The 72089-nt window shown below is 37.3% G+C and overlaps 2 protein-coding genes and 1 long non-coding RNA gene across 5 annotated transcripts; 1 reads left to right on the forward strand and 2 right to left on the reverse strand.

The window, feature by feature from the left end:
• Positions 1 to 3174: 3174 nt before the first annotated feature.
• On the forward strand, positions 3175 to 25009 carry LOC121732467. The gene is made up of 3 exons (XR_006036382.1): positions 3175 to 3185; positions 3309 to 3310; positions 24857 to 25009. It is a non-coding gene; the product is annotated as an uncharacterized LOC121732467 (long non-coding RNA).
• Positions 9957 to 29239, reverse strand: LOC121732466 (aldo-keto reductase AKR2E4-like). The gene is made up of 8 exons (XM_042122348.1): positions 29140 to 29239; positions 28063 to 28149; positions 27296 to 27478; positions 26868 to 26984; positions 25405 to 25572; positions 24495 to 24692; positions 12059 to 12299; positions 9957 to 10079 (listed from the first exon to the last, which is right to left on the reverse strand). Exons 1-7 carry the CDS (start codon positions 29203 to 29205, stop codon positions 12063 to 12065), a joined length of 1056 nt encoding a protein of 351 aa, XP_041978282.1. The 5' UTR covers positions 29206 to 29239; the 3' UTR covers positions 9957 to 10079; positions 12059 to 12062.
• A 3406-nt stretch (positions 29240 to 32645) lies between these two features.
• Positions 32646 to 49375, reverse strand: LOC121732337 (aldo-keto reductase AKR2E4-like). 3 transcript variants are annotated; one of them, XM_042122190.1, is made up of 7 exons: positions 49310 to 49375; positions 48227 to 48316; positions 41979 to 42161; positions 39113 to 39229; positions 35758 to 35925; positions 33876 to 34073; positions 32646 to 32955 (listed from the first exon to the last, which is right to left on the reverse strand). In XM_042122190.1, exons 1-7 carry the CDS (start codon positions 49361 to 49363, stop codon positions 32716 to 32718), a joined length of 1050 nt encoding a protein of 349 aa, XP_041978124.1. In that variant the 5' UTR covers positions 49364 to 49375; the 3' UTR covers positions 32646 to 32715. The 3 variants fall into 3 exon arrangements, with proteins under 3 accessions (XP_041978124.1, XP_041978126.1, XP_041978125.1); XM_042122192.1 differs by lacking the exon at positions 41979 to 42161; XM_042122191.1 differs by lacking the exon at positions 35758 to 35925.
• Positions 49376 to 72089: the final 22714 nt, after the last annotated feature.

Below are 72089 nucleotides of genomic sequence, written 5' to 3' on the forward strand. Positions count from 1 at the left end.
TCGGTTCAGCGGTTTGGGCATGAGGTAACAGACAGACAGACAGACAAACGGACAGACAGACAGATACACTATCGCTTTTATAATATTATTATAGTATGGATGTCTTACATATTTGTATTTGTTAGTTTTCGTATAGGTATATCTAGAGCACAATATAGAGTTCATCTGAAGAACTAATGTTCATAATACACCGGTGTATTACAATTTATTCCAACTGGAATAAATTGTAAAACACCATGATTGACACAATTAGGTCTTCCACAAATTAATTTGTTACGAAATCGAAACGAAATAAATGGAGGATCTTTGGAATTTACCGCCATAAGGAGTCAATCAAGCATCTCAGCAACCTAATTACTTGGATTTCAGCTAATTTGAATTTTATTAAAATTTTGTGTAAAATACTTGGGTAGGTTATTTGGGAGTAAAATTGTAATAATGCGCTTATTACAACTTTACTCCCATATACATTTTATAAAATTAACGTCTTAGCTTTTTATCTTACGGGTGATAGGATTAACCCTTGATTTACTCGGTGACTATATACCTGCACAACGTACCCCGTGGAGTCCCTCGGATTCCCGGAAAAAAATTGGTAAAAATATGCTGATATTAAATTATTATTTAGGTGCATACCACACGTACATGCTTGACCACAGTTTTGCTGGCGCATGCTTTTCGCATTAAAAGACGTAAGACTGACTTATCTACCACACGGCATAGTTATGCATGCGCAAGCCACATTCTTGCCGAGTTCGACGGCGTATAAACAACTTGGCTTGAACACTGAACGTCCTACCACTCACGCGCAGACAAGTTTGTACACGAAGGCTTGCATGCCAGCATTTCAAGCAAGTTTAAAAACCGTCAAGCCAAACTTTGGGGCTTGCGCATACTACTGTTTTATCAACTACACGCACAATGTTCAGTGTACAAGCCGGCATGTGCAAGCAAAATTATTGTGGTCAAGCATGCACGTGTGGTAGGCGCCTTAAAGCTACCTTTAAAACGAGAAACAAGTAAAATGACATGATTTTTTTTTAATTAAAAATCTGTCAAAGGGACTATATTATTGTTTCATTTTGGACTTAAATTTTTCATAATTTTTCAGTCGCTTACTTCAAAATGTAGGTCAATGACGCTAAATATAACTGAGCTACATCGTCCAACATCTAAAGAGATACAACCCAAGAACAACACTCATTTACAACACAAAGGCCAAACACAATATATCATACTTAGACGTTACACAAACGTAATTAAATACGGTCCAATACTGTTGCTACCCAATATGTTAAGTAAGCAAAACTAAGCCGAACTAATGGGGCGTCGGCGTATAGATGGCCCGGCCCGACTACTTCACTATATACCTACACCTACACACCTACGCTCGATTTGTTACCTAGAAAACCTAACAATAGAACGACATAGGATCTATTGTTACTTTTTTAAGTTAATTTAATTTTCGCGCCGCTAGGGAAGACGTGATTATTTTATTGTTATTGGGTCAACTTTTTCAGGATGAGTTAAAAATGCACGTGACGATCGAAAATTCGTGAGATGGAGGAAGCGCAAACTCCTCTGTTGTAATCGCTTTTACTAATTTTCAGCAATCTCAGTTACTACGAGTTGGAGTTTTAAATATTATAGCCACGATTATTATTATAATATTTTATTGATACCGTTCTATTGACCGGTATCAATAAATTTAAAGAAGTGAGCACCCTGAGACGGGCCGTGCCGGGGCTCAGCGTGCAGCGATGAGCCCCGGCACGCTGAGCCCCGGCACGGCCCGTCTCAGTGTGCTCACTCCTTTAGTCATAAAAACTTTTCGATTTCACTATCATTATTCCAGTATCACTGAAACAGAAATGAAATCACAACGTACGGAGAGCAAAGTTAATATTTTTCAAATAATTTTAAAATAACTGCCGTCCGATAGAACGCTACGTAAGGTGTTTGTCCTCGGCCGCCGTCACGAACAGAAATAGAAAAACTTGAGAAGTGTCAAGCTGTTTGGTGTCAAGGGACACCCGAATGAACGAAGTTATTTCTTATGTTCAAAAAACCTGTACGGTATACATAATATTATACTCAAAAAAATATTCAAAAAACGCCATCTATTGACGCCCAGAAACACTAACAACGCGTCGGTTTATTCTCAAAAAATGCCATCTAGACATCCAACGCCAGCAAGAGTATTAAGCCACTAGATTCAATTTTAGGTCATGACTCATCTTTCTCGCTTGCACCTGTGCGTTGCTAATTAACCTTTCTCCGTAATAAGCCCAATGGGATCGGCTTATTTCCGAGTATATTCGCGCGTGCTAAAACGAGACAGAACATGACGATCAGTTCACAGGAATGAAAAGGACATAATATGCTTACTACGAGTATGAATATATCTCCATAGAACAATATGAAAATATTGTTCTATGGAGAAGTAAGCCGCTAATTTATCGGCATGTTCTGCGCTTGCACAATTTTATAGGCGTTATTAATTCAAACTATTTTAAGTGAGTGGAAAATTTATTGCATATAAAAAAATTGTATTCGTTTTAAGTGAATTCAAAGTTTTTTTTTAAGTACGTAAAACATTTATTATATAAAAATGTCGTTGGCCCATAGATTCGATTTTTCTAAGGGAAGCCGACAGGAATCGGGTTATATGGACTCTTCGCCATTGCTAGGTAGAGTAGGGTGCCATGACAAATTATTACGATGTTTAAGATTGGGAACCCCTGGCCTAGGTCATAAAGTGGCTTAATATTTGACTTTTATCGGTGACGTCCCGGCGGCCGAGGACAAACGGCCGAAAACTCGATTCGCCGTTTCTAATTCAACATAAAATATTTTTCCAATGTTCATTTATTTGCAGATCACGTAAGTTTAGTCCGCAGGAAATCTTGAGATGACTTCAAGCATTCATGTCTTTCCTCTTGAAGTGAACTGTAATCTCGCGTGCCCTTGCAAGAATAATAATGGTTGCTCATTTTTATCTTAATATTCAACGGAGAATCGAAATATTGTTCGGAAATACGTTTCTGAATATCTTTTTCATTTATTATTCGGATTTCTAAAGTCTTGTGGGTATTACCTATAGAGTCTTGTTTTGCTTTTAAGGATCGCAGTCATGCTTCGTCTCGTCTCGCTACAGTATCATCTGACCCTTATGACTTGTATAAGTTCTGAATTCAGACATAATGATATTATACTCAAAACATAAAACAGAAAAAATATATTATTACGGTCTACTCTCTAAAGCTCTCTCACTTGTTCCACAGAATATATATTAGTAGTACCAACAGAAGTCTCACTGGCGAAACCCGTTTAAAGAAATAACGACTCATGTTACGATACTATTAAGTTCGAATTCCGACCGCGCAGTGCTAGGTGCCTACAATTATATTCACCTACATGTCCGCTCTCTGTCTATCGCATAACTCGTACCTTTTTTGACGAAATCAAGGTTTTCGCCTTTTAGAAAACAAAATATTCTTTTTTAATTACTATTGGTATGAATAGCAAACCTTTTTATAGTAATATAAAATTTTAGTAACCCAACCTATATTTTATAGTAGTTTTGTATATTCGATTATAGTGCAGGAAACTTTTACAATTTAAACATAGTTACTTGTGTTTATTTCTGTGTAGTTTGTGCGTTTATTTGTATGAAATTGGTTTATTTGCTATGTTTGTATAGTTTTTATCTACTTTTATATTTAAATACCTTATTCAAGTACATATTTCATTGGCCTTTCTTAATTGTTCATTTTTATAAGATTTATAACGATTTTGTCACAGCGGTTAAATCAGTATCATGAATAAAATTCCACTATGATCAGTAAACAGTAGATACGCGACGAAAAATCTGGCGCGTGCGTCACCGCTCGCTTGTGAGTCCCTACTGATTGGCCACCCGCGGGTGGTACTTACAGTTCGATACCTATTCTCGCGAGTGGGACAGGCCTGCTTGTTCTCGAATTTGGGCTTGTTCCCGAAGCCGGTGGTAGTAGTTTAAAGGGCCCCAAACATTAACAGTTCGCCGGCAGGCCGCCGCCTGGCAGTTAATCGGAAAAGAGCACAGACTCACGTCTCACAGTTCCCCTGACGATTTTGTAGATTTTGTACGGTCAATGACTGTAAGGCAGCCTGCCGGCCAAAGCCTGCAAGCGGACTGTTAATCTGGGACCCTTAACTACGACTAATAAAGTGCGTTAACGCTTTGGAGTTAAGGTTGAATTTGTTATGTTCAGTTCTAATAATTCGCTTCGATGCGCTTCGACTCTGCGCTAGTATAAGTGAACCCTAAGCGGAACCTCGTACTCGTAATCGCCTCGCCTCGGAACAGGCTCCGAACCGGGATGCGACGCGTGGTCAACTGGCAGTCCCCCTGCTTACGGCTCGTCGCCCACCCGTTTACGGCTCGTCGTCCCCGTGCTTACGTATCTCCTTGCTCAAACGCCCGTCTTTCATATGCCAAGTGAAAAAGGACGACGCGGATTTACGCCAAATTAGTTTTTTCTCAATAACTCGATAAATATACAAAATTTTAAAAATCCGCTAGGTCGATCTCTCAATGATAGAATATTATAAAATCGACACTTTAGGGCTAGTGGCCCCCTTAAGAGAAAAGTGATGCAAAGTTGAGAAGAATATTACTCCCCAATTTATTATTGAAGCATGTATGCTTGTGGGAATAATATTGGAGCTAATATACAATTTCCAATAACGACCGAACGTCAAACAGCGCCAGAAGATATTAACTCTTGCTTGTTCGAGTATTCATAAACACAAGAGGCCGCTGCACGATTCATCGACGTTTATATTTCACTAGCTTTTGCTCGCGGCTTCGCTCGCGTTAAGTATTATTATTAATTAGGTATCAAAGTCTCAGCCCGATCGGTTTAAAATTGACAAAGTTTCATACATACTTTCATCCTCTATTTTATCCCCTTGGGATAGGATTGATTGAAATCTTTTCTTAGTGGATGACTACGTTATAACATCTACCTGCATGCCAAATTTCAGTCCCATCCGTCCAGTGGTATGGGTTGTGCGTTGATAAAAATTGGCTATAAAACTATGGCCAGTATCGAGTAAATGGCGGCAAATTAAAAAAATCGATGTATAGCAACCCTGTCTATAGCCGGAATTACAGTTTTGATCTACAAACTACGAATGATAAAGTTCCTTAGTTTTTATTATTCGTCTTTCGTAGATCAAAACTATAATTCCGGCTATAGACAAGGTTGACACGTCGATTTTTTTAATTTGCCGCCATTTATTCGACACTGGCCATGGTTTTATAGCCGAGGTGCCATAATAAAAAAAAAAAGAACCAAGAAACTAAATGTCAAAAAAAATAATTGCCGTTGCTTTAATGGTTGCTATGGAATAAGTTTCTTGTCTTTGTCCACTGAAACTCAAGTCGATGGGTGGTGCCATGCTTGGGAAAAAGATATGTAGACGTAGGAAAGAAACTGCCATTACTTTCTTCCGAAGAATCGACTGGGAAACCCCGTGCTAGCTATGCTGATGAGAATAAGAGTTCGCGACAGCTCCAACAGGTACCTACAACTCATTGCGAGTCGAATGGACATTATTATCCATTCATGGACTAAAATGCGTGCACACTGTTTTTTTTTTTTTATGTGTATGTTTATGTAGTACTAACGTATATTCTATTATCATGTTATATGGACTATTTATCTGAAATAAACGATTTGAATTTAAATTTGAATATCGTGCGGAAATTCTTTTATTTTTTCGCAAAAAAGTACAAAAAAAAGGTAGGTACTGTAGTGTATTTCGGGGGGGACGCAAGCCTCTACATTTAATCAGAAGCGGATTAGGTTATACTCAGACAGAATATACAGTATATTCGCATTTACAAATAGTTGGGTATTTATGAATAACCAATGGGTGAGTTAAACAGGTGAACTAAATTGTAAGCAATGGTCCAATAACAACTTTATATTTTTTATTGAAAATATTATTAAATACATATAATAAAAATATGTGTGGCACTCGGGCACTGCCGTGTAAAGCATAGCCTCTAATCTCACGCATAAGACGTCTAGTCTCACGCACACAAACACAGTGCCGAAGTTTGCCGAACTGAAATGACGTTAGACGACGACGTGTTAGGTTTATTTTCGTTATGGAATTTCTTGATTCGGTCACCGCGCTCAAAACCCGCGATAAAAGATAATATGCAATAGCCTAAAAATATAAGTAGCAAATAAACAAACAACCTTTGAAAATATACATTAAATATCTAGCTAATAGCGACCCTCAAAGGTAGCACAAAATATAGAAGCATTTCTTGTATCTTGATAATATAAGCACAGTATACCTCCAAGATTTGACCAACCGTATTTACGGCAAAAGCTTTCCCGTTTCGAAAATAAATGAAACGAAAAAGACAGTAATTAATTGGTATCTTGAGACCCTCTTTCAGGAATTGTTCAAATTTCATCTCCGTTTGCCTGTGAAATATTTTTTTGGAATATACCAACAGTACCGACGATCGTCGTATGTTCGTTGTCTCATAGAATTCGCGACATTTTTTTGGTTACTCATTGTGACATTTAACGAAATGGCAGCTTTAGTTATAATATAAAGAAAATTATTTCCAAATCACAAACATACAGGGGTTTTACATAAATATACAGTATTTAAAAAGTTCCGATTTTGCCACGTACGCATACTTATAAAACTCTATTTCCGTGTACAGTCATCGACTAAATCGTTTTGCCATATTAATATTGCCAAATTGTGGCAGAGCGTGGCCCATCATTTGTAATAATCGTACTATCGAACTTCGGTAGATTCTCGACAAAATTTCCAGCCGACAAATCACGACTAACATTGATTTGACACAATCTGACCAAATAACTTATGCCTGGGTTACACGGTGCGAGCTGGCAGTCAGTTACTGAGGTGCAGCTATACTCCACTCGGGCTAACTTGTCGCTAGCGGTCATTGACTCCCTGTCAAAAACTTGACATTTTCCATATAAAACTACGATAAACAATATCTGACACTTCATTGTCAATCGCGGTTTATATGGAAAATGACAAGTTTTTGACAGGGAGTCAATGACCGCTAGCGACAAGTTAGCCCGAGTGGAGTATACTTACACCGTGTGACCATATTATACGAGTTACTGTCATATTATAATATGTGAGTGAGTCAGTTGCTCGCGTGCGAGTTACTACAACATTTTTTGATTTCACTCGCCACTCGCCTTCCCCCACCACAGATACACCTCGACAAGGCGATGTCACTGGGACATTACCTAACAACTGCGACGTCAGCGGCGTAAATGGTGTGACCCAGGGAGGCGAGTCGAGCTGCTCTCGTGCGAGTACACCGGCACAGTCACTTCAGCTGCTCGTACTTTGTAAACCTATCCTTAAGATTCTCCATCTAGATATGAATCAATTTCTCTGACAGTACATTGTTTAGCGAATAACACTGTATTGTATAATTAGATATTGTAATTTGCGCTTAGTTATGTTTACTTTGGGGGATTCATTAGGATGCGAACAATATACGTGTTTCACGCGTTGCCATGACAACGAGCCAGATGTGTAAATAACAATATTTAACTACCCACGCTTACAAATAGAGCTGCGGGGCAATAATGGTCACATTTAGCAATTCCTCTCAATCAATAATTTAACAAATGAATTGTCGAAACTGTCAAACTGATGAATATCAAATTAGTATGAATTACTATACTGCACGGCGAAACATGGCGGTAGCGGTCATTGACTCCGTCAAAAACTTGTCATTTTCTATATAAACCGCGATTGACAATGAAGTGTCAGATGTTGTCAATTGCGGCTTTGTATAGACAATGACAAGTTTTTGACAGGGAGTCAATGACCGCTACCGCCATGTTTCGCCGAGTACAGTATAGACAATTAGACATGAATAATTATTGCAAGCAGCACTCTGATTGGCAATAATATGGTCACTACCATATTGCGATTTTAAAAAATAATATTATGTAAATATATTATGATTCATAATATGATTCTCCAAAGCGATCATTTTAGCCCCGCTGTTGTTAGATCATGGATATAAGGTTTGGCAAAATTTTACATATTTACAATTTTTTCCGAAAGCAAAATGAAGATTGAGTAGATGATCGTAATTAACAATTCAAGTTTCTTAAGATAATAAGCATTTCAAATAATTTCCTCCGTTTTTTTTCACATTTACCTCTATTTCTTCGCTCCTATTAGTCTTAGCATAATAAAATAAAACCTATAGCCTTCCTCGATAAATGGGCTATTTAACACTGCAAGAATTTTTTTTAATTAGACCAGCAGTTCCTGAGATTAGCCCGTTCAAATAAGCCCTTTTGAAGTAATTTCCCCCGTTTTTTCTACACTTTCCTCTATTTCTTCGCTCCTAATAGTCTTAGCGTAATAAAATATAGCTTATGGTCTTCCTCGATAAATAGATTATCTAACACTGAAATATTTTTTTTAATCGGACCAGTAGTTTCTGAGATTAGCGCGTTCAAACAAACAAACTAAGTAACAAACTCTTCCGCTTTATAATATTAGTATATAGATGTATTAGCCAGATGATGAAGTAGCTAAGTTACAAGGTTTGTTTAAATTATAAAGGAAAAAATGAGTAATTGTCATTGTGTTATTATTAATTTTAGTTATTTTCATAGTTTTTAAACTTGCATTACCTACGTTTCTGCAGGTTTAAATATTTTTTACAACGATCTCATGCATTTAAATATGAAACTAATTAGATAATGCCTACTGCAGCCCGGTATAAAGAACTCATTCTTTTAAACAAGTGCTCGAGCTAGAAAGAATTTAATTACCGGCCCGACTCTTGAATCTTTTCCTGTGATTTAATAATAAATATTTTAATCACAGGAAAGAGGACAGCAAGTTTAATGTAACCTCTTTACTCGTAATATGATACTTTTATTGCAAAAAAACTAAATAATACTATGGTAAACGCATATTATTGAAGCTAGACTCAACTCTCATAAAAATATATTTATCACGTAGACTAGGAGATAATATTATGAATACCATAAGAAAAATTGAATGAACTAGAGATCGCCCAATGGTCGCAATTCGACCTTCAATTTAATTATCTTCTTTTGGCTCTCAAATAGGATACAAAGTTTTTTGCTCGCGTATTAATATTGTAGTATCTATATATTAATATGTGAGCCAAAAACTTTGTATCCCTTTTGACGAAAATGGGGAAACGTGGGTGAATGAAATTTTGCACAGTTATAGTTTATATGGTGAAGGAGTGCGTCGAGCTAATATTATTTTGAAATTATGCTTTTATCATACATTTTTTTAACAAATAAAACATTACACACACTATAACACACACACTAGGAAAAATGACAGATTTTTGAGTGACAAGCCTATACATACGAATTGTACTCTTTTATTTATGGTTGAAGTCTGTTGACAACAAGGTGACAAATTGAAAATGGATTATAGTTTTTTTTTTTTATTGAATCTTAGATACTATTAGACAATGCTTACACGGCCAGTCTGAGATCAGCTGAGTCCCAAAGACAAGAGTCGAAAAAAATATGATAAAGTCAATATTTATTTTACAAAAGGTGGTAGTCCTAATGTCGTTAAAACTAAGGTCGAATTTCAACCATTGGGTGATCTCTAGTTTGATATAAAACCCATTATCCGTCTAACTCTTCATTAAATTGAAGTTTAATCATCATTAAATGTCTCTGAGTGCGGCCGTTAGTCTAATTTAGTATTTTTATCTGAGGTATAGCCTCTATATACATATAATACTCACAATAATTTCATAAAAATGTCTATATTTTATACAGCCTTCTGTAAATTAAATAAACACTGTATATTTTCCAAATAAATAAAAATAAATAATATTATGTAACTCTATCTGTAAATTAAAAACAACATAATATATTGCCTATTTATTTACTATAATACTTTTCTGCAAATCTTGAAGTCGCTGCTTGACGCTGCTAGCTGGGTGGTAGTAGACCGTGGTATAACGTATATCTCGGGCAAAAATCTTTATTTTAATAAATATCTCAGGTACATAAGATCTTTAATTTTACCAGTCGACATATGTAGGCTGTTCTCCAAATTTTTCAGCTCAGTTTATGAACCAAATACCAATAATACCGACGTACGCGTCGATACACCAATTATTAATAGTCACCTATTATTTAATGATTTAACATTTTCCAGCGATAAAGTGGCTTCAACGCTGAAAAGCCTGGATATAAGTAAGGGATGTGGTCCGGATGGGATTTCTCCTCTTTTTCTTAAACATACCGCCGATGCTTTGAGTATTCCATTATCAGTGCTATTTAACCGTAGCCTCAAAGAAGGTATTGTGCCTCGGGTATGGAAAACTGCTAATGTCACTCCTGTATTTAAAGCTGGCAATAAAAATCAAATTACTAATTATCGGCCAATTTCATTACTGTCAGCCTTGTCTAAGGTCTTGGAGAGGTTGGTACATGATGCGATTTATCCTTCATTGCATAGTATACTGATACCTGAGCAACATGGTTTTGTTCGAAATCGGTCAACAGTAAGTAATCTAGTCTTGTACTCAAATTTTTTGTTTGAATGTATGGATATGAAAATACAGGTTGACTCAATCTATACCGACTTCTGTAAGGCCTTTGACAGGGTTGATCATAAGATGCTTTTGAAAAAGATAGAATATAACGGTATACGTGGTAATTTACTTCGCTGGTTTGCATCTTATGTTACAAATAGGACTCAAAAAGTGGTGATTCAGAGGTTTTCTTCAGATACGATCACCGTTACATCCGGCGTGCCTCAGGGCTCTATTTTGGGGCCTCTGCTTTTCGTTCTCTTCATTAACGACATTGGCAAATGTTTTCTAAACAGTTATTTCCTCCTGTATGCTGACGACTTAAAAATATTTAGAAAAATAAGATCCCTTGAAGATAGTGTAAAATTACAGGAGGATCTGGATAGACTATCCGAATATTGTGCTGCTCATAAGCTAAATTTAAGCCTGACTAAGTGTAAATCAATCACATTTACAAAAAAAATCAATGTCATAAATTTTTCATACTCTCTTTGTTGTACTGCATTAGAAAAAGTCTCGTTGATTAGAGATCTTGGCATTCACTTTGACTCTAAACTACACTTTGATGCTCATGTAGCCCATATCACTGCCAAGGCCTTCAAACTCTCTGGTTTCGTGAGACGTACATGTACTTTGTTCAAAAAACCTGCAACAATGTTAATGTTATACAAGACGCTCATCCGATCGCAACTGGAGTACGCCACATGCATTTGGAGTCCTTTATACGATAAATATAATGATCAAATAGAATGAGTGCAACGTAAATATCTAAAATATTTAATTCATAAAGTCGAACGAAAACGATTATCATACAACACACTTCTGGATAAATTTTCTCTTCAAACTCTTACACAAAGACGAATATACTTTGATCAAATGTTTCTCTATAAGATTTGTCACAATCTAATAGACTGTAATGATTTGATAAACCAAATCTACCTTCGCATACCTAGTCGCTCACAACGAATCCGTGACAACTACACTCATAAGCTGTTTGCTCCTACACCGAGCAGGACGAATGCTGGTGATAGGGCACCATTAAAGCGAATTATGAAAAGCTACAACGATAATTTCGCAAACCTCGATATATTTGTATTATCTTTGTTTCAGTTCAAAGAACAGCTAATAAAAAACATTCATTGAAAATTGTTAAAGATTCTTTTATATAGGTACCACAAAATTCATATTATGTTTATGAGTTGATCGACTACTACAATATGTAAACGTTACCGGTATTTGCTTGTAATCGGTATTGTTATATTTGCTTGTAATCGGTATTGTTATATTGTTCATAAAATAAGTTATATTGTGGATAATGGTGTTGGTTGCGTAATTACCTTAATTTCATTATTTACTTATGTCGTGTTAGTATTAAGCATGTACGCAATTGTTTGTTGTCCCAAATAAAATAAAATAAAAATAAAAATAAAATACTTTATTCATTGCTAATTATGAAAGCTTTTTTTATGTCTTCCTCAGTAACATTTTTCTTCTCGTAAGGATAGTGTGGGTGCAGATACCATTTCTTTCTGTCTCTCACCCTGTAGTTACTGTTGAAGCTTGATAAAGTCTCAACTTCTTCGGGAGTGAGGGAGAAGTCCAAAATATTCAAGTTTTGTATAATTCGATCCTTGTTGGTTGACCGTGGTATGGGAACTAGCTTGCGATCCAGCTGAAAAAAAGTTAAGACATTAATGCTAAGTTTGTGAGATTTCTTGACTAAAGTTTATAGCTATTCACTAGCGCTTAAATAGCTTACGATTTGACGTCATCTCCAATATTTAACGCTCTAGATAAACTCTGTTCAAAAAACCTTAGAAATTCTGCATAAATATTTTTTAAATACCTTCTACGACTAACGTTTACTATTAGTTATTGGGATGTTATTAAATGCACATCAGAATAATTTTTCAGTATACTACCTTAACTCCGCTAATTAACTGAATGCATACCAGAAAAACTAATGCTGATCAAAAAAAACAATTGATTAACTGAACATGTCCTTCAAAAAAAACTTAAACATCATACAAAACGAGACGACCTTTATATCCGAATTCACACCAAAAATATGGTTCATACATCGGATATATTATTTGTAAAACTAAAATTTAAATTGTTTATCAAAAATACTAACTTGCACTCTAAATTGGACAATCTTACAACGGAATTTCTAAAAACGATATCGAAAGGTGCACCACAATAAAATCAATTTCTATTATCAAAACAAGTAAACAAATTGACAAATCGTGCAACTAAAATATTTTTAACCTAACCTTATTATCTTTTTGTTTCTCTGTTTTACTGAAAAACATGTTGGGGCCTCCTCATCTAACGCCGCACTCACTCCTTTGCGCTCGCTTTTTACTCTTTAGCGACCACAGATATATCTTGAACTATTTCTGTGTTAGCGACAAAGATTTTTGGTAATTATGATGAGATATTTAAATTCAAATTCAAATTGTTTATTTCAGACAGCGCATAATTATAGTCCATATTAAAATTATATAAATCCCAATAAATGCACAACACAAAATACCTAATTACAAATTACGTGCATGCATTTGTGTCCATTTCTTCATGAATGGACACTCAGTGTCCATTCGACTCGCAATGAGTTGCAGGTAACTGTTGGAGCTGCCGCGTACTCTTCTCATCGGGGATGCGGGATCTTTTTCGCATTATTGTTGCAAAGCTGTCCACTCCAGCGTCCGCGAACATCCCTGACGCGCTACAGAATCGCGGCAGCCCCATCAGTGCCCGAAACCCATTATTATATTGGACCCGCAGGGCACTATAAGCGTCCTTGGGCGATATAATTACAATTTTATTCCCCGAAATCATCCCAATCCTGTTCACAGTGTTCGCAGACACTGGTGAGCTCTGGACTTGAAAATGCTCTCTGAATAGGTTTGCAATGTCCATAGGCTCACACCTACCCTCAACACTCATTGGGACGCTCGGCTGTTTATTTAATTTATTAGTTTCCTTCCAAAACTTACTAAAATTTTTCGATCTATGATCTGTAGCCAAACACAAATAAACATGGACATGTTTATTTGTGTCTGGTTATTCTGACACCATTTAAGCTTTAATTTAAATCTAGACCTAGATTCCCGCATTCTTTCATAAATTGGGCCATATGCCGGTTTACCAAATTCTACCCATTGCAGAAAATACAGTCGAGCCTCCCTATGAGTATCCTTAACATGCCTATTCCATCCGGTAATATAATATTTACTATTTTTATTTCTAATGCTATATATATAGATCTATCTTCGTACGACAGTCTTGCCGCCTCTGATAAAATATTCACAATCTTAACCCTCTGCAACTGACGTGGCTCAATTTTTACAATTGTACTGACGTGGTAGTACACGAGACACCATTTAAACATTGAATATTTTTATAGAATTAAATTATACAGCAATTTTATTTATATTATTTGAAAAATAAACAAATTTGTTATGTTAAATACATTATAAATAAAAGAAAACACTTTTATTTAACAAATTTTAAAGTGTTTATCGAGATCACACAAATCAGTGTATAAATTTTTACTTAGGCACTATTGTCATAGAAAAAAATAAAAAATTAACTTTTTTAATATTTAACATTAGGTATTTTAGAAATTAACAATTACACTAATCAGACGAGTAAACATTAGGAACATTCATTGGTTAATTTAAAAATTACACAGTTTCAAAATCATAGCTTTGTTTGACAATAATATACAGTGTCTTGGAGCACTGAAGACAAATTTCCGAACAATCACAGCACCTTTATCTAGTTTATCTTTTTATTTTTGACGGACAAATATAACATAGCTTTTTGCCATCTCCAGAAAATGATAGTACTGCTGGTGGTGGAGGGGGGGTATCCTTACCTAAAACCCTAGCGATGGTCATGCCGCATGCGTAGCTCCCTTGGCAATATTTTATTATATACTCTTGTTTTCAAGGCGTATTCGGTAGAATAGGGTAATAGGGGAGGGTAGGGATGGGAAGGGAAGGGAACAGGGGAGGGGATTGGGCCTCCGGTAAACTCACTCACTCGGACTCGCACTTTGCATAGCTCAAGCGCTGTTTCACACCGGTTTTCTGTGAAAACGTGGTATTTCTCCGGTCGTGGGAGAGCCATGCTTCGGCCCTTCGTGCCGAAACATGGCACTCCCACGTCTAATTTACTCGTAAGAGAACTTCGACTGTAAGTAATGTTACTGTGCACGACAGACAGTAAATAGTGTATGGACTATGGACATTTCAGTGAAAAATAGTGCCATTCAATGGGATGGGTTTAGAGCCAGTGTGGTAGTGCCGATTTCTGTAACCGAAAAGTGAGGGAGATAGTATACATCTCGAGCGGGCTATCCTTGTCCCAGACAAGGAAGTCCCGTGCGAAAGGGACAGCCAGAGGCGACCGTTATGTCGGGGGGCGACGAGGTAGTATAAATATAGGAAAAATAGATTTTTTTAATTATTTCGGTTACGGAGGTCGGCACGAACATGTTTATTATGTAAAATTATAGCTAAGAGAATTGTACAAATAAAACCAATGTATATTTTGTAAATTAATGTAATTTTCGTGGAAACTCAATAAATTTTCCTTCCAAGGGGGTGAGGCATGGAATGTTCTAGAAGCTGGGTACCGGGGCCGATATAAATATGGGTCGGCCGCCATAGTACGACACTCGCTCTCCAACGTTGCCCAGCTTCGGAACTACTGTGTGCTTGCTACCTGGAACAAAACTGAAAAAGTGTTTAAATTCATCTCCTCATCAAATAGTCATCATCATCATCCTCATTACTACAAGAAACGCTGACCTAGGCGATCTACGGGGAATTAGCGCAAGCTGTCCCCCACAGTGTATGGTCCTTCGCAAAGCCGGATTCTACGGCCGGATTCTCTCCGAGGAAAAAGAAAATCAAGAAGCCAGTGCGGTCAGTGAAGAAAGATGTCCAAATCGAAGGCTTCAAGCATCGCCGATGGGGCCGAACGAGCGAGTCAAACCGGAGTCCAGACGAGAAGCGGAGCATCGACGCGCCCCGCGGCTCCACCGGTCGAAGAACAGGAGGAAAACTCCAGGGAAACCGCCGAAACGTCCGAAACAGAACAAACCTCGACGGAACGAACCTCTACCACCGCCAGCGAGAAAACAGCAGTAGAAGAGGACTCACGACGGAAGAAGCGTGCGCCTCAGGGAAAGGAAAGCAGGAGGAAAATTTTGGAAGCTGAGGAAAAGCTGGCGGAATTGAAACTGGCAGAGGCACGTGCATCGCTCGCCCTCGCAGAAGCCAAGCTGGCCAGGGAAAAGGCCATGCTGGCCTGCGGAGACGAGGAGGGAAACGAGGTAGCAGAAAAGGAAACGGACAAGGTGGAAGAGTGGCTGCAAGGGCAAACCATTAACCCTGCGGCCGAGGAAAAAGAAAAGCAGAACGAAAATGAAGAAAAGAAAAATGAAAATTCGGAAAATGAACCGGAGCACAGAAAAGCTGAAGAAAAACAGAAGAGCAGCGACATCACTTCGCTGGCGGCGGCGCTCACACAGGCCGTCCGCATGTCAAGAGACGCCCCCAGGTTTCTCCAAGAGCTTCCCCCGTTCGCCGGACATTCGACGGGGTGGCTCGGCTACAGGGCGGCGTACTACGAGACTGAAGAAATGTTCTCGCACACCGAGAATACTATGAGGCTAAGAAGAAGCCTCAAGGGAGCAGCCCTCGAAGCGGTCGAGAGTCTACTCATCAGCCAACCGGAGCCGCGAGCAGTCATCCAGGCGCTGGAAAGAAGATTCGGCCGTCCAGACACACTGGCGATGGGTGAAATACAGAAAATCAAGGCGTTGGGCAGGCTGAGTGACAGCCCGCGCGAACTCTGCATATTTGCTAACAAAATAGCGAATGTGGTGGCCACGCTGGAGACACTTAAAAAGGTACACTATATGTTTAATCCTGAATTAGTGAAAAGTATTGTAGAAAAGCTGCCGCCCATTCTGCGCAACAAGTGGTACGATTTTGCCGCAAGAAGAAAAGAAGATACGTCGGACTTGAAGAAGATGACCCTGTTCCTCAATGAAGAAGCCGACAAATGCAGTGCGTATGCGCTGCCCGAGGAGACCGAACCTCACCCGGAGAGGCCCCAGAGAAGAAGACTGGAACGGGCTTTCGCCACAGAGGTAAGTGGCAGGAAAAGGTGCCCGATGTGCCAGAACGAACACCACTTGACGGAGTGCAAGCAGTTCCTCGGGACCCCTGTGAACGAGCGCTGGAACATAGCGAAAAAGAACCGCATCTGTTTTCAATGTTTGCGGAGCAACCACCGCCGAGGGGGCTGCGGGGCAAAGAGGTGTAGTGTCAACGGGTGCGGCATGGCGCACCACCGCCTGCTGCATCACTCCAGACCACCGGCAGACCAGCAACAGCCGACGGCGCCGCCACAGGCCATGGAAGCAGGGGAGGCAGCGACCGTGGAAATAGTGAGCAGCACCAACTGCCTTCAGGAACGACAAGCCTTCCTAAAGGTCGCTCCGGTCACGGTCTTCGGCAAGAACAGCACCAGAATAGACACCTACGCACTCATGGACGACGGCAGCACAGTGACACTCATCGATGAAGACCTGGCGGAGCTCCTCCACCTGGACGGGCCTCGCCACGACATGTGGGTGCAGGGCCTCAGTGATACAAAGAAGTACGAAAACAGCAAAAAGGTAAGCTTCAAGATAAGGGGGCGCCACTGTAAAGAAGAGTACGGCGTGGGGAGTGCAAGAACAGTAAAGAAGCTGCTATTCACGCCGCAGAAAATTCGCAAGGAAGACCTGCACGACTGCGCGCACCTGAGGGGCCTTGAAGACCACCTGATGTACGAAAATGCGCGCCCGAGAATCCTGCTGGGTCAAGACAACTGGGAGTTGCTGCTGGCCCTCGAGACGAAAACGGGAAGGAGAAACCAGCCGGTCGCATCCCACACACGACTCGGTTGGGTGCTACACGGATACAGGTCGTCACATACGCAAACTATAGCTTTCTGTGGCCACACAGTAGCCAAAAAAGAGGAGAAGACAGAAGACAATATGGAAAACATGATGAAGAGGTTTTTCGACCTGGAATCACTTGGGATCGAAGCCAGAAAACAGAAAAATGACCCAGAAGAGCGTGCGCTGGAGATACTTAAGAAAACCAGTCGAAGACTTCCTGATGGGCGCTTCGAAACCGCGCTGCTCTGGAAGGACGAGAAGGAAGTCATTCCCAACAACTACAACGATGCCTGGAAGCGTCTCAGGTCCCTGGAAAAGAAGCTGGATCGAGACCCGGGCCTGAAAGAAAAATACGAAGAAAGAATAAACAACCTGCTGGAATCCGGATACGCAGTGCCAGCACAGGAGCCACCGGCAGCAGGGAGAACATGGTACTTACCTCACTTCGCCGTGTGCAACCCAGCGAAACCAAAAATCAGGTTAGTACACGACGCCGCGGCCAGATCCCATGGCCGCAGCCTCAATGACATGCTGCTCTCCGGCCCCGACCTTCTTCAGTCGCTGCCAGGAGTCATCATGAGGTTCCGCCGACACTCTGTGGCGGTAACCGCGGACATCAAGGAGATGTTCATGCGCATCCGCGTCCGGAAAGAAGACCGGGACGCACTCCGCTTCCTGTGGAGAGGTAACGAACGAGAAGAAAAGCCGCAAGAGTACCAGATGGCGTCCCTTATCTTCGGGGCCACGTCATCGCCATGCACGGCTCTGTACGTAAAAAACAAGAATGCAGAAGAGTTCCAGGAAAAATATCCGCGTGCTGTAGCGGAAATCAAGAAAAACCACTACATGGACGACTTCATATCTAGCTTCCCGAGTGAAGAAGAAGCACTGGAGACATCGCAGGAAGTCGACATGGTCCACCGGCACGCCGGGTTCGAGCTGCGAGGCTGGACATCGAATAGCGAAGCCATACGCCGACGTCTCGGGAACGACCGAGACTCCAAGGAGGTCCCTGTGGGAGAAGACTGCGCGGACAAGACGCTGGGAATATGGTGGGAGGCGCATGAAGACCTGCTGCGCTTCAACCTGAACGAGGCGAAGATACCTCGCACCATCATGAGCGAGGAGCGGGCCCCCACGAAGCGTGAAGCCCTCAGTGTCGTGATGTCATTGTTCGATCCGCTCGGACTACTGTCACCGCTCACCATGCCCGCCAAGAAGTTCATGCAGGAGACCTGGAGGTACGGCACCGGATGGGACGAGCCCATACCGGAGCAGCTCGTCCCCAAGTGGACGGCGTGGACAAGAGATCTACAACAAGTAAGAAAAATAAAGATTCCCCGCTGCTACAACCTGCAGCCTGAAATGGTAAGTGAAATGCATACCTTTGTCGACGCGAGTGAAGAGGCATACGCCGCAGCTGTCTACATTCGTATGGTGCGCGAGGACGGAGCAGTACACACGGCGCTCGTGGCAGCCAAAAGCCGCGTAGCCCCGCTGAAGCCGACGTCCATCCCGCGCCTGGAGCTGCAAGCTGCTCTACTGGGTACCCGCCTCGCGAAGACTGTGGAGAAAGAACTAGAAGTCGAGCTGGTAAGGAAAACATACTGGAGCGATTCCCGCACAGTGCTGGCGTGGATACGCGCCGAGCCGCGGGCCTACAAAACGTTCGTCGCGCACCGCCTCGCCGAAATAGAGGAAACAACGAAAGTCAGCGAGTGGCGATGGGTGCCGACGAAAGAAAATGTGGCCGACGACGCGACGCGCGCCACACCCACGGACTTCGGAGCCGCCCACCGATGGTTCAGCGGGCCCGAATTCCTGAAAAAAGAAGAAATATTCTGGCCGAAAGAAGGAAAACCGGCGGAGAAAACGGACACGGGTGAAGAAAAGTGTTTTGTCGCACGATACATCGCGCTACAAGACAGTTTACCCGACATCGAACGCATAGGAAGATGGAAGACGTTGATACGAGCTACAGGTCGTGTACTACAGTTCATTGACCTCTGTCGCTCCCCGCGAGAAACCGTGGCAGCTGTGCGACAACGCACAAAGAAGAATAAAGAAAAGGATGCGGCCTGGGACTCGCGGCGATCGAAGAAAGGAAAATCCGCGACACGAATGGATCCAGTTACGCGAAGAAAATACGTCGCACTCGACGCACGGTACCTCACTCGTGCCGAGGCACTCTGGCTGCGCCGAATGCAAGAAGAATCCTATAGCAAAGAAAGAAAACGAATAGAAGAAAACCGTTCTCCAGCGGCGGGAGACCGCCTCGCCTCGCTGAGTGTCCGCCTGGAGGAGGGCCTCATCAAGCTACGGGGTCGAGTAGCAGCCGCAGAAGACATCAGCCGGGAAACCAACAACCCGGTTATCATGGATGGCAGCCACAGGTACACGAAATTATATATCCAACAGATACACGAAGAAATGCATCACGGCGGAGTAGAAGCAACCGTGAACGAGATCCGGCAGAGGTTCTGGGTGACCCGGATACGCCCCACAGTCAAGGGTGTGATCCGGGCCTGCCTGGCCTGCCGCATACGCCGAGCCAAGCCGACGTGTCCGGCCACGGGCGACCTGCCCGTCGCCCGGCTGGCGCACCACGCGCGGCCATACACCTTCACAGGGCTTGACTATTTCGGCCCTGTGGAGGTCACCGTGGGCAGACATCGAGAGAAGAGATGGGTGGCCCTCTTCACATGTCTCACCATGAGGGCCGTCCACCTGGAGGTGGTGACGTCTCTCAGCGCCGACTCCGCCATCGCAGCACTGCGGAGGTTCGTCGCCCGACGAGGACAACCGACTGAACTATGGTCGGACAACGCGACCTGCTTCAAGGCCGCCGAGAAGGAGCTACAACAAGAATGGGAAAAGTATAAGAGCGAAGTCAACGCCCGCCGCATCAACTGGCGGTACATCCCTCCGTCCGCCCCCTTCATGGGCGGTGCGTGGGAGCGGCTGGTGCGGAGCGTAAAGGAGTCCCTGCGAGTCACTCTACACGAGCAGCATCCGAGCGACGAGACCCTCTACACACTCCTGGTAGAGGCGGAAAACATCATCAACTCGAGACCACTTACCTATGTCTCGGTTGACCCCGAGGAGCCCGAGGCCTTGACCCCCAACCACATACTGCTGGGGTCGGGCTGCCATGTACCTGCTCCAGGAAGATTCAAAGAAGAAAAGACATCGGCGCGGCAGCTGTGGAAGCGCGCGCAGCACCTGGCAGACGTGTTCTGGCGGAGGTGGGTGAGGGAGTACCTCCCACTCCTCCAGCACCGCCGGGAGCCACATACCCGAGGCTCCGATCCCGCGGTGGGTGACGTCGTTATCATATGCGACTCGAACCTACCGCGCAACATCTGGCCACGCGGGAAGATCAAGAGGACATATCCAGGCAAGGACGGCGTGGTACGGGTCGTGGACGTGGAGACCGCGAACGGCCACGTTCTCCGGCGGCCCACCAAGAAGATCGTCGTGCTACCGGGGGTGTCGCCTGCGCGACCGGCGGGAGAAATGTGCACGACAGACAGTAAATAGTGTATGGACTATGGACATTTCAGTGAAAAATAGTGCCATTCAATGGGATGGGTTTAGAGCCAGTGTGGTAGTGCCGATTTCTGTAACCGAAAAGTGAGGGAGATAGTATACATCTCGAGCGGGCTATCCTTGTCCCAGACAAGGAAGTCCCGTGCGAAAGGGACAGCCAGAGGCGACCGTTATGTCGGGGGGCGACGAGGTAGTATAAATATAGGAAAAATAGATTTTTTTAATTATTTCGGTTACGGAGGTCGGCACGAACATGTTTATTATGTAAAATTATAGCTAAGAGAATTGTACAAATAAAACCAATGTATATTTTGTAAATTAATGTAATTTTCGTGGAAACTCAATAAATTTTCCTTCCAAGGGGGTGAGGCATGGAATGTTCTAGAAGCTGGGTACCGGGGCCGATATAAATATGGGTCGGCCGCCATAGTACGACACTCGCTCTCCAACGTTGCCCAGCTTCGGAACTACTGTGTGCTTGCTACCTGGAACAAAACTGAAAAAGTGTTTAAATTCATCTCCTCATCAAATAGTCATCATCATCATCCTCATTACTACAAGAAACGCTGACCTAGGCGATCTACGGGGAATTAGCGCAAGCTGTCCCCCACAGTTACAGTCGATGTTATCTTACGAGTAGGGTTGTTGCTTGAGTCTGCTATCTAAAAAATGAGTAAATAAATAAATTAGAAACATTTTGTAAAAAATCTAGTTTAAAAAAATCAAATTCCTCCTCAATTATAAATAATCAAAAAATACCGTATCGTAAACACAAACTTACTGACGTGGTTGTTAAGGAGACACTATGGAAATATAACAATTTTACTGAGGTGGTAGTATAATAGACACTTACGTTGACGCTGACGTGGTAGTACCGTAGACACCGTCCTTCCTCCACGGAAGCTTGCACTTGCTGCAGCCGGTTAGAGTGTGGGGGGCCACACTCTAACCGGCCTGCGAGGTTATCACGGTAAGGTACTGAGCCCAGCAGCGCGCAAATTTAAAACTTAATGAAAATAAACAGAATTTTATGTTTCGTGGTGTCTGTTGGACTACCACGTCAGTCGCAGAGGGTAAAGATACAAATTATCTATAATTACCCTATGTTGCATGTTATTACATGATACATCCGAACATCTACGAAATTCTGTGGGAAAATCGATGTCGCGCAATTTCATCGTACATATTCTACTATATTTCTCAATATGCGATATATTCCTTTCACCCCAACGAACTTTATTCGGTTTCAGAAAATTATTGTTTATTCTAGACCTTAATACTTTCATATTACATAGAATTTCGACCGGAAAGTGGTCAGACCATGAAATGTCATATTTAATTCTAACATCAACTACCGTTAAATTCGCGGCTTGCGTTACTAGCACATGGTCTATTCACGACCTGGTGCCGTAAACATCACTTATATAGATGTAAGATTCCGAATTGAGTCCCAAAATGTCAATGTCAGCGCACAACCAACTTTGTTCGATACAAAACTGTTTAAGTTCCTTACCGAATAATGACGACGGATGGGCGTTATAGTCACCCAGCATAAAAGCTGCGTCCACATCACTATTACTAATGATCGCACATAACTCACTCAGACAGTCCGTAAATTCTGCTAAGTTTTCCATCATATCCACCGGCATGTACATCGAGAACACTAAGAACTCACCATCTTCCAACACTATTTTAATAGCCGCCAGCCTCGCACTCGCGCACATATGGTGAAAGATTTTATCATTCCAAAACTATATAATTCAAGGTTTCTTGATAAAAATTAATAAAAATTATTAAAATTCACTATTGTATTGTAATTGTATGGTTTAATAAATTTATTAATGATTCTTAAATAATTAATAGCAATGTTGGCCCAATACGACTTGATTGGGTTAGGTTAGGTTAGACGTAGCTCCCGTCTTAGCCATCTTGGTTATTTTTTATGAACCACCCAGAAGTAGAAGTAGGAGCCCCGCGTAGCGGGGCTCCGTCGACTCATAACTGAAGCCAGTTGTTTTTTTTTTCCTTTATTTTTCTTTAGTAGCTTGTCAACCCCTAGAGTGCAATTCCTAAGCCGGAGGCTTAATTATTTTGCAATATATCGGTAAGGAACCCTTTGTGCGTGAATCCGACTCGTTTATTATTATTGTTTATAAACTGAGTTACCATTCACTATGCCAAAGTTTAGTCCATGTTAAGTTAGCACAGATGATTTTTATGTGTTCTTAATTATATGAACATAACAGATTAAATTGATTTTATTTAGAATAAATGATATTCCTAAAAGTAATTTAGGTGATGGTTTTCCTTTAAACAATTGTAGTATGTTTGTTGAACAAAGGAATTGTTAGATATACTATTTTAATAATAGTTATTCGTTCAATAAAACAGTTTCGCAAATAACTTTAAATAGTATGCTGAATTCGCATTATTTAGGGTGCATAATTAGTGTGCAAGTCAGTATTTTGGGTGAAACTTTCAAATATTTTGATCGAGAAAAGGGAAGATACAGATATCGATTTAAGTACATGCCTTAGTTATTTCACGAATAAATGTCTGCCTGTTATCTGAAAGGCTGGCCGCATACACGCCTTTTCCGTATTCGATTTACGAATTGGTTTTCCATATTCGGATATACGAATGCATAGAATCAGTAGAAAACACATTAACTACCGCACACGTTTGATTTTTACTTAACGAAACGAATTCCATACGTACGTTTCGAGTGCAAGCGCGTAAAAAAAAACGAACGTTTGCACTAGTCTCACGGAATTCCGAATACGAAAAACGAATTCAGAAATCGTATGGAAAACGTGTGCCAGCCTAAGTTCTGTGACTAATTTCTAATATAGCTGTCGTATACCAACATCTGTGATTAGTCCGCCAGTTTGCGCCACAGTTGGCGCTTGAGAAACAAACATTGACCCGCTTTCCAATTACAATTTGCGAATGCAACTTCTCAAAGTAATAATTAGTGAGTAGTGACCAAACGCTTATAAGTTTTAACGATCCGTAATTTAAGGTTGAAATAGCTTGTTGAAACTTGAGCTACTAGTTTTTATTTTGCTTTATCAATAGATGCTACCTACTGAAGATAATAATTTAAAAAACATATAATATTATTATTTCCAAAAATAGGATCTCCTTCTTTTTACCACATCAAGAGTCGGACTTTTATACTATGATCATTTTTCTTGCTTAGTGCAGATTGTTCTGATAATCAGATGATCGGCCTGCAACTGTTTTTCTTAAGCTTTTCCTTATTATTCCAGTACGAGAACTGACCCACGACTTCCAAGTCGAGACCCAAACTTATCCCTTGATTATTCTTCATTTTTAAACGTAACTTACCAAATACCTAAGCAGGATTTGTGGGACCGTCTTATGATACTTCTCAGACAATCCGACTAGCACTGGATGATCAGCGCGCGGTTCCGGAGCATCATCACTTCGGCCCAGGATACCGCCGAAGGGGCTGTAAGCCATCACCACTACACCATTCTCCTGACACCACTCGATCAACTCAGATTGGGTTATTGTTGGGTTTACCTGCAGACGCATACAAGTATTATGTGGTAATGTATATTAAATTGTTAAATTGCAGATAATGAGTATGTTATCAACTCTACATTGTATTTTTTTTAGTTTTTCACATTATTAATATTGAAACAAAGTGTTATTAATTATTATATAATAACTCAACATTACAGTAGCCGCCAATCCACCGCAGCGCACGGAGAGACTACGCACGTGCGTCAAGCTTCGCTTTGTAAGAAAATATATTATGTGACTGTGTCCACTGCAACCCTCGGACACGCTACGCACGAATTGACTCACGTAGCTTGCTCTAATATGGTGCACACGCAGCTCAACGGCCAACGCTGGCCACGCTACGCAATGCGCATGCTGTGCACGGGATACTCGGAAGCGTGTACATTATATTCAAAACTGTGCTGCGCTACAGTTGTACATAGTCGTGGCCGTGTGCATAGCGTGTACTGCAGTGGAAACGTTGACCCACGTAGTCAAACTAATAAATCCGTGCGCCGCGTGGCCGTGCAGAGCGTGCGCCGCAGTGGAATGGCGGCTTAAGCTAATCACCTACCTCCAAAAAATAAAAAAATATTATTTTTCGCGATTGTTTTAATTTTACTTCATAGTTATGCTTTCTTCAACTGTTCTGGATGTTTATTTTGATAAAGACGTATCAAAAGATCAATATAAATTATGATGACGTAATAATACTATGTGTAAAATAAACCTCAATCTGCAACACCGCCGGTTTTATTCTGGAATGATCCCAGAGCCTCTTCATTTGGGTTATGTTAAAATTAGACACGCCTATTGATCTTGCTAACTTTGTATCTTTGGTAGTTTCAATTCCCCTCCACGTCTCCAAATAGTCTGTATCGCTTATAGATCCGTTTTTCTGTAATATAAAAGTGTTTTTAAAGTAATATAATATTATAAGGTACATGATTATTACATTTATTTCATACTAGATTATTCCCGCAACTCCGTTGCGCCAAAATTCATTTATTGAATGGAAACCGTACATTTTCTGGAATAAAAAGTACCCAACGGTCTTTCCAGGGACTCGAAGTATCTACGTACCTAATTTCAGCAGAATGTTTGGGCTTGAAGAGGTTACAGACAGACAGAAAGTCAGGCAGACAGACACACTTTCGCATTTATAATAATAGGTATTGTTATGGATTTATGTTCATATAGGACCATGTCCTATGAACTCAATTAATAGATAATAAATAATAATTGTTCTAAATAAATAGTAAACTGAGGCAGATTTTAAGAGGATACACCAGGGGCGAGAGAAATTGAAAATAGGTATTTGAAAATGTATTGCTGTCTCACCAATCTCAAGTCTCCCACCGCAGAGCGCGATAGAGACAACACGACAAAAGTTCTAATAAAAGAACAGAAAATCTTCGATTCGTTGTCCGCTAATTCCTTCTCCAAAACTTAACCGATTTAAGTACTTTTTTCATTAAAAATTAAAGAAAGGCTTGAGCTGTGTTCCTATGTTTTACTTTTTTTGTATATTTTAGCCAGTTTTGTTTTCTAGGTGTTTGAACACAGAGGAAAATCTTGCCGTTTTTTTGGGTTTTTGGACGTAAAATATGGACGTAATAAAATTATGAAAAAAAAGAAAATATAGGGACATGCTAATAGTTGCCATGGATATTCAGGGAAAAAATCATAACTCTACGGGCATTATCCAGAGAGGAAACAGGGGACAGCGTTTGTATGGAAAAACGGCGGTGTGGAATCCTCTTAATGTTATGCTGACCGCTCCGTCCCGCGTTGGCGCTGATGACCATTGATTCTAGATGAATTCTAGAATGTATGACATTCTAGTTTTTTTTTTTTATTTCATACATTTATTGGTATTTTGAAACACGTAGAATTCGCACTGCCACATGAAGCCTAATAGGTAGAGCCCAGTGATGGATTAAGACTACCTAATGACCTAAGCATTCCATGCCTGTGGGCCTCTAATCGTATGTCAATTAGAATCGGTCTTTGACCCTTTACTTTTCTGGTGCCCCTCAGAGGTGATGCTCTAGGCAATTGCTTAATTTGATTAAGGGTTAATCCGTCACTGGTAGAGCTGTCTAAATCTAACTAAAACAAAGTCACCAAAGATCCTAATACAATATTGTCCATTAATGTCATATTATTATAAGTCAATACTTAATTACATACCGTATAAGCCATCGGGTAATGCATCAAGTACAAATCGATGTAGTCCAGGCGCAGGTCTGCGAGTGACTTCCGTAGCGCCGGGACTACCGCATCCACCTCATGGTCAGTGTTCCATAACTAAAAATGTAATTGTAATCATCACTACTGTTGATATCGTTAACAGTATTTCACAGATCATCATTACCATCAACATCATTGTTGATGTCATCATTATTCAATACTAATGTTTATCCCATGAACAACAACCACAATTATTATTCATTTAGCTAAATACCAAGATGTTTCTTTCGTTAAGAATGTTGGACCACTCTAGCTAGAAATGGTTATTGCAGTAAGTGCACTACATTATTCGATCTTTTAGTTATTTTCCGAAGAAACCATAATCTATATAATATTATATCAATATATCGTTAAATTTTATACTTTACCTTAGTCGTAACATAAACATCATCTCTACTGGCATTATTGTCTCTCAAGTAGTTCTGTATCCCAAGCCCCACTTCCTCCTCAGCTTGATAGATGGCGGCAGTGTCGATGTGCTTGTATCCAACCTCGAGAGCCCATTGCACCGCCCTAGCGAGCGAGTGGTTCACTGACAGTATTCGCCTACCCTGAACAATGAAATAGACATTTTAACTAGATCTTAGACTAAGGGCCTGTTTCACCACTTCCCGATAGAGTGCCAGACAGGGCCTTAGGACTGTAACAATTTTATTTGTAAACGAGCTTTTGCCCGCGGCTGCGCTCGCGTTAAGAAGTATTATTAATTATTATTTATTATATACAAACTTTCATCCCCTTTTTTAACCCCTTGGGGTTGGAATTTATCAAAATCCTTTCTTAGCGGATGCCTACGTCATAACATCTACCTGCATGCAAAATATCAGCCCGATCGGTCCAGTGGTTTGGGCTGTGCGTTGATAGATCACCATGTCTGTCAGTCACCTTTGAGTTTTATATATATAGATAAAACAGGAATATTAAAAAGCCAGTTTAAGTGTAGAAGCTACATAATTAATAGTTAAATCTTTTAATCTTTATTACGGCGTACTATGTCGAAATATGTTAATATACTTCTACTAGCTACTACTTCATAAAAATATTACACATGGCAACACGAAAGTTTTCGTACAATATTTACCGTCTGAATGCCGAGATATTTTAAGTAATAAAGGGTATAAAATATAACACTTACGTCGGCGGTGTGCCCCAGGCTCGTCCCCAGAGCAATCGCGGGGATCTCGCCCCCGTCGTTCAGGGGATATGTCAGGACCGCGCTCACCTACATACATTCATATCTTGTTATGTCACTAGTTTCTGCCCGCAGCTTTGTCGCGAAATATAAGCGACTAGATAACGCCCGCAACTCCGTTGCGCCAAAATTCGTTTATCGCGCGAGAACCGTACATTTTTCCGGGATAAAAACTATCCTATGTCCTTTCTCGGGACATAGGAAAATCGGTTCAGCGGTTCGAGCGTGAAGGAAAACAAACAAACAGACAGACACACTTTCGCAGTTATAATATTAGTATGGAAAGAGCCTTAGTTTTGCAATATTTGTACCTTACTATAATTATAGAGGTATACAAATTATTATATCAGTTAAAGAGTTAGTGTCTAAGCACACCATGCCGAAGATACGCGACCGAAGTTCGGCAAGATTACGCCTGCAATGTATTTTAAATTACCGATGGCACACTATGCCGAAATTATTCGTCGCGAAATTATTCGTCGCGTTATATAGCGTTACGGAACTTCGGTCGAGCGTAAGTTCGGCAGCGATTCGACGGCGTTCGAGACACCGAATACTCGGATAAAGTTACGCAACTGAATTTCCGCCGCTTTCGGCTCTTATCGTGTGTCATATCAGCCGAATGCGTCAGAACGTAATATCGGCCATGGAACTTCGGCCGCATCTTCGCCATGGTGTGTCTAAACACTTTTAGGTACTGGTGGAAAAAAACCTAGCACGATCGATTTTTCTGATCGATCGAAATTGTTGTTGAAATTAAAATACCTTACCAATTCTATAAATGCAAAAGTGCGTATATTTGTCTATCTGTCTGTTGCTTCTTCAAGCTTCTTGGCTGAAGCGATTTAAATGAAATTTGGTGAGGAAATATTTTGAGAGACGGAAAATTAACTACACAAGATAGTTATCTATTATTGCGGAAAAATATAAGGTTCCTAAACGAATTTAGGCGCAACGGAATTTCGGGCAAGAACACATATATTATAAATATAAAACAATAACTAATTAAAATAGTCTCACCGCGCTCAATGTGGTAACAATTAACAGACATATCCGTCTCACGTCCGTCCTTACTGCTGACCTCATGGTAACTGGTAGTTGGTACTTTCACAACACATTGACACTGTTTAGTAGCAAGTACACGAGATTAATTGATAATATAATTATCGACAGCTGTTTTACTAGCGTTTAAGGTAAGCTTTTATACGTGGGAGAGCCATGCTTCGGCACGAATGGGCCGGCTCGACCGGAGAAATACCACGTTCTCACAGAAAACCGGCGTGAAACAGCGCTTGCGCTGTGTTTCGTCGAGTGAGTGAGTTTACCGGAGGCCCAATTCCCTTCCCTATCATCCCCAATTCCCTTCCCTTCCTATCCCTACCCTCCCCTATTACCCTATTCGCTCTTAAAAGGCCGGCAACGCACCTGCAGCTCTTCTGATGCTGCGAGTGTCCATGGGCGACGGATGTTGCTTTCCATCAGGTGACCCGCTTGCTCGTTTGCCCCTTTATTTCATAAAAAAAAAAAAAAAAAGAAAGCAATATTAGGTATATCGAAGACTTGGTGGATGACGCGGCTTTGTGGTCGACAGTAGAGCAGAGTAACTGCTAGAAGTTAGAATAATAAGTAATATTATTTACTATTTTATAGTCGTAAATATTATTAATAAATTATAAACCAAAATAGTATGATAATCCTACTAATATTATAAAGGCGAAAGTTTGTTTGGATGTATGGATGTATGGATGTGTGGATGTATGGATGTTTGTTACTCTTTCACGCAAAAACTACTCAACGAATTTTAATGAAACTTTACAATAATATAGCTTATACATCAGAATAACACATAGGCTCCAATTTTAACCGACTTTCAAAATGGAGGAGGTGTTATGTTCATTTTCTTATATTCAACGATTACTCCGCCGTTTGTAAACCGATTTAAAAAAAAATTCTTTTGGTATATAGGGTATCATCCCAATTTGGTATTATATTCACAAAAGTGGTGATCTAATGAAGGATCCATAAGTAATCGAGAGAACTCCTCAAAACTTATAGGGAAACATGTGGTGACTTCGGTTTCGTGAGAAGTATTCTAAGCATATGCTACCAACAAGTAAGATTTTGCACCGAGATATACCTGGTATACCGTGGTTCGGAAGGTGCTGAGAGAACTCCTGATTCTTTATAGACACAAGTTTGGGAGTTTCGGCGTTGTTTTAAGAACAGAAAGCATATGCTACTATGTAAATTACATTCATCATCATCATCATCACTACCATATTATACCATTTCATAGTCTTTTAGATCGAGACTCGAGTTTGTCAAGCGATAATTAAAAAAATCTATACCTACCTAATATTACAAACCTGAAGAGTATGTTTGCTTGAACGCGTCAATCTCAGGAACTACAGGTCCGATTTAAAAACTTATCTCAGTGTTAGATAGATCATTTATCGAGTAAGACCTTTAGGCTATATTATATTATCACGCTAAGACTAATACGACCGAAGAAACTCAGGAAAATGTGGGAAAAACAGGGGAAATATTTTTTATGGGAAAATGTACGGTTTCTGTAAAATTCCTAATTTACGCGGGCGAAGCCGCGCGGGACATCTAGTTTAATATAGAAAAGAAAATTTAAATAGCGGTTTTATCAATACTATAATTCGTAACTAAACTTTACGGTTAAGATAACGTATCACTAAAAATACTCGTGGCAAACAGCATAACACAATTTCATTATTATAGTGTTAGTCTAGGCATGCAAAAGATTGTTTTTTTTTATTGATAAAAAAATATGCATCGATAACACAAAGTAAAATCTTTTTTGTAGTCTGTAGAGTCTTGGGTCGGTATAAACATAGACGTATAAATATACGAGTATACGTATAAATAGTCAGTACTCAAGATGCATCTCGGTCTCAAGACACGGTTCAGGCTCTGTCATTGGTTGGCTGTCAAAATTTGGACCAATCACAGAGCCGAACCGCGTCTTGAGACCGGGTCGCATCATGCGGCCCTTGGACTGTAACCTGGCAACTAAGTTTTAATTATAACTGATGCTGCGAAACCGCTTTGCACTAGGAAAGTGACCACAGAAGGGTCGTAACCCAAACAACAATTAAAGGGTCTACATCTGAAAACACTTAGCGTATCGTCTTTGAGTTCTGACCCTTAGTTCAGACAATGTATTGTATAAAGCAAACAAGGTCTTGTTGTAATATAGTAGAAGTAGAACATGAATTAAGAAAATATTTTTCCTTTTATACAGTGTATGAACATAAACGGCACTTTGTGTTTCTTTCTTTTCATTATCATGTTAAAGTATATTATGTTTTATAAATTAGAAAAGAATGGTGTAATCAAACAGGAGGCGTTTATTTATTTATTTATTATTCATAATAATATTCGCATAGTTAAAAGCTAGTAAAACAGTATTTATTGTAATCAATATTAGTGACGACATTGTTTCTTTCATAATATTCGTTACTTTATATTTTCAATATTAAATTATATTGTAATAATAATCACAATCTACGTGTTTAATAAGGTTTTATTAAAATACTACGTGACTTGTATATTTATAGCATTGATAATACTGCCGCACTCAGAGACAAATACTAATATTACTAATTATTTAAATGAAGATTTTGACATAAGCCATTTTACATTATCTGTCAAACTCTTCATTAAATGGAAGTTTAATGATTAAGGGGCGATTTCACCAAAGAAATGGAACGCGTTCAATGCACACTGAACTGGTTCAAAACGGATAAAATATAAACGCGATTATAACATCAAATTGCATATCACCAATATAAACTAAATGCGTTCAAAGCAAATCCGAGTTTTATCTTATGAACACCTAAAGTCCGAAGTTTAACGTCATAAAACCCGTTCAAGCCCTGTCTTAGGAAAGAAATGTCAAGATGACAGTTTTGACTCATGCGTTTGGTTAGTTTGTGTGATAATTGTTTTTTGGTATTTTGTAATTTAATTAACGTGAAAAGGCTTTAAAATGATGAAAAAAATTATTTATATATTTGTTGTATGTTGTTGTTGTAGATCTCGATATATATTATGTATTTATAATTTATTAATTTGGTCATTATCCTATTATTTTATTTTGATGCAATATTAAATTCATGTTTGTGTACGTCCTATCTGCTATCCTAATCCAATCTCTCTCCGTAGGGCTGCTGGAAGAGATTTCTATTAGAAATAAGCAGATCCTATTGTGTCATAATATTATAATATACTTACCTTATTTCATATGAAGAAAATTTATAGTAATTTTACAACTCTCATTATATTGTACATTTATTTTAATAAACATCATTATACCGATGTACTCATATAAGGCCTAGTAAAATAACTTAGCATAAATAGCAACATTATTGTAATAAACATTACTATTCGGTTTTTATTGTCAGGAATAGAGTAAATAGTACGTAGATAAATAAATTATTTCGATGTCAAAATAATCCTAATCAAGACTCTCCAATGGCGTCAATTACGACTCCAAATAATGCCTCGTTCAAACATAATAATTTATTGAAATTATATTCATTACTCTTTATTCATTTCGTTTCTTGATCAATCTTCTTTGCTGTGCTCGATAATGTACTTTATTTCTGCGTCGCTAAGGTTCTTTTTCTCGAACGGGAACTCGGGATGGGAGTACCATTTGACAGGTGTTCGTAATCGGTAATCACTGTTGAATTTCGACAAGTTTTCAACTTCGTCCGGAGTCAGGGAAAAATTCATAATGTCAATGTTCTCTTTTATTCGATCTTTATTTGTTGATCGTGGAATGGCTACCAACTGACGATCGAGCTGCAAAGGAAATTACAAAGGAAATCTATAAAAGTCATTCGAATAAAATGCGACGGAAACTTGAAATTTTTAGGGACTGTTTCACCACTTTCTGATAAAGTGCTGAATAGGCTATTCACAACTTTTTTGACAGATTCTTCATACTTGATCTGTTAATTGGTGGATAGCCTATTCGTCACTTATCAGGAAATTGTGAAACAAACCCTAAGACTTTATTTAGAAGTAGTATAATATTTTAAATTCGAAAGTGTGTGTCTGTCAGTCTGCCTGTCTGGCTATCTGTTTGTCTGTCTGTCTGCATATCTGTTTGTCTGTCTGTCTGTCTGGTTGTTGCCTTTTCACGTCCAATCCAGTGCGATGAATAAATTATGGCGCAACGGAGTTGCGGGCATCAACTGGCTATTAACTATAATATTATATTTAGGGCCTGTTTCACCACTTCCTGAAAAGTGTCGAATAGGCCACCATTTAACTTGACAGATAAAGTATGGAGAATCTGTCTTAAAGTTGTTAATAGCCTATTCGGCACTTTATCAGAAAGTGGTGAAACAGGTCATTAAACATTTGCAGTATGTGACTCAAGTGACTATTATTATAGCTGCAAGCATAGGGTTTTCATCTTCGAACTACGAAAAGATAAACTGACAGATTGTCTAAGAAAATCTGTCCTTATGTCCCTAAAATCTATGAGTATTTTCTATTCCTTCAAATTTCTTCTAACTTTGTTACTTCTAAATCCGATAAAAACTGAGCTTCATAACTTACACTGTACTCAAGTTTTCTTATACCAATCAGATAGTTCAATATTAATTTAGACCGATAAACCTAAATAAACAATAATCACAATAATGACTCCATATAAAATTTATAATAGGCAAGTCCAAGATATAAACGTGTTAAAATTCTACCATTCTACTTACCAAATACCTCAACAGTATTTGTGGTACAGTTTTGTTGTACTTTTTAGCCAGACCGACTAAAGTCGGGTCGTCTGCGTGAGGCGGTGGTGCGTCCTTCTTCCTCCCAAGTATACCACCAAAAGGGCTGTAAGCCATCACCACTACACCATGTTCCTTGCACCAATCCACCAGTTCTACCTGGGTTATACTTGGGTTTACCTGTAATTGAATTATAACGTGCTGAAAACTTATTTAGACGTGTTTGGAATTTATTAACTCTTACGATAATATACCATCTTATACAACTGGCACATATTGTAATACAAAATTATCATATTTGGTGACATACGTGACATACGGAGGAAATAATGGATGGTGCGGCTGTAGGGACTACCTGAATTTTAGACCTCAATATCCAGTAGGTCCAAGAAAGTCAAGCAGCAAAATTCTGATTCAACTATAGAAATTCAGAATTTGCTGACTGACATCTGTGGCTTTTTCACAAATTAATCGAGCCACATAAAGGCGACAGTTTCCCAATTAGATCGAGTTGTAAACCGACGCAGTGAGGACACGTCGACAAAACTTGTAAGCGAACAAAAGTGATAAGTTTTATCGAAAGTTTTAAGTAACAGCTAATGTAGTTGGAGACTAAAGTTCCATTAGCTGATGAACTATGAAAATATACTTCGAATATTATGATGTTGAAAGTATTTGTGTAAACTTATATCCATACTAATATTATAAATTCGAAAGTGTGTCTGTCTATCTGTCAGCCTAGTGTCTATCAGTCAGTCTGTCTACTACCTCTTCACGCCCAAACCATTCAACCAATTTTGTTGAAATATGGATATATTTTGAGTTCTGGGAAAGGATATAGGATACTTTTTATGCCGGAAAAATGTAAGGTTCCCGATTCCCGGAATTCGGAAACTAATTTTGGCGCAATGGAGTAACGAGCGTCATCGACTATATGTTGTTATGTGACATTTATATACGAGTATTATATGTCACATAACCACTTTACGCTTCAATTACTGAACCGGTTTTGGAAAATTTTGAAATTCACAAAAGAAAAATTTTGGCATAACGACTAGTGGAAACATGATTTTATTGTATAAAAGATACCATTACATTATTTATATTCATTACATCTTGTCATATTATGTGCTTTCCGTTCAATTTTTTGCAGTTAATTTTTAATTTTTTGCTATGGCCAACGTTATTGGCAATATTTTTATATTTTATATAAGTGGCAGTAAAAGTCTTCCAAATGAGAACACAAAGCATTATTTAAACAATGTTTCGTTGTTGAAGCATTCCCGTTTTCGTGTTTTTATAGCGCAGCTTTTGTGTGCAAATCACAAAATAACTTTATTATTGTAAAGTTTTTAAAAGCTTTCATGAGCTTCCAACAGTCTGGAAGCTGCTTAGTTATCCACGGAGCTTTTTGTGCTTATCTCAATATACATCATTGTAAAAATTAAGTTCTTGGAAATTACAACTTATTAAATTTTTTAAGGATTTCTGCTTAACAAGTTTTGTTTTGCCAAGTCATTATTTTAAAGAAAAAAGCATAACTTTACACAAATACTTCTTAGGTAGGTTAGCCAATTTATATTTGTAACTACATTTACTAGAAGCAAAATAAAATTATTTTATACAATACATCACTGGTATTATATTATAAGGTTGTTTTCGATTTAATACCAAAAATTGACAAAGACTTTTTATATTTGTAACTACATTTAACTGTTACAATATAACAATATAGTCACAAATACTGACCATAATAAAAGCGACAGAATTTCCTTTTCTAAGTTTCATGCGAAGGAAATCTCAAATCTCCAAGTCCGTTATAATCTAAACCCTTGACTGGCCGGCATAAAATATTCAGGCTTACCTCAATTTGGAGTACGGCGGGCTTAACCGTACTATTCTCCCAGAGCCTCTTCATTTGGGTTATGTTAAAGTTAGACACACCTATTGACCTCGCTAGGTTCTGGCCCTTAGCGAGCTCCAGACCCTTCCAAGTCTCTATATAATCCGTGTTCTTTACTGATCCATTTTTCTGTAAACATAATATTTTATCTATACCGGATCTTGTTTTATATGTTACCCTTTTTTCGGTAAATAATATGATAGATGTTAAGGAGCTCGTTTTTATGTGATAAGGTTTTGGAAGCAAATCATCATAATATAATGTAAGAAATAGACGTTGATAATATTACAGCTACGGTAAGACAAACGCATATTTAAGTGCTTAACATTATCTTAATCATACCGGAAGTACTATCAGAGGACTTTCATAGGCAGACCTGTGTAATTTGGTCGCGTTATGTCAAACTCAGCCGACGACATTGAATTGACATAACCTGACATAACTGACATAACATTACGTGGGTCTGTCATCTGCCTATTAATCAATTGTAAACTTGTATTTGTGTTGCAAAAATAAATATTATTATTATTATAAAAAAAAATCTTTGCTGGTACAATATGACCGCTGAGAGAACTCCTGACTCTTATATATAGATATAAGATCGGGAGTTTCGGCGTTGTTTTAAGAACGGAAAACATATGCTACTATGTAAATTACATTCATCGTAATCATCACTACCATATAGAACCATGCCATTATAGAACCATGAATCGTTCCGTTTTGACCCTATTATTGGTACTTTTTAAAGCCTTTATTAAAATATATCACTTAAACAGCGGGTAATACCGCGGGGTACAGCTAGTTAAAATATATAATTAAAATCAAAGATTCAAAGTCTTTATTAGTATCCAAGCAGTACACAAACTACTTATGCAGGCGGTTGCTTATAAAAAGAATAACAAATATCGTGGATTTTAATTTCTTAATCAATAGACAGACAAGGTCCAGAATATTTTTATAGCAAGAGGATAGTATACGTGTATATGTTACCGTTAGAATACGGAATGCGTTAACATGCAGATTACCTAGGTAATCTGCAGATTCCCTTTTACCATCCGTTAAATAGTGAAATTTTGAAATAAAAAAGTTTATATTTGCACTTAACCTAGTTAGTTTACATTCTCTTCTTTCCTAAAAGTCCTAAAAACTTTAACTTAAGCTTGTCAACCTAAGACTATTGTTGTTTTGGCTGTTTTTTTTTCTAGTTGATACGATCTGTTATATTTTAGTAGTGGAGTAACATTTTACTAAAAATTTAATAATTTATTCCTTTAATTCCTTTAATTCTCTTCAAATAAATAACATGATTTCAACCACGAACTTATTTTATGTAATTTGATGAGAATAGAATAAACTTTTGCACTTTAACTGACTCACCCAGATAATCTGCAGAATACCTTGTTAATCTGCAGTCTAACTGGCTTACGCACATTAACGGTAACATATAAAATATATATAAGTGGCCTGGATATTCGAAATATCCAGGCCACTTATATAAAATTGATTTGAATTTAAAAACGTCGTGGCTTAATATATTCTTCAGACTAGAGTTTCAATTTCAAGATAGTTTCTCGCAAGTTATTGACGTCTCTTGGATTTTCTGAAGCTTCGCTTTCAATATAATTTGCACCTCAAAAATATTCATATTTCATTCAGTAAACTCAGACTTAGCGCGAACAAAATAGTATGTACGCTTACGGCCATTCCCAATATTTGATCTATCTCTGGTTTTGCCCTACTCGAGATAGGAATAGCTCACAATTGACATAAAATGTATGTCTCTAATGTCTAATGTGAGCTATTCCTATCTCTAGTAGGGCAAAACCAGAGATAGATCAAATATTGGGAACGGCCGTTAGACTATTTCTAAGCTAACTAAGTGATAATATTTAGGTTATGTATAAGTTTTTTTACGTGGGAGAGTCATGCTTCGGCGCGAATGGACCGGCTCGACCGGAGAAATACCACGGGGAGCTCACAGTAAACCGGAGGCCCAATCCCCTACACTTTTCCCCCCCCCCCCCCCCCTATTTTCTTCCCTATCCTCCCCTACTCCCTTCCCTACCATCCCATACCCTATTAACAATTCCCTCTTAAAAATTCAGCAACGCACCTGCAGCTGTTCTGATGCTGCGAGTCTCCATGGGCGACGGAAGTTGCTTTCCATCAGGTGCCACGAGCTCGTTTACCCTTTTATTTCATAAAAAGCAAGTTCAATGTGAAAGTAGCAGAGTTGAAAGAGTAGCTTTTTATGTGCTTGTCCAAACAAATTATAAAAATAAAATTGCTCTTTCAGCTCTGCAACTTTGACAGTGAACTCTATAAGGGACACAAACACACCCTAAAGTTTTATAATGTCACTGTTATGTTACACTCTGTATAAAAGTGTAAATATGCTCACTTAGTCTATCCACCACATCATAATCTTTTCTTTTTTTATGTAATAAGGGGGCAAACGAGCAAGCGGGTCACCTGATGGAAGGAAATAGGGGAGGGTAGAGAAGGAAATAGGGGAGCGTAGGGAAGGGGATTGGGCCTCCGGTAAACTCACTCACTCAGCGAAACACAGCGCAAGCGCTTTTTCACGCCGGTTCTCTGTGAGCCCGTGGTATTCTCTCCGGTCGAGACGACCCATTCGTGCCGAAGCATGGCTCTCCCACGTTAGATTAGAATCTCCAAAAGGTCAAGCGGGCAAACATGATTTTACGCTTCAAATTCATTGTTACATATCAAAATATGTATGTTACAACCTATCTATACTTTAAAAGTCTTTGCCGTTTCCCGTGAAAAGTGCTGCGCAATCAGAGTGTTCTTGTAAAGTTAAATAGGTTTACTGTTTCGTTTGTGTTAGCAAGGGCTTACTTATGTATTAACAACTCGACAGAAACGCTACTTTTATTTACATTGATGAAATGCTGTAACGTAGATTAGTGAACGTACAGTCAGGGAAAATATAATTATACATTATATTTTCCCTGACTGTACACCCGAAGCAAAATTTGAAGTAGCTAATTACATTAATAAGAATTGTGCGTATGAAGGAATGCAAAATTCGGCACACTTTAATTTTATAGAATGGAACGAGTAAAAACTCTCTTTTTTATTTTTGTTATATTTTTTAGTTGTTACGGTGGTATTTTGCTTAGACAACAGCTATTTTTGGCCTTATAAACCGGTATTTTTGGATCGGTTCCCGTTTAAAGTAGATAAAATAAAACATTCCAGAAAACCCTGTTATTGGTATTCCTAGCATTTTGAAACAACCATCTAAGGTGCCTGAGACTATAGTATTTGCTGTCTTTGTGAAAATGCTTACCGAGTACGCCATGGGGTAATGCATCAGGTACAGGTCCACGTAGTCCATCTTCAAATCGTCCAAAGACTTTTTCAATGCAGGAATTACCTCGTCTATATCGTGTGCATCGTTCCATAACTAAAAATACGCTTGAAATCAGATATAGTAACATTTAATATAATGTCCTAAGGTTATTTGAAGAAAACTTGAATAATTGGCAAGAAAAACTTGGTAAAAAGTCTTAATTTCTTTTTTTCTCAAAAAGCATTCTCACACAAATACATAAATACTGCAGATTATACTGCAATATATACTAAATAGTTACTGTAAAAACATTTTATGAGATAAAGTATATTAAACTACGTAAAAATATTGTATAGTTTATCATACATTTGACACCATAAAAGCATTACTTGTAATGTAATTAAGCGAAATTGTATTTTATCGGTTCAAATATCCTTATTCTATTTGTTTTATAAAAGCACTTGTTTTTTTCAACGATATAAAGAAGACTAAAATATAATATTATCTATTTGTTTTTTCCAGGTTTGAACCAACCTCTTTACGTATAAGTATTATCCTTCTTATTTTCCGCATATTTTGTACATAAAGTCCAAAATTTTGCCCCAAACAAACTGAATGAAAAGCACTCGTAAAATAACTAATGAACCTCATTTAAAACATCCGAAAATAACATTCAATTTCTTAAATGAATAAACTAACGAAACTAAAAAGTCTGATATTATTTTAACGAACGGAAACGCTCGACTCGCAGCAGAAGGTAATAAAAAATCTTTGCACGAATTTTATAGCGGTTGTAACATTTATTGTGCTCCAATTTATGCTAAATAATCCGTTCCGAAATTTCTGGGACAGCAGTGTCCGAATTAGAGTAACTTTTTGATAGAAGATAATGAGAAAAAGTTCATTAGTGTTTTGTTAATCTTCTTATAATATACGCCTCCGTGGTCTAGTGGTATAGAGCGCGGCTCTTGACTCGGAGGTCGTGGGTTCGATTCCCGCGTTGGAAACATGTTATTTCCAAGTTTGGTTAGGACAATGCAGGCTGATCACCCGATTGTCTGACAAGTAAGATGATCCAAGCGTCGGATGGACATGTAAAAAGTCGGTCCTGCACCTGATCTCTCGCCGGTCGTGTCGGTCTTCCGTCCCACTGGGTTATGAGAGTGAAGGAATAGAGAGTGCTCTTGTGCACTGCGCACACACTTGGACACTATAAAATTACTCCTGCGTAGCTGGCCTGGTTTCAATGAAACAAGCCACCGTCACCGCAACCGGTGTGGGAGCTATTATATTATTAAAATATATAAAATTCTCGCGTCACAATGTTAGTTACCGTACTCCTCCGAAGCTGTTTTACTGATTTTTACCAAATTTTACATGCATATTCAGTAGGTCTGAGATCGGCTACTGGCTACTTTTTATATTGATAAGTGCATTTGTTGAATAAATAATAGTAAATTATTACAACTCGAGACCGACGGCGACCATTGTTTGTGCGACGGGATAGCGATGGACGTTGCCATGGTGACATACTATTAAGTCACTTCAATAAAATAATATGGGTGAAAATTGAAATACTTTATATTATGCCAAAACAACGTTTGCCGGGACAGCTAGTTTTATTTTAATATTCTTTTAGATGATTGCCGGTTTCTAAGGTTTTTACATATTTTACATTGTATTAAAATACATAGATATCTTGTCATAATAATATGAGCACATCATTTTTACATCGATGTTCATCGACGGTAAAAATCTCAGACTTTTACGTGGAATTTTCCTTTATTTTTTCATCCCGCCCGAATTGCCGGGTAAACAGCAAACTTTGACCTTTAAAACGGTTCGGTTGGTTTGCAATCATCCACAGATAATGAAGGGAAGAAGGTATTAATAGAAAATGATTTATCCAACACCGTTAGAAAAAAGATTAATGTCTTGTGAGTATTTAAAATAATAATAATACCCCCATACCGGTTTCGGTGACGGTGGCCGGTATCATTGAAATCAGGCCAGGTACGCAGGAGTAATTTTATAGTGCCCAAGTGTGTGCGCAGTACACAAGAGCACTCTCTATTCCTTTACTCTCATAATCCAGGGGGACGGAGGACCGACACGACTGGCGAGAGATTATTCGCAGGACCGAATTTTTACATGCCCATCCGACGCATGGATCATCTTACTTGTCAGAAAATCGGATGATCAGCCTGCATTGTCCTTACCAAACTTGGAAATAACATGTTTCCAACGCAGGAATCGAGCCCACGACCTCCGAGTCTAGAGCCACGCTCTTAACCACTGGACCACGGAGGCGTATTTAATTGTTATTTTTTAAATTGAGTATTTAAGATACTAATGCTGTAGTCATCTAAAATAAGGTGAGTATTAAAAATTTCTAAGGCAAAACTTTGGTAATGTATAAGTGTTAGTTCGCATTGCGATATTAGGAAACATAATATTATAATAGCATCAACGTTTTACATAAAGAGGCAGGCAAGAGAAAGAGCAATTTGTCGCATTTTTAAATGAGCCTTACTGAAAACTGAACCTTATTGATGGATCTCTTGTGTAGTTAAAAGAGATTCACCAATAAATAGACCCGCGGTATTGGGCTCTCCATCATAGGCGTACCCAGATAGGGGCTAGAAGATAAAATGAACGTCAATTTTCCTGGCAAGTGGGAATTAAAAACGTTCAATATAGCAGACCGACCATCTTCTCAAAACAGGCATGAGCTGCCCGCCCTAGCTGAAATGCTGGGTACGCCCGATTTCAAATATTCAATTAAAACACGCATCACATCGCTTCATCCTTTGCACCGTAACTCCTCGAAAATACCTCCTAGATTCACTAACAAGAAACCAACCTTAGTAGTGATGTACACGTCTTCCCTCGTCGCGTTGTTGTCCTCAATATAGTGTTGTACACCGAGGCCGACTTCGTCCTCAACCCTGTATAGCGCGGCGGTGTCGATGTGCCTGTACCCGGCCTCCAGCGCCCATTGTACCGCGCGCGCTAGTGAATGGTTGACTGGGAGTACCCGTGTTCCCTGCATTGGGTTTAATGTATTTTATTGACGAATTTTGGCGATAACAGTAATATATTTGCATGCTGCTGCTGCATCACCTGGATTCTATAGGAGCCGAGCTCCGTATGAACCGAAAGTGGAGGTTTCATGTTTGGACAAATTGGTTCAAATTAAAAAAAAAAACCCGCCAAACAACTTTAAAAAGTAATGAAATAATATTCACCGACTAAAGTTTAAATAATTCCTAAGTGTAAAGTAATTGTAGTCAAGGTGTATCGGGGGACCGCTAATGTAGATGTTTGATTTCACATAACATTATAGTTTAAGGGTCAGTTCACAGCGACCCGAATCGAGATAATCAGCGACTATTATGGCGATACAAAATGCAAATGTCGCTGTTGTCACTTCTCGTAGTTTACTTGGCGGTCCCCCGACACGTGGACTAAAATATAACTTTACACTTAGGAATTATTTAAACTTAATTTTTTTTTTAAAGTTGTTTGGCGGGGTTTTTTTTAAATTATATTGTACAGCGTGTTACTAAAACTTCATATTATTTTAACTGAATATTATGTCTTAGATATCTTGTTGAAAATATTCTTGCTGAAAGCGGGAGTGATATCCAAATAGTAATAAATCTGAGACGAGACCAAAGTTTAATCTAATGTATTTCTATTAAGTAATTTATAAATTGATAGAGATGGTTTTCGGAAAATAATCTCATTTATTATAATAGTTGAAATGGTGCCAGGACAGTAATAGTTAATGGAATCAGGCGTTACTTTGCGGAAATCCATAGTTTAAATTTAGTTTGTTGTTATTTTTTATATTGATATTTTTTATCAATCTGGTCTTTATTATGACAATAATAAAGACCACATTGATAAAAAATATCAATCCGGTGTCTATAAGATCGATTGTCCTGAATGCGATAGTGTATACGTGGGTCAAACTGGACGCAGCTTCGAGACTCGGTATAAAGAACATATCGCGGCTTATAGAAATGGTCATCCTGATAAGTCTCATTTTGCTAAACATCTTTTAGATAGTAATCATACTGTGCCCGATGGCCATTCCTATAAAGTTTTACATAAATGCGATAAAGGATTTTGGCTGAGCGTGTTGGAACAATTAGAGATCATAAAAGAAAAGAAAAATAACAGATTTGCATTGTTGAATGACCAAACTTGCTTGACTACGTCACCGCTTATTAATATGTTCGGGGGTACTAGTGAGAGTAGTGGGGGTAGTGGGGATAGTAGCGGGGCTCGATAGTGCTGCCGTGGTATGACTATAATGCCGTTAACTACCAAAACCTACTTTTGAGTTATGAGCAAAAAACGCGGTAAAAATTTAAACCTATGTAACTCCTCAATGACAAAACCGATTTGAGATCGAAAAGCACCAGAACATACATAAAAGAGATACTTATTATCTATTAATATGTGATCTTCTAGAATTTCTTTATGAATAATAAAAAAAACCGTTTTTCGTTTTAGTTCATCATTAATGTTTCTTTCTTTCATCTATAATTTGACTTAAATGCCGTTACGTATACCTTAACGGCATTTTAGTGTTTCTATTCCTAATAAAAACGTTGTCTATTAAAACACTACAAACATTTTCTCATAGGTTTAGTTAAAATGTCGTTATAGTACATAACCCTGATTTAGTTTAATATCAAGTAATACAGAACCAACTTATGTTAGTCTTTAGTGCTGTTATTGGTATTTTACCGCATTTAAGTCTAGTAAGCTACAATATGTATATGAATAACTCCACTCATTGTTCCGCTAAAACGCCGTTACACTATTTACTTTTTACGTTAACGGCGTTATAGCGATACAAAGCGAAAAATATTGCATTGTGATATTTAACTATACGGAGTTAAAGTATTAAATAGGGATCTTATTTTGTAATAAATTAAAACCCAAGTTAGTAAATCACAATATTTATTATGTACTTTATTGAGCATCTTAGATAGCTCTATAGTATATCTGGGAGCACGGCAGTGCTCCAGCCAAGCTTTTTAGCAAAGGCACGGCCGTACCATACTTTTCTCGAAGCGGTTCGCGGCATTTTCACACCCCATTTATCTTCGATGTTTACAAAGCTAGGAATTTAGAATTTCGGTGACTAGGAGTAAGTATTAAAACTAGCATAACCTCAAAATTACATAACATTTCGATAAATAGTTTAATAGTTACGGATGATCAAAGTAACTACATTTTGTCACTCACTGACTGACAGATCATCAAAATTCTAAGGTACTTCTAGCAGACTTAGAACCTTGAAATTTGCCAACAAGGTAGGTCGTTATCCACAATGAAAGGAAATATTATGAAACTGGCCAAGTGCGAGTCGAACTGGCGTACATAGGGTTCCGTACCGTAAATTTGTATGGGAGCCCCCCTTAAATCACAAGTTTATGTACTTTTTATTACTTATTATTAAAGTGGAAATACAATTAAGTATTTTCTGAAATTTTCAAAAACCTCACTTTTACCATTATGGATATAGGGCAAAAAAGGGCAAAAAAACGTGTTTGTTGTATGAGACCCCCCATTAATCATTCATTTTATTTTAGTTGGACTATTAGCTTTTATAGCGACAATAAAAGTACATAATTTGTAAAAAAAATAAAATATCTAGCTATTGCGGTTCTCGAGATCTAGCCTCGTGACACACTGACGGACGAGAGACAGACAGCGAAATCTAGACTCATTAGGAATAGGCTCCCGTTTTCATCCTTTGGGCAAGGAAGCCTAAAAACTGAAAAGTATAATATAACTTTATTAAATAAAAGAAAAGAATTTTATTGTTTGTGGCTTTGCAAGAACATTAAAAATGAGTTTTGACTTCATAATAATTATTTTACGTACAAAAGGAAAAATAGTGAACAAAGTTAACAATGAAACTATGATAATTAAATTAGATTAAATCTCAAATCAGAACTGCGAATTACGATGTACACTCCATACTCGCTCGATAGATGGTGTAGCACTCCCTTTATATCGCGGTATCGCTTGTTTGCGGAGTATAATTATTATGGTTTGAAAAAAATCCGGAATAGGTCGTAATACTCAATCGAAAGTAACATCGATGCACGAATAACCTCTTGATAGTTCAAAAGTTATCCTGAAATTCTAGGCTATCGTCATAGAATTTGTACTTTGTAGAAGTACCTACCTGTTATTATCAATTAATTTTACGACATAGAATATATACCTAGAGATAGAGAATGTGTGCTAAGCTAAGTACAGAAACGTTTTAACGTGACCTGAAAAGAAAGGAAACCATAAAAAAAGAAATAAAATCCCACCAAAACATTAAATGTTAAAAGGAGCCAAGCAAAATATTGCATAATATTGCATAGCCATGCAATATATCTATCGTAAAAAGTTTTCAGATCACATTCAAGCCAAGCCTTCAGCTTAATTAATTTATAATTCATATTGTGTATGTATTTCGGTGTGCAATAAAGAGTTTTATTATAATTATTATTTTGTAATTTAAATCAACATTCAGTGAATTTATATATATAGTTTTCTTTATTTTATAATTATTATAGTGGCTTGGCAATGAGCACTAGAGAAATAATCAGCGACTGATTGGGTATTTATTGGGTACAATCGTCGACATGCGTCATTACATACGGTACTAAAAAACACTTTACGCTTGCCGTTTGTGTAAGTATGAACTACCCTAAATATGAAGTTTTATATTTGTTTTTCTTGTGCTCGTTGCCGAGCCACTATAATAATATATAAAATAAAGAAAACTATTGATAAATTCACTTAATGTTGATTTAAATTACAAAATAAGATGAAGGCTTGGCTTGAATGTGATCTGAAAACTTTTTACGATAGATATATTGCATGGCTATGCAATATTTTGCTTGGCTCCTTTTTACATTTAATGTTTTGGTGGGATTATACTTACAACTAATTTGTATGGACGCTTAGCTCTTTACTTAATACAAATATCACATTAATTGGGTGCCTAAGAGGCACGATAACATTTCTACATAATAATATTATAATTATAGCATGCTCTTAAGACGGCCGTTTTTAAGTCTTTCTGTCTCAAATAAAAACAACACAACTAAATAAAATAAAACTTACTGAAACTACAAAATACAAATCAAGTCAAAATTATCAATTCGACGTGTACATGTATGTAATATTTCCAGAACTGTTGTATAATATTATATCAATATATGACAGCTTCTGAACAAATGTGGCAAATTTCAAAAGTGTATGTATGTATATGTATGTATGTTTTGTGCACGCATATCTCCGGAACCACAAGTCCGATTTTAGTGATTATTTTTTATTGTAGTAGGTATTGTTCAACTTAGTTTATTATTATTATTAGGAATACTGCAAGTTTGTTTTTTGAGATAGGGAATTTTAATTCTTAATTACGTAAGCGCATTCGGTAAGCGCCTGCGACGCACTGAATACCTACTCCTGACCTCTGACCGCGAAACTAGGATGTCACCGGGTGAGATTATTTAACGGCATTATAGCGTATTATTGTGAGATAGCGACATTTAAATCTAATATTTAATTTAAAATATGTTTTATTTCACTTTATAAATGCCGTTACTGGCTCGTAGCGTTCATTGAGTAAAAATATAAATGTACTAAATGCTAAGCTATAATGCCGTTAAGACTCGTTAGTCACATTTAAGTCTAATTTTTTCACTTTACGGCATTATTGTTTAGCAAACATAAAGTCCTGCATTAAAAAAGAGTTACAATAAAATAGTTAAAGTACTTTAATCACTTTACAGTGTACAAAATACCGTATAACGGCAATCTAGTGAAACAATCACAAGAAAAAAGTATAATAAAAATACAAGTTAATGAACATTAGCGGCTATATTGACTCCCAATATGACTTAACGTCATTTAAGCGTATTACATGCACAAAAAAGGGTAATATAACGGCATTTTCATTATTATTATTTCGGAAACTATTCAACTTATCAGAAAACCGCTTATATAGGTCGATAGAGAATTTTTTTCTTATTCATGTACAGTCAAAACCTGAAAATCGACCAAATGTCACTTAACGGCATTTTTGTTATACCACGGCAGAGTGTATAAAAGGCTGTGTTTTGGCCGTTGGCGGCACTTAACGGCGTTGTTCGTAGAGTCCACATCCTGAGGATGCTCCGGTGTTGGGGCGAAACGCGCGTCGAGGTTTTCAACCTGCATGGTGGTGAGGGGCCTTGCACGGATTTGCCAACATTATTGCTTGTGTGGTGGTGGTGTTTGCAAGTTCTTGTATGCGAGTGTACGCATAGGCAGTGTGGGAGGAGGGAGGTGCTGTACGCATGCCTATGCGTACACTCACTCATTTACTTAAAGGTTGTTTTCGCGGAATATTGCTAAAAATAACAACAAACTAAATTTAAAGGACAGTAATAACTAATAAGTAGATGTCTACAGCTGGAGCAAAATTAATTTTTAATCGAAGTTACGTGTGGGCAGTTGATTAATGGTTGGGAAACCTTTTGTTTCAATGTAGGCGTTATTTTCTTTGATATTGAAATTGACTAAATATATGGACTATTATAGATATAATAATTGTTAAAATATACTATACACATTTCACGATAGTTTCTTCGTTTTATATTTAAAATCTAACATAGAAAGGTTTAAAGTAAAAAACGCACCATTGGTCACTATACTTACTTAGCTTTTACTATTCTTTTTTTTTGATGAAATAACGGCAAACGAGCAAACGGGTCACCTGATGGAAAGCAACTTCCGTCGGCCAGGGACACTCTCAGCATCAGAAGAGCTGCAGGTGAATTGCCGGCTGTTTCACGCCGGTTTTCTGTGAGAACGTGGTATTTCTCCGGTCGAGCCGGCCCATTCGTGCCGAAGCATGGCTCTCCCACGTATTCGTATTCATACACCAATATTGTGTTTTTTTTTTCATTTTTCATAGATACATCAACAATACCTTTAAAAGTATACCAGGGATGTACATCTTCTTGTTACTGATTTAATCCTATTACACAATAGCTAAGTAGTATTTGTAAAACATATGGTTAGAAAGGACGTACTTACATCAGATAAATGTCCCAGACTGGTCCCCAGAGCGACGGTCGGTATTTTATGCCCGTCGTTCAAAAGGTACACCGATGTATCTGTTGCAGACTGCGAATAAATCTTCAGTAAAACGGGTGTGACATACAGACGGACATGGGAATAGGTGTATCGGACACACCAAACCAAAAATAAATGGGTAAACATTCACCCCCTTACGAATAAAATACACATTGTGTCACTGTATACATAATGTTTTGTCTAAAATTTAGTAAATAAAATGTCAAAATCATAAAACGACTGTAAGTATAAAGTCTGTATGTACTCTGTAGCAGCAGACTTTATACTTATAGTCATTTTTTACGGATTTTGTACGGACAGGCCAGTAAGGCATTCAAAGAAAACGCAACCAAATATTCATATAAGTATTAAATAATATTATTATTTAATAGCTTTTTTTTCAATAAAATAAATTTTATTAGATTGGTGATATAGCCTATATAGGTTTCCTAACCTATACAGTGTGTAACAAAAACTAGTGATAATACTTTAGGGTGTGTACATGTTCCTTGTAGAGAGTTCACTGTGAAAGTAGCAGCGCTGAAAGACGAAAAATTTTTTTCACTTTTGTATGAGCAAGGGCCCGAGTGTCACGAGTTTCCCCATACAAAAGTGAAAAAAAAATTTGGTCTTTCAGCGCTGCTACTTTCACAGTGAACTCTCTACAAGTAACACGTACACACCCTAAAGTATTATCACTTGTTTTTGTTACACCCTGCATAGGGTAGCGCCTGCTTACCCTATATTTTACTTACTACTTTTATTTACTACTTACCTTTACCCTATATAGTAATAGGTTAGGAAACCTGTAGTTAGGGCTAGCAGTCTCTTTTCCCCTAAACACAGAGCATACAATTTTTTATATAACCATATTAAGTGATTTGATTAGTTGAGATACTTTCACACTTGTTAATATGATTCAATTTTAACATAATGGTTACAAAAATTCGCATTTTAGATATAAAGACTGATATTTTCTCGCCACGATGAAGCTCCTTGTTAAAGTCAAACGATATCGAAAATAAGAATGAAATAATTACTTACATACGCATATTTAATGTTGAATGATAATATGAATACAATATACGCGACCTCCATTCTCCAATACAATATTCATGAAACTACTGAAATAGTGACATTATCATTAAAAATTAATACATAATATGTATCATTTGAGTCATCTGGTGGAGTGGTCAAATTACAGTGCCTAAATAATACAAATTGAAATAAATATCACCTTACAATATAATGTCAATGTTGTAAAAATCAGGTTTTTTTATTATTAATATAAATGAATTACAATTCTATAAACAAAACATTCTACAGTGTGTAACAAAAATAAGTGATAATATTTAGGGTGTGTACGTGTTCCTTGTTGAGAGTTCACTGTGAAAGTAGCAGCGCTGAAAGACGAATTTTTTTTCACTCTTGTATGGGCAAGAGCCCGAGCGTCACGAGTTTCCCCATACAAAAGTGAAAAAAAATTTTGGTCTTTCAGCGCTGCTACTTTCACAGTGAATTCTCTACAAGGAACACGTACACACCCGAAAGTATTATCACTTATTTTTGTTGCATCCTGTATAAAGGTGGTGCTGTGGTTTTTATTCACTTTATTATATTCAAGATATTTTGAAGAATATTTTTATCAAAAGCTTTGTTGAATAAATAAATAAACAATAGATAAACCACAGAAATGTAATTACAGCTAAGTAATTAAAAAAATTCAAACTTTAATTATTATGAACTCATGATCAAAGGTGATAAAAAGTAAAGCATTTCTTTGCCACAGTTGGGTTATAGAAAATCTTATATATATAATAATAGATTTTCAAATGTGTTAGTCGCGCTAAAACTCGAAAACTGCAGAACGGATTGGGCTGATTTTAGTCTTAAAATATTCGTAGAAGTCCAGGGAAGGTTATAAAGTGACACGAAGTTCACCGGGAAAGCTAGTCAGCAATATTTATAAATACACATAATATTTTTTTAGAATTTTCAATTTGTAACTTGGAGAGTTTCAGGGCGCGTCTAAATCCGCAAACACAGTGTTCTAAGCGCCACTCCAAACACGACGGCGTTTAGTGTAATCTGATCGTATTTACGTGATTCTCTTGAAATAATACTTTATATTTAATACAGAAATAGGTATAAAAGCTCCAAAATCCATATATAATATAAATACAAGAGTATGTTCGTCTATCTTCACGTTAACAGATTCAGATGAAAAAATCGCATAGTTATTTTATATGCTCCCAGTAGAAAGACATGAGATAATCTGTATCTATTGCGACTTCTCATGATATACATACTAATAATATAAATGTGAAAGCGTGTCTGACTGTCTGTCTATCTGTTACCTCTTGACGCCCAAACTGCTGAACCGATTTTGCTAAATTCGGCATGGAGATATATGAGCCCCGGGAAAGGAAATAGGACGCTTTTTATCCCGGAAAAGTGTACGGTTTCCGCGCGATAAACGAGTTTTGGCGCAACGGAGTTGCGGGCGTCATCTAGTACAAAATATATTATTATACTAGACTAGCTGTCCCGGCAAACGTTGTTTTGCCATATAAATAATTTTTGGTATGAAAAATAGATGTTGGCCGATTCTCAGACCTACTCAATATGCTCACAAAATTTCATGAGTCAAGCCGTTTCAGAGGAGTATGGCAACGAAAATTGTGACACGAGAATTTTATATATTAGATGACGCCTGCAACTCCGTTGTGCCAAAATTTGTTTATCGCACAGGAGCCGTACATATTTCCGGTATAAAAATTATCCTATGTCCTTTCCCGGGATTCAAACTATCTCCAAACCAAATTTCAGCCAAATCGGTTTAGCGATTTACGCGTGAAGAGATAACATACAGAAAGACAGACAGACACACTTTCGCACTTATAATATTAGTATCCACACTTTGGGATTTATAATATTAGATGGATTATTGTCTACGCAGACAAAGTTGCGGGCAACATATTTTAATAAATAAAAGTCAGATTTTACGTTTCTAAAAATCTGACCAACTAAGATTTTTCCCTGTTTATAAACAAGTAATTACTTATTTATAAATTGAGGTTGAATTTGTAACCACGACACAAATAAATTTGCTGTTGAATTTATTTTTTTCCCTCGCAAAAAGGGCTGTGAATTGAAAGGTCAAATTTTTCCTTTCCGTTCGAGCTTTTGTTTAACTTCATTAAAAAGCTAAATATATTCTGTATAAATAAGCCCAAATTTGCGAGTGGAAATTGTGTTAGTTATGTTTATATTAGAGTTGCCGAAAAATATTTCAATATTTTAAAAATAAACAAAAAAGAAATACTGATAACAAGATGATCGGCCAAGTGCGAGTCGGCCTCGCGCGCGAAGTGTTTCGTACCATTATAGAGCAAAATCAGGCCAAAAATTGTGTTTTTTGTATGGGAGCCCCCCTTAATTTTTTATTTTATTTTAATATTATTCTTAAATATTAAAGTACACATATAACTAAAGATTTTGACAAAAATCAAGTACCTACCTGTTGCTATTATTGATATAGAGCAAAAAAAGCCAAAAAAATCACGCTTGTTATATCGGAGCCCCCCTTGAATATTAATTCTATTTTGTTTTTAGTATTTGCATAGCAGCAAATACTAAAAACAAAAAAGCGGCGACAGATATACACAATCTGTAAAAATTTCAACTCTCTAGCTAGTACCGTTCTTGAGTTACAGCCTGGAGACAGACAGACAGACAGACGGACGGACGGACGGTCAGACGGACGTTTTTACCCTTTGGATACGGAGCCCTAAAAAGTAAGTAAGCCTAGTGAGGTTATATTTTCTATTTTGAGTGTAATATTATTGAAACATGAGATGGGTCTACAAGGGCGATATTGCTACATTCCTGTCCGAATTTCCGCCGATCCTTTTCCAACAATTGCTTGCATCAGCATTCTTTTACAAATACTTCTATAGAATTATAGTAGGGGAGGGGAAGGTGCTAATTGTGTAGTCACTCGAGTGTCATGGAGACCTAGTAGGTTTTTTACATTAGGTAAAACTGATAAAAAAATAATAAGAGCATTTTTTTATTTTAGCGGTGGGTTTAGAAACTGCAGGAATTTTAAAGTTTTGAAAAAGAAAATATATCCAGAAAATTGCTTATTTAGGTTAATCTTATATATAAAAATGGATTTTCAAATGTGTTAGTCGCGCTAAAACTCGAAAACGGCTGAACCGATTGGGCTGATTTTAGTCTTAAAATATTCGTAGAAGTCCAGGGAAGGTTTTAAAATGACACGAAGTTCACCGGGACAGCTAGTCTATATATATAAAAATGGATTTTCAATTGTGTTAGTAACGCTAAAACTCGAAAACGGCTGAACGGATTGGGCTGATTTTAGTCTTAAAATATTCGTAGAAGTCCAGGCAAGGTTTTAAAGTGACACAAAGTTCACCGGGACAGCTAGTTATAAATATATTTTAGACAACAAGGACGAAATCAGTTAGTTTAGTGCAAATAAAATATCTGCGAAACTTAGTTAGGAAAATATGAAGCTTTATTTTTTTATATTTTAAAATGTCCCTACAGGCTTACCTAACCTTTGAATCGTCAGTGCTTTTTATGGAAGCTTCTTTGGGGTATAATAAAAATCCCCTATCTTAATTTGACAGATCCGATGACATTTTAATATTAAAAAAAAATTAACCCACCATGTGAGAAATCTGATTTCTATACTATGATAACAAGACACATGTCGGAAGCCTATGCAAGCTTAATCTGACACGCTCGAGCTTATCCTGAAATCCCCTCTTCCCCTCCCCAACTATTATCTTTATACTCGACTTTATTGACGTGTACAAGGTAAAATGTGTAAGGTACAGTTCGTCCAGCGTTATATTATCTATGACAGGATCCTTATGTCGAAGAAGTAAGGTTCAATTTTATAGGAACCCTGAGGTAAGATAACTTTGAACGCTTTTTATGTCAGCACTATTCCGACGGAACCCTCGAATATTTTTCGAGTGCCTTTTGTGAAATTAAATTTAAAGAAACGTGTAAGTCAGTTCCATGTGCCATTGTACAAAATAGTTGTGGGGCTCATCGGGTAAAGTACATAATAATAATAAAATAAAAACAACTATGTTATAAACTTTGAGGATTGATGGATGGATGTTTGTTACTTTTACGTGTTCAACATGCCTTGCATTTTAATAAAATTTGGCCTGGGCTCCAGAGGCTAAACACAAGTAATATAAAGAATACGTTGTAATAATCAGCTGATGGAACTGTGTAAAAAGTATGTCTTTTCATTTTATTTTTCTTTTACGTACATTTTGTACGAATGTACCGTCAAAAGAAAAATAGTGTACGATACACAAAATAGAGTTTTAGGCATGTTTCGCTCACTAATGTCCATAACAATCAGCTGTTTTATACTAAAACGCTAAAGCCATGTATGTATCTGAAAGTGTATGAAGTTATTAAAATTGTTATGAAACGATGTGCAAATATATTTAAATGGTATTGGATTTGTATCGAATTACGAGTCAATCGCCCAACTATCGCGGGCGGCCAGTGTCGGGTGGCAGGTTATCGGGTGATAAACACACGATTTGTTAGCGTTTGCCGCGCTAATATTCACGCTGGTATTTGTACTGAGGCAAGATGCGTTGATTTTAGCGTCAATTCAGACCGCGACGCTTAGATGCATTTCTAAATTTGTATGGATTTGACAGATTTGATTTTACTCTGATTTTACTTTAAGGCTGCGTTTCTACCTGAGCTGAGCTAAGATGCGTTGCGAGGAATGTGTTTTTAAGAACCAATAGAAACGCTTCATTTGCCTGACAACATTCAGCACAACGATTCTATTGGCAACGCAGCTTAGCTCAGCTCCGGTGGGAACGCAGCCTAATGTCGGAATTCGAAAAAAAATAATTATTAAAAAATTTGACACTTATTGCCGCACTCAGAGACGAATATCAATTTCTTATATGAAGATTTTAACGTCATAAGCTCCATACATTATCTGTTAAACTCTTATTTAAATTGAAGTTAAATCATCATTAAAATATGTCGGTGAGTGCGGCCGGATGCATTATTAAATGTTTTATTTATGAAGGCAACTAAAGCAAAATTGACGATTTTATAATTCATCTTCATACTTGAAAATAAGCCCCGAATTATACCTACTATGTATTCTGAAAAAAAACGACAAAAGACAATCTAATATATAAAATTCTCGTGTCACAGTTTTCGTTGCCATACTCCTCCGAAACGGCTTGACCGATTCTCATGAAATTTTGTGAGCATATTGAGTAGGTCTGAGAAACTGCCAACATCTAGTTTTCATACCAAAAAAAATATATATGGCAAAACAATGTTTGCCGGGACAGCTAGTTTTAATGTAAAAAGTGATTAGTGCGTAGGCACTCAACGAATCGCTTGAAAATTGCCGGCAACGTCTAGTTCGTATACAAATAATAATTCATTAATTATAATTTTCCATATAAAATAGGCTCCAAATTTAGCCAAATTTAATATTTGCCTTATTTGTTTGTTCCATATTTAACTAAATTATCTCCGATAACTGCCAGCAGGCCATATTATATTTCGAGGTTATCGATTTAAGTGGTGCTCATATATTTTAAATTGAGAGCCTCCTATATTTGATTAGCATACAAGACTACAGTATAAAATTTTGGCTATGTTTTAAAAAACTTTTAAGAACACTATTTTTAATATTTGCAAGAAAATTATTCTGATAATATTATGGCAATAGTAAAAAGCAATTTTTCTTATGGCTCCTAATGCTAGTCCAACTATACTCTATTCTTTATGCTGGCTACACACGTTCAAAATATTGTTTGGTTGTTTCAAACTTGCAATATACCATTTTTATTTTATTATTATTATTATTATTATTATTATTATACCATTTTTATATAATATCCTCAGCAATCCAAAAAATATAACTTTTATTTAACTTACACCTTATTTATTTAAGTTACCTTAACCCTCCGTGCACCACGTGGATGAAACTTTCACCGTGCACCACATGGGGTTTGTCAAACCCCAAGACTTATTTGGGCAAGGAATGCGTAATTTTTGTCTATTTAACTGTAATATTTAACTGTAATAACTATTTTTTGTCTATTTAATTGTAATATAAAACGATACTAAGTTAAATATCTCCCATTTTTTATCTTTTACAGCCAAAAATGAAAATTTAGTAATCTTTTACCAAGTAAAACTTAGACTCTTTTTGGGTCATCTCCTACAATTAAAAAGTTATCTTTTATTTCCCATTCTGCTTAAAGTTTTAAAACTAAGTTTATAAAGAATACAAATTTAATAATATTAACTTAATATAATCAGTCTACACGATATTCATGCAAGTTGAAATCAGTACATTTTTTACAATGAAAGTAGGCACGGTATGTGTAAGCAAATAGGTACATTATTGTGCTCACAACCGTATTTGAGTTTTTAATTTATATTCTTGATACAATTCGAATACTTCTTTATCTTGATAATCTTTTTGGTAGTCCAGGGGCTTTTTTGCCAAGAAATTCGTGAAAGCGCTTATGAGAACCTTTCAGTATCCATGGATTATATCTTTGCGTTTTTTAAATCTTCTTCTATCAAAGTCATACTTAATTTGTTCTTAAACCTGTCCAGAAATGCTAATTAAGTCAAAACAAATTCGAATATCCCTGAAATATAGATTTTTTTTATATTCCACAATACTATGTCTACGTAACTTTTTGACGACGTCCTGAACGACGGTTTGTGGGACCCCAGAACACTTTGTGCACGTCTTTTCTTTGCATCGGCGACACAAATGCTAAACCACTGCCATCAAACGATAGGGCAACGTCTTAACTCCAGCTACTTAAAGCGTCAATAAAATCACACGAATTTATAAAAAAATATGAAAGATTTTGTACGTCTGGGGTTTGTCGGACCCCACGTTGTGCACGGAGGGTTAAATTAACACAATTATTTTTTTTTCGTTTTTTTTTTTCAAAGTTTTTTTACACATTTAAACAAATAAGTAATCTTATAATAAAATTATGTTCTATAGTCTGTCAAGAAAGTGAAGAAATTAAAAGTGGCAACATCGTAGTGTCATCCCTTTCAAATCAATCTAAGAAAAAGGGATGACACTACGATGGACGATTTAATTTCGCTTGTAAAAAGTTTGAGTGCTTAGATATTTAAATAACTATATTTTCATCTTTTTGTATAATTTTTTCTAACGCACTTCATATTATTTTGCAACGTTCGATATTGATCTATTACAGAACACACAAACGCGTTTTTTATCAAATGACTTGAACGTGTAAGGTGGTCATTATGAACGTGTTTATACAATAAGCCATAAGGGCTTAAATAACTTTATGATGTAAAATACAGGGTATCAAGTGTAGTTTACTGTGTAAGTATAACTTCTGTTTATTAGGCATTAGTGTTTTATGTGTTTATAGTTTGTGAGAACAACGTGAAATAATTTTTGATATTAAAGCTGAAAAAAATCTACGTAAAGCTTCAACAAAAAGTACTCTTCGTGAAAAACATTTTCACTTATGTCTGGCACAACGTTAACTTTGTTACTTTAAATAATAACCGACCCTAATAAATATAATACATAATAATAATAATAATAATATCTATGGATGCTTCACACCACGTCCGTCTGGCCCCGTGGTAAGTACCTGAAGGACTTGTGTTACGAGTACCATACAACGGAAATATATTTAATACCTTTTATACTATACATATAGTTTTATTTAAGATCAATTAACATAATATTATTGTCCATATATGATAGAAATGTAAACACTAAAATACTATCTAAAATATACAGATATATTATATATACAAACTTTAAATATAAAACTATAAAAAGAAAAACTTGCCCAAGTCGTCCCCATCTGGCAGAGTGCCCAGCAAGCTGACAGCACTGCCACGTTGGATGGCAATTGCTATCCGCTGTGCCAGGTAGCTCCCAGCTCTGGGGTCTCGGGTGCCCCCGGACCCCATGCGCCTAGAGTTTCCACCCCAAACGGTTCAAATATAAGATCTCCGCTGAGGTTCTCATATTTGCGCCGCTTGAGGTTCTCTGCTTGGTTTACGGCTGCGCCCGCACAGCTCGAGGTGCTCTGAATATGGGACGAGGCGAATGTGTCGACACAAGTAGCGTCCCACACAAGGGCCCGACCCACATTCCAGGGCACCAGGGTCATTCCATCGGGTCTCTTGCCATCGTCGCGCGCCAAACCGGAGGGCTCCAGTATCGCTGGCACGCCGGCAGTGACAAGAGCCCGACGAATGAGGTCATTCAGGTTGTGATGCCGTGAAATGCGTCCGGCACTTCGCGAGCAGCACAACCCGTGGTGACCGTAGCTGTCAACGCGCGCGCCGCAAACACACTGATGGGGGACGACATGGGGGACACCAAGACGCAGGGCAGTGGCAAGACGGAATGTATTACGGTCCAGCAATGTTCCTGTGTTTTTAGATGGCAGTGCCTGCAGCCAAGCTCCCGACTCCCACCTCTCCACGGCCAAAAGTCGAGCCCGTTCTACGGCGCTGGTAGACGTGTTAAACAGTTTATTACGCACCAGTTCGCAGATGGGCTCGTCCCAGAGCCTTTGGGAAGATGTGTTCTTGGGAACCTCGCTGCCGGCACTAGCAATGTCCCAGGCATCCTTGGCCTCGTCCGCAAAGGGAATGACGAATGGGCAAGATGAGGGCTCTAAGATTTTGGCTATTACTGCGCGATTTGCGTGGACCGAGGACAAGAACGCCGGTAAAGCTGTGTCCGATGTTTTTCGTATTCCCAGGCCACCGAACCTTACTGGTAGTGTAGCTTGGGTCCAGGAACGTTCATCAAATTTTATGTTTAAAATTGTGGAAAGCGTATGCTTTAGGGTGTCATCTAAGCTATGGAGAAGTTCTGGGAACTTCCAGAGCTGACAACACCGCCAAGCATACGTAAATTTTGGAACGAATAAACAATATCGAATCAGAGTAAATGCCATGTGACTGTTAATTTGGAGAAGACGATCTAAACTTTCACTAAAATTCCGTGTTTTTTCATTTATATAGTCCTATACATATTATATTTAAGATTTTTATTATATGATACACATATTTAATACACATCCATAACCCAGGAACTTTGAAAACTTTTTGTTCCGTCGGCGGGATTCGAACCCGCGACCCCCGGCTTGAGCTACCAACAGCCCACCAACTGAGCCATAGAGGTCGTCATATACAGGGTGTAACAAAAATAAGTGATAATACTTTAGGGTGTGTATGTGTTCCTTATAGAGAGTTCACTGTGAAAGTAGCAGCGCTGATAGACCAAATTTTTTTTTTTACTTTTGTATGGGCAAGCGCCCGAACGTCACGAGTTTCCCCATACAAAAGTGAAAAAAAAATTTGGTCTTTCAGCGATGCTATTTTCACAGTGAACTCTCTATAAGGAACACGTACACACCCTAAAGTATTATCACTTATTTTTGTTACACCTTGTATACATAGTTATGTACTATTAGAGAGGTAGATTCTTAGGCAGATGGTGGACCTATAAATTGGTCGCGTTGTTTCAAACCCATCCGACAGGTCACGGCTATCATTGAATTGACATAATCCGACCAACACACGTAGAACCGTCAACTGCATATGAATCAGTCGCTTCGATGGTACAACGCTCTTCAGTTATACTCGTATAAGCAAAGTTGTCGTTCCTGTCTGTAACGTCTTTTTCAACCTATTAGATAGAGACAGAAAAGTGCAAGCTCATTTTACTGTCAGGAAGTTAAACAATAATAATTATAAAAGATAAATAGAAGAGAGAGATAAACAAGCATAAAACTTTAATACCTTTAACCTCTAACCTTTTCATAAAAGTAAAGAAATATTCAGATTTTTTCGAAAAGTAACCTTTAGAATATAAGAAATTCAGCAAAGTTTCTCTCTTTTGAATCAGAAAACAGTTCGATAGGCTTTTCGTGCTCGTTAATGGTCCACTCGCCTCGCAAAAAGAATTAATCGTGTGCAGAATTGCCACTGCAATCCCTCCCTTAAACATCCGTTTGCTCCATTTCCTATATTGTAAATAGAAATGTTTAAATTTATATCTTTGACCTGTAATAACGCTGTACTGATTTGGATCTAGTTAAAGTTGATAGTTTTATGTAGGTTTTTACACTGAAAAATTTATTATGATTATTAAGATAAACACAATAATATCATTGGGTAAACACTATTATTTTTTGAAGCAAACGGAGTTTAAATATAACTCGAATAAGGAAAATTTCATTTCTTAGTTATTTAGTACAATTTTAACATTATTTCTGCTTTGTAATAAAATATATTGTAACATTTCGTGCGCCTCCCCCGACAACTGTTGTACAATATTGCATTATAACTTTAGTAGTTAAGGCGTTAAAGCGCAACAAACTCACATTAATACTAACAGCTACGTATCACCGTAATGATTGTAGCGTAAACTTAGCTACGTCTCTCCGCGTCTCTCTACGTCGCTTTACGATGATCTACGCCACTATACGATGCTCTACGGTGTTCTACGTCGCTGCGTAGCTCGTAGCACTAATCGCTACGAAATGCCTTGCAAATTACATGTAAACACTATTTGTTTACGCACCGCAGGTTTGAATCTACTATAAAATAAATTAGTTTAGTGTCTTAGACTCAATGTACCTATATACCCGAAGAAATTGATACCTATTACCTACGTCGTTTGGCCGGCTTATGTCAATTCAATGCTACCGCGACTAAATTACTTAGGTCCGTCATCTGCCTAGGAATCAACTTTTCTGATAGTACATAATGTGTTAGATATGATTTTCAATATATATAAGATTGAAAGTCATATATAAGGACTGTATGGTAAATAAAATCAGAAAAATTAGGTTGAAAAAAAAGGATGTAAAAAAATTGTGTTAGATTGTTCTAAGCGGGTCCCTAGACGAGCTATTTCATTGCGCAATATTAGGTATTGCGTAATATTATTGACCGTCTAGGGTTGATATTGTACATCGCGCGCCTTTAATTTGTCAAATAATTAATAAACTTTTCAATGAAATTGAAGCGTGATATTGACAATACAATAATTGATCGTCTAGGGGCCGGCTTACAAGTCAATATTTTTTTTTTTCAAAAAAACCAGCTTATATTTTGTTATTCTCCAATTAACTACAAATTGTTCTTCAAATATTATGTAGTAAATACATTTTATATTTAAACTATTATTAACAATCGACATGTATTATCACAACTTACCATTCAACAAATGAGTTCACCAGGTGAGATATGGGAGGGCGACCTTTTTTATTGGCAACATTTCACTCGCACGCATTGTCGGCGAACGGCCGTGTCAAATTGTCGCGGTATTGGATTGTCTTAATATATGGCCTTTATTTGTCCGCTATTGAGGACGTGCTAAACTATTGCTAAATGGGCGCGTTAACGCTGTGAAAATTCTTTTTGGAAGTGAAAACTTATGAACTGATTAATTTTTGAGGAGAGAAGGACCTTATGGCGAGGATAAACCCCAATTTGTTATTCCGTGACTCCCGGTTTAACTAGTTCCAATATAATAACGAAGTGTTAAAAAATATGAGATATAAAGCACAATATTTAAAATACCTTAAACCATAAACATCTTAATAATTCTTTGGCTGTAATTAATTTACAAACTCACCTCCGATAAAAATCTATTTTAATCGAAATATAAGTATTAACTGGGACAATTATACATTTTATTTGAATAAATTGTTAGTAAATATATATTAAAATGTCCTTAACCGAACAATTTAGTTTCTTAATGTTTATTTCCAAAGATATTAAAAAAAACATGAAAAATAGAGAAGATCCGCCGAGTAACTACAGTTTTATGATAAGCTAAAATGAATCTTATTGCGATGCATATACGCTTGGTCTTTGGTTGTGTGCAAGGTTATCGTTTTGGATTGAGATTAATCCCCGCCTTGAGTTTATAATATTGTACCTATTTTTATATGGTAGCAGGAGTTTAGAGATTTTCAGCCAACTCCCGCCAGACTGATTAAAAAAGTAATATTAAAGCCAATATAAGTATATAGTTTTAGAAGTATTTTTGAAAACATTTTTCCAATAAAAAAACTTACTGCTCTCATTACCAGGTAGTTCTTTAATGCAACCAGGAATATTTAAGGCTATTAATAGTATTAGGGGATGTAAATCAGGGTGTTGCAGAGTGTTCTCGCGGGGCCGGGTCGCGGTAATCGCACACTTTACTTACGACCCAACTTTAAACATACCGCGGTCTTAACCTGGGTAAGTTTCTTTTAAAACGTGGAATTCCTTGATATATTATGTACTGTCAGAGAAGTTAATTCATAGTCATGGCGGACCTACGTATTTTGGTCCCGTTATGTCAATCTAAGCCAACAGATCATGAGTCATGACTCATATTGAATCGACATAACTCGACAAAATGACGTAGGTCCGTCAACTGCGTCCAATGAATCAATTTCTTCGATTGTATATAAACCAGTTATTTTTATGTGGGTGGTTTGTTTGAAAAACACAATTAACACTATGTTTGAACCATAAAGTTAATATACCTAGCGTATATTAACTTTATGGTTTGAACAGAAAAACTAATCGTATCGGCCTCTAAACCGTCACCAAGAATGGTGAGAAAGAATAAGCTTGGGATATTGTAGATCGGCAGAAGTCTAAAAACTGAGAATAATACTTCGGGATGGTGGTTTTAACTTCTAAGACTTGCAACTTCATCACCTTGATGAGTGGCAGTCTTCCACAGTGCGTTTTTCGCGTAACTTTCTGCCGCGCACTGTAAAACTCCGATACGACCTGCAAACCTTCAAGAAAAGAGCGTATTCCCTCTTAAAAGGCCGGCAACGCACCTGCAGCTCTTCTGATGTTGCGAGTGTCCATGGGCGACGGTAGTTGCTTACCATCAGGTGACCCGTTTGCTCGTTTGCCCCCTTATTTAATTTAAAAAAAACTGATTTTTACACAGGCCAAAATATATGACAGAGGCGTCTTAGATCATAACAAATAACATTTTTAGATTCTTTTTTTCTTTGGACTATGGCTACAGACTACGGCTACAGACTTAAAAAATAAAGAGTGTACAAAGAGTCATTCGCGTCTGTTCCCTTTAAAATACAGAAAGGCTCTACCCATACGGTTAATAAGTTAATATTGAACTTCCCCGCTCATCCATTATGCTCATCACAACGATGTATGTATGGTAATTAAAATAGACGTAACACAAATACATGCTGCGAACATATTAGTGGAGATACACTCAAAACATTGTTCCGCCCGCGGCCATGTTGTAAGGGTAACCCACGGATAATTAATGTAGTTACGAATATTCCAGCTGCTCTAATTCGTCTCCGGAGATCAACAATGCAAAACTTGCGTCTTAACTCCATTTTTGTTTTGTTGTAAGTGTAGTAAAGTTGATTACAGCATACATCACATCATTATGAAACTAGCTAAAAGCCGATCTTTGTGAGTGCTCGCAGCGTCACACCTAGAGTGACTTTCTTATCTTATTATGTAGATATGTTATCACATATCTACATAATTATGAATAAAAATTACTTTGTTAAAGCACAAATCAATAGTCGTGAAGGTTTTTCCGTAAATTGTACCACAAAATTTTCAGGTCGTGGGATATACTAGGGCTCGCTTCGCTCGACCTGATTTATTTTAGTGTGATGTAAAGTGGGCCTTACAAACTTTTGTCTTTGTCAATGCTATTAAAAGCAATAATTTGTAAATGTGTGTATATTTCATTTCTTCACGTAAAAACAAATGGATAGATTATGGATATGGATGGATAGATTCGGCGACCTCTGTGGCTCAGTGGGTAGGCTGTCGGTAGCTCAAGCCGGGGGTCGCGGGTTCGAATCTCGCCGACGGAACAAAAAGTTTTCAAAGTTCCTGGGTCATGGGTGTGTATTAAATATGTGTATGATATAATAAAAATCTTAAATATATGTATAATATAAAAGTATTAAATATATTTCCGTTGTCTGGTACCCGTAACACAAGTCCTTCAGGTGCTTAGCACGGGGCCAGACTAACGTGGTGTGAAGCGTCCATAGATATATTATTATAGATATTGTGAGTATACACTTTTTGGCCCTGGTTAACGTGTTATACGCTATTGTTCATAATATTTTAAGAGATAGAGAAGCATGTATCTATATGGAACTAACAAGATGTTATGTTTTGTATGAGAAATGATTATCATAATAAGTACTGTATATAATAATATTAAGTCACACCATACCAACGTACTTAAACATAACACATAATTTGCAAAGTGAAAACTCATATTTAGTACCGTAAGTGTTTATGTATATTATGCCATAAAACTTTGAGCATCGCTTTCCCAAATCCTGACTTTAAACTTGCACCAAACTGTGCCAAGTCTCCCCTTACTTGGGAAGTGTAGTATACTCGTACTGTCGTGCCGAAACTTACATTTGGACAGTTGTATTGTTTGCCCAACAAAAATATCTGTAGAGTTTAGAGCATTTTCCCGTGCGTTTCATTTTTAAACGGAAAATCTTCAATGTACAGTCGTGGACACAAATATAGGTTCAAGCTGTCTTAAGGTTTTTGTTCAATTGGAGACAGTCCTAAAACTGACTTTTTACAGTACTTACAATTTTGTAAGTATTGTAAAAAGTCAGTCAAAATTGCATGTAAAATTACAAATATTTATTTATAATTTTACATGTAATTTTATACATTTATTTTATTTATTTACTTTCACAAAGACACAATATGCTTTACAAGTATTTACCCTCCATAAACCACTGAGGTTTGTCCGGAGTGTAATATTTAACAATAAATAAAAAAAAGCCTACTTATTTCTATACCCTTGTTTGACATTTTCTGATTCTTTATTGTTAGTACGTGTTAGTTATTATACTTATTATCTATGTGTTAGTAACAGGTCCACTTCTGTCCTTGCCGATTTCTTGCCAGTCCTTTCCTGTTATGGCCGTTATATCGTCAATCCAACGTCTTTTTGGGCTTCCTACTCTTCTTTTGCCTATTAGCCCTTTCCATGTTGTAGTGTTGATTGTCCACCTGTTGTCCGTGTATCTCAAAACGTGTCCTACCCATTGCCACTTGAGTTTTAAGGCTTGTTTAAGGGCATCTGTTACTTTTGTTTTCTGCCTGATAACTTCGCTCCTGATTTTTTGTATTTTCCTTATGTTGAGAATGCTTCTCTCCATAGCTTTTTGTGTTGTTGTTAATCTTTGTTTTGCTCTTGCCGTGTAAACCCATGTTTGACAGCCATACAGTAGACAGGGCAATATGCAGGTGTCTAATATAGTTTTCTTTAGGTTTATTGAATAATCTCCTTTTAGGATTTCTTTCAGTGATCAAAATTTCCTCCAGGCTAAGTTTGTTCTTCTTTCGATTTCGTCTTCATTTTGTGTTTTCATAAATGATAACTGTTTTCCTAGATATATATATATATATATATATAGCTCTGGACATAATCTATTGAGTTCTCTTGCACGGTTATGGGCCATTCGGTGCTATTTGTCATTATTTTAGTTTTTGAAGCGTTCATTTCTAAACCTATTTTACTGCTTGCTTGGTCAAGGTAGCGAAGCATGTTTTGTAGTTGTTCTGCGATTTCTGATATTGTGACTATGTCATCCGCGAATCTGAGATGGTTCAAATAGCTGTTATTTATTTTTATGCCACTTGTTGACCAGTCAATCTTTTTGAATATATCTTCTAAAACAGCAATGAACAACTTGGGTGACAGTGGATCTCCCTGCCTAACTCCCCTTTCGATTCTTATTGCATCGCCTCTACATTCTAGTTTAACATTACTGAAGCTGTTGTTGTATATGTATTTTATAATATTTATGTATTTAACATTTATATTTGAAGAGCACAGGGAAAGAACGATCAAAGTCACCCTAAAACTGCTTTGAGGTTAATAACGCCATCTAGTTCGTAAGACGCTAAGCTTGCATGCATGAAAAGAATATAAACGTACAAAGTCACGATAAATTACGTTTTATTTTTTTAAATAAAAGTTATTAGTGATCATAGTCTAAGCGGTAAAAGTTAAAAACGATCAGAGTCCGAGGACTTTGATCGTTCTTACAAGTTTTCGAACTAATAGTCAAACGTCAGTTGACGTTCTCATGCTCTGTGACATTTATATGATTTATATGATTTAGGTTTGGCCCTGAACTGGAAAAATATTAAATAAATCGCATTAAAAATAGGTATACAATATTTTTATTTTTTAGTAAATAATGAAACCAAAGTATTAGCAGTGATTTTAAGACAGAAATTATTATTATTGTGTCATTTCTTTAAGTACTTATGAGTCCTATAAGTTAAGAAATCATTTATCTTCTAATTTATAAAAAATGACTTTGATCATTCTTTCCCTGTACTCTTCATTTACATTTTCTAGTGCATTCCAGATAGAACTGTGGCTTATGCTGTCAAATGCTTTGCTGTAGTCTATAAAGCCGAGGTAGAGTGGCTGGTTATATTCTTCATACTTTTCTATAATCTGTCCAAGTGCCTGTATGTGGTCAAGTGTACTAAAACCAGAGTGAAAACCAGCCTGTTCTATCGGTTGCGCATGTTCAATATCTTGTGTTATGCGTTTGAGAATTAAAGATGAAAATATTTTATACGTGTTAGCCAGTAAGCTTATCGGTCTGTAGTTGTTAATATAATTTAACAATGCTAGATAGTAATGTTTATTTTTTAATAATACTAGTTTTTCAAAATGTTATCTTTACAATTTGTTATATTTATAGTATCAGTAATAGATATATCTTATTATAACACAACTAATGAAATAAATATTGAATGTACAAATAAAGTTACATATTCAGACATAAAGAAATATATAAAGTACAAAATTAAAAGCAATTGGGACATTAATTGGAAATCAGGCAATGTCTCTAAATTATTTTCTATTAGAAATTCTATATTTCATAAAGTTCCTGCCCACTTTTCGTGTAGAAATGATCAAGTAGTTATAAACAGATTGCGAATTGGACATACAAACATCACCCATATTCACAATATTACTAAGACTGAAAAAAGCAAATGCAAATGTGGATGTTTTCTTTCTGTTTTTCACCTCCTTGTTGAATGTTTATCCTATAATGTTGAAAGAAGCTATTGTAAATTACCTACCGATCTAAAAGAATGTTTAAATGATGAAAATGGATGTATTAAAACTCTACAATTTTTGAAAATGATAAATTTATACAAATGTATAAATTTATCATTTTCAAATAAATAAATAAAATAATAGATATATCTTTAAAACACATAACGAAAGAACAATTGTTTGGTCGAGACTGTTAATTAAGCGAGGTACAATGTATTCAGTTGTTCTCTCCCCATAGACATAATATTATAGTGTGTCTTAAAACTATCGTGCCTAACTCACAGCCCTTAATGTCTTTAGTAAGTCATTGATTTTATTTCTTCTTATTTATTGCCTATATTAAGAACACGGTGGTTATGATTTAGATCTAATTTAGTAAGATAAATTACACGTGTACAACCTTTTGGTGCCGTTAAAAATTAATTAGTATCAAAATAATTTCCTTTTTATATGAAAATGTTTGGATAAAAATATTTGTTAACGCGTTAAATTTTAAACTCCAAATTTTTCTTGAAGGTAAAATAAACAAAAGAAAAGCTAGTCTTTATTGAAATTACAATTTGATTTAAATTATATTTCTTTTATATAGAGTAAAAGTAAGTAGAAGTATAGGTCAGATGGCCAAAAACATAAGATATTTCATATTTGCCACAGGTATTGTTTTTTAATTCAAGGATTTCTGAAGTGGGCGATACATATCACAGTCTCGAAAAATACAAACCCCTGGCGCCGTCGACTAGCTACCAATACACTTTTCGAATATACCAAAATACTGCTATGTAGTAACTAGCATATAATTTAGTAGAATTCTAGTCTGCAATCGGATGTTCTCTTCACAGAATCTGTCGGCCACAGATAACCATTTGTGCGTACGTCAGTTTGATCATAGCAATATTATTGCTACAATACACAGAACGAACCAGTAATCCGACTTTTAATAAACTGACGAATCGGTGCGGTACTGCTGTAATCATGCTACGAATGGCTGAGCAACGCAGAGCCACGGTGCGCGCCGGCCGATATGACATAATACGTCAAACGTTTTATACGTTTGACGTACTATGTCATAAGAGAACACTTCTAAGGGTGGGTTGCACCAACTTACTTTAGCTATAATTACTGTAACCTTAACTATAACTACAATGCAAAATGTCAAATCTTTGGTTAAAGTAAAAAATGGACGCCATATTTAACCATAACCTTGAGCTCGACAAGTTTTTGAATGAACGTGGCGAAAAAAGGGAACTAACGCTATCATCATACAAAAACGCCATTTTTGACAGCTCCCCTTTACCAGCAGCGCCCCCGCCCACGTTAATTTCAAGCCTTGTCGGACCAGCAGCTGTCATCTGTCAAATTCTATAACTATAACTTTGACCATAATTTTAACTTTAACCACGCCTCTGGTACAACCCACCCTAAGTCAGCCTACTGGTTCGTAATGTCTATTGTGTTATTGCCTTATTGGAATGTGCATACCAAATTATGTCTTAGCTTATAGTCGCATAAATCATATATAGATAATATATATGCTATGTAGTGATATCAATCTGTATAGTCGTATACAATAACCGCTAAATCATTATTGAAACTGGCTTATACCCGCTGTATACAGTGTAATAATAATAAAATAGCCCACAGATATACAGGGTGTAACAAATTAATTGATAATGCTTGAGGTGTGTATGTGTCCTTTATGTACAGAGTTCACTGAGAAAGTAGCAGCGCTGTATAAGAAAATTTTTACACCCTGTAATTGGGCATTTGATGTTTTGATCTACTACCTCAATAAAGACTTTTAGGCAGAAAAAAATAATAGTCTCTTAAAAATCTTATATATAAGATAGAGTTTATTGAGAAAGTAGCAGCGCTGAAAAAGAAAAAATTTACACCCTGTAATTGGGCATTTGATGTTTTGATCTACTACCTCAATAAAGACTTTTAGGCAGTAAAAAATAATAGTCTCTAAAAAATCTTCATATCAAAAATATGGGTAACTTGTGTTGAGAGGAGTCTAGCATGAGATAAAACTAATGCAAGCATTATTTTTATGTGTGACCGTAATACATAGTGTATACCTTTTTTAAAGAGTTTTAAAATATCCATCCATTCTTATTCCATCTCTATATCCATCCATAAATTACAATCGTGGTAACATGAAAACTTATTTCATTACTCTTTGAGTAGTAAGCAGCAACTAACTTACTTCAGCTTAAAACTTTTAGTAAAAGCTTTCAATCCTGCCATGTGTAAATTCAAACACTGTATTGTGTTTTTTATTTATTAAAAAGTTTGTCGAATAAGCTATCAATTTATGATTAAGTAGAAGACGCCCGTTGAGCCAAAATTCGTTCATTACGCGCGAACCGTACATTTTTCCGGGATTGAAAGTATCCTTGGGCCTTTCCAGAGACTCGAAGTATATTCAATATTCATACTAAATTTCATCACTATCGGTTCAGCGGTTGTAGCGTGAAGAGGTAACTGACAGACAAACAGACACACTTTAGTGTTTATATTATTAGTATTGATTTTAAGGTAAATATTAAATTTCTTGTATTTTAAATGCCACTATAAACTTTAGCAAATATTACTTTTTAGAAAAAAAACATAAGTCCAGTCTACACCAACCTTTTTATACATCACCCTCCTGTGCCTGTATTGGAAATCGTCCCAGCGATCCATTATATCTCCTATTATACGTTTACCCGTTCCACGTTGTTGGCTCTTTTATTTCTGCGGAATTGAATGACGTATTCATCAAAGAAATTTATGAAAAAAACATTTTGTTATCCCCCTCGTTACGGCGCCAGAGCGGGTTTTGTTGGTGACAAAAGGGAATCTCGCTAGTTCATTTTTGTGTTTAATTTGAGGAAATTCCGATTAAAAAGGTGCTAAACACCTGACACGCTTCGTTGTTAGGTTACAATTATAATTTCTTTTAGCATTAAAACCTCGATTATCCGGCTTACAGTTGTATGGACATTTCGTTGCATGGTGGTGAGAGGCCTTGCACGAAAACATTATTGCTTGTATGGTGGTGGTGTTTGCAGGTTCTTGCATGCGAGTGTTGTGTACGCATAGGCAGTGTGGGATAGGAGGGAGGTGCTGTACGCATGCCTATGCGTACAGTGTACACTCACTCGTTTACTCGTTCACTTACACAGGTTGAGGTTTATTTCTTGGAATATTGCTAAAAATATCAACAGAATTTATTTTATTGTATTTCTGTTGCCGCTACGACAACAAATACTAAAAACAAAATAAAATTAATATTTAAGGGGGGTTCATAAGCAACAAACGTGTTTTTTTTTTGTTTTTTTTTTTTGCTCGATAATAATGTTAAAATAAAATAAAATATACATACAAAAAACACAATTTTGGGCCTATTTTTGCTCTATAACGGTACGGAACCCTTCGTGCGCGAGTTCGACTCGTACTTAGCCGATTGTTTTCATATACAATCGATCATCCGGATTTGCGTCTGATGCCAATTTGATGATGATGAGCAACTATTTCAATTAATTGAGATTCTACTCTATTATGTGTACAAAATATTTTAATAGGTTATATTACTGCAATATTTTCACGCCAGAGGCAGCACCAGCATACAGTAAACAAAAACTTGAGAGATGTCAAGGGACACCCGAATGGAACGAAGTTATTTCTTATGTACAAAAAACCTGTATACATATTACAAATACACCTAAAAAAATTATAAAAAAACGCCATCTATTGACGAACAGAAATACTATCAACGCCCTCTGCTCCTACCGTGCAGGTAATAATAAAAAGTGTCGAGGTCAAATATCGTTCTATCTAGCCTCCTTTACGGCGAACGCGCGATAAGGAACTTCGTTCCAAAAAGTTTTGTTCAACGTTCGACAACGTTTCTGTCAATATTCTGATATGACGTGTGCAAAATGTCGGGTTTTGGTCGTATTAAATATTGTATGTACTAGCAGCACCCTCTGCTCTGACCTTTGAGTAATATTCGATACTGTTTTAACTTTGTCGTGTATTATATAAAGTGGATATAAAGCGTGGGATTCTGAGTAGGTGGCTCACGGACGAGAACTAACGTAATGAAACATTTAAAAGATTGACTCTGTAATATTAATATTACTAGAGATCGCCCAACGGTCGAAATTCAAGCTTAAATTGAATTATCATCTTCTTTTGGCTGCCCGTTTAAAGTATTGACTATTACAACAATCCATTTTTAATTTGATAACAGACTTCAACCATAAACAAAGGAGTATAATTCGTGTGTATACTGTATAGGATTGCCAGTCAAAACATGGTAGTGTGGCGTTGTAGTGTGTGTAATGTTTTATTTACTAAAATAATGTATGATAAAAGCATAATTTTAAAACAATATTAGGTCGATTCCTTCTCCATATTATAAACTACAACTGTGCGACATTTCATGCACCTACGTTTCCGCATTTTTCGTAAAAAGGGTTCCAAAGCTTTTCAAACATAATATTATAGATGTAATCATTTTTACCAATTGATTCCTATTCCATACTAATATCATAAACTCAAAAGTGTGTCTGTTCCTCTTAACTCACCCCACCGCTGAATTGTTTATGTGAAAGTGTGTGTTAGTCAGGTATTTTGCAAGAAGAGAGCGTATCTTCTCTTAAAAGGCCGGCAACGCACCTGCGGCTCTTCTGATGTTGCGAGTGTCCATGGGCAACGGTTTTTGTTTTCCACCAGGTTTGCTCATTTGCTCCCTTATTTTATAAAAAGAAATAGTTCAAGTTCCGGAAAAATAAATAGGCATTTTATTATCGTTTTTAAATGTAGGACTCAGGTGGCAAAATTCTGCGCAAAGTTACGGACAAACCACGTTGCTTTTCTGCTAAGCCATATCCGATCAAGCCGGCCCGTTCCTAAGCACGCGCATGGTACATTAGTATTACTTAGTCAATAGAAATAAAAATTAATTTTAAATAATGTTAGTCTCACTAAAACTCGAGAACGGCTGAACCGATTTGGCTAATTTTAGTCCTGAAATATTCGCGGAGGTCCAGGAAAGTTATAATAAGTTCACAAGGGGCTATTTAGTTCAATAAATAAAATATATCTATACACATATCTTCTATACATCTATACATATAAATAAAATTGGAGTGTCTGTTTGTAATATTGAAAGAACCGTTTTTTACTAAATGCATATGAATATATATAGGGTACAGACACCAAAACAATATTTTTTACAGTTTTTGTCTGTATGTCTGTCTGTCTGTTTGTTCCAGCTAATCTCTGAAATGACTGGAGTGATTTTGACGGGACTTTTTAGGCACATAGCTGATGTAGTAAGGAATAACTTCGGCTACTTTTTAACCGACTTCCGAAAAGGAGGAGGATATATTTCACTTTGTTTATAAAGGAACCTTAAAAGGGGATTTTCTTTCTCTTTTTTATTATTTTTGTTATCACATTTTGCTGACGCGGACGAAGTCGCGGGCAACAGCTAGTCTATAAATAAAATTGGAGTGTCTGTTTGTAATATTGAAAGAACCGTATTTTACTAAATGCATATGAATGTATATAGGGTACATACACCAAAACAACATTTTTACAATTTTTGTC

The sequence above is a fragment of the Aricia agestis genome, chromosome 12 (genome assembly GCF_905147365.1).
Source record: "Aricia agestis chromosome 12, ilAriAges1.1, whole genome shotgun sequence".
NCBI classification, from domain to species: domain Eukaryota; kingdom Metazoa; phylum Arthropoda; class Insecta; order Lepidoptera; family Lycaenidae; genus Aricia; species Aricia agestis.

Excerpts from the sequence above, each read along its gene's own strand:
- LOC121732466 (XM_042122348.1), bottom strand. The coding sequence starts at position 29,205 with ATGAGGTCAGCAGTAAGGACGGACGTGAGACGGATATGTCTGTTAATT. Across the intron at positions 26,985-27,295 it reads ATGTTTATGTTACGACTAAG|TTATGGAACACTGACCATGA; the intron begins GTAAAGTATAAA and ends TTACATTTTTAG. Across the intron at positions 24,693-25,404 it reads CGGCGGTGTTGCAGATTGAG|GTAAACCCAACAATAACCCA; the intron begins GTTTATTTTACA and ends ATGCGTCTGCAG.
- LOC121732337 (XM_042122190.1), bottom strand. The coding sequence starts at position 49,363 with ATGGAGGTCGCGTATATTGTATTCATATTATCATTCAACATTAAATAT. Across the intron at positions 42,162-48,226 it reads GTCTGGGACATTTATCTGAT|GGAACACGGGTACTCCCAGT; the intron begins GTAAGTACGTCC and ends AACCCAATGCAG. Across the intron at positions 39,230-41,978 it reads ACGTGTACATCACTACTAAG|TTATGGAACGATGCACACGA; the intron begins GTTGGTTTCTTG and ends GCGTATTTTTAG.